Source organism: Trachurus trachurus (genome assembly GCF_905171665.1).
Source record: "Trachurus trachurus genome assembly, chromosome: 9".
NCBI lineage: Eukaryota > Metazoa > Chordata > Actinopteri > Carangiformes > Carangidae > Trachurus > Trachurus trachurus.
This window is the reverse complement of record NC_139895.1, coordinates 24,451,782-24,511,465: the sequence shown is the minus strand read 5'-3', so window position 1 is coordinate 24,511,465 and position 59,684 is coordinate 24,451,782. Positions and strand designations below refer to the sequence as shown.

Genomic DNA, 59,684 nt, shown 5'->3' with positions numbered 1-59,684 from the left:
CACACACATGCACAGCCACACACACACATAGTCAAACTCACATCCTGTGGGAGAGTATTTTTAACCCCAACTGCCTCTGCATTTGCTGAGGGGTTAAAGGGTGGAACAGTGAATCAAGTAAATAATTCACAATAGCTGAAACTCTTTCGATGTAACCTCGGAATGAATGGGGGAGGGAGACCAAAGAGACTTAGTTATGTAGTGGCACACTACAGTCCTGTCTAATCGTACTTACTGTTTTCTTTAACTGTACAAAGCACCATAAAACAAGTGGGTCAAACCGCAGAAACTGATAGGGCAGATATGACTCACATCCTCTAATAAAGTCTGATTTCATGCAGTGTCTCTATATAGATGTTTATCCATTGTGGACATATACGCATCTATCTACAACACTAAACATCATGCCTATACTGTGTTTTCAGGTTGGATGGAGACCTCATAGATTGTGACCCAGAAACAAACGGCATAATGACTGGAGTCTCCAGGCCAAAGATGTCAAGGATATTCAGCTGATCTCAGAGGTGACTACGCTCTCTCCTTTCAAGCATTACTGTTACCCTGCCCTCTTGTTATATGGGCTATATTTCACCATTTCCTTGCCATGGATCAGCAGTCTCTGCATTCGTCTTCTCAGAGAATTCTGTATGAAAGTGTCTGTAAGACATTTTGAGTGACATTGCTTCTGTCAAACGGCTGATTGAAGAAGACACGTAGAGAAATGCTGTGCTAATGAAATCATCTGACCCACATCCTTTAGTGCTATCCATTTCTCCAAAGACACAGAAAGGGCATTTATACAGGTAAACCATGACTGGTCCCTGAAGTGAAAAGGGGCTTTTTTCAGAAGGAAGGGGAACATCCATTATTTACTATACTGGGGTTGCTAGACACTTAGGAGATAATGCAGTGCTTCAAGCATACAAAACATAGAGCCTCCTCGGTGCTAGGGCGGCCATTGTTGTGTGTTTTGAACATGTCTGTTTCCATCCATACTGACAGATGAAAAAGAATATGTCTCCCCAAGGTTCAGAAGCATGGACAGAGATAGATAGAGAAAGAAGGAGAAGGGGAGAATCGGATGGCAGAGGCATGTGTTTGTGTGTGTGTCAGTCATATCTTTGTGCATGTCTGTGGAATTGTGCATGTGTGTCTATTTTTTGCCCCCGGTCTGTTTTTTTTGTTTTTGTTTTTTTGGGGGGGCGGGGGTCTGTATGTACAGTGGTTTGTGTCCAAACCTATCCAGCCCAAGATTATACAATGTAAATGAAGCAGTGCCGGCGTGTGTTTGAACCTGTACATGTGCATGCATGTGTATGCATCATGTTTCTCTGGCACAGTCTGTATAAATAGTCTCTTCCAGGCCTGAAAGGCTGAAAGGCATCAGTCAGGTCCTATTCTCTGCAGATCAGCAGCAGCAGCAGCAGCATCGGTTGCCTCCTCATTGAGAGTGGAGGCATCAGACTGTAGTCTACTGGGAGTAGTTAGCAGAAGGAGAGCAAGGTATACAACTCCTCCACCCTGTTATCAGACTTGGGGCAACACCAGGCACTACTTTGTGCCTTGTCAATTTCCCAAAGGACACCCTGACATGAAATCCTCTTTTGTGGATGACGGGAGACCCCTCCCAAAAATTCCTATATTTTTCCACATAAATGCACACTGAGGTGGAGAGCAAGACAACAATCCATGTTTGTAGATCTGCTCTGGAAGAATCTGGGTCAAAAATCTACTGGCAAATTACACTGAAGAAGGAGGATGTTTCCCATTTGGACTACACTGTGGGTCAAAACTATAAAATGTATGCCCTGGTTTGTAAAAAATCAAGGCCACACCAACGTTGCTCAGACATTGCTCATGTAAGCCATCTTACTAACAACACTTCAAAACACCTAGGACTGTTAATGCTCAATGCTACTGCATGTTTAAACCCTTAACACCGGACTTTTCCCGACAACGCAGTGTGCGTAATCAGCATGTGTCCTCTGCAGAATAAAAAGGCGACTTTCAACTTTAATATAAACACAGCAGGACAGCTGTCCACGACACTTTTCTCTCTCTCTCTCTCTCTCTCTCTCTCTCTCTCACACACACACACTCACACACACACACACACACACACACACACACTGCAGACACACCTGTCACCTGTCCAACAAGGTGCTGTTCAACCACAAACACCGCAGCTGCACTGCACATCGGTCGAAACTACAATGACTCCCTGCGCACACAACAATAACTAATTAAAGATAACCAAACCAATTTAGCTGCGCCATAAACCAACAAAACCAGCGAATGTGTAAGAAGTTCTACCTTTGAAGCGTGCATACGTCCGATGTTTTTTTCTTCATCAATTGATTATAATCCTTTTGTCCGTAAATATCCACAGAGTGAAGTGCGGCTCACGACTGTCAAACATCAAACAATCCTTCAAATCCCGCCAACTTTCAAACATTTTCCCTCTTTCGGGCTTCTTTTCTTACTCTGTGGTGTTTAGTTGACTGGCATCCAAAATGTTGTATTACTGCCACCTACAGTTTACTCTTAGTATCCATTCATCTTCATATACAACATTCCTTTTGTTGCTCTCCAAATTATTAGAAGCTTTATTTCAAACAGGTCCATATCACACATCATTCAGTATAAATAGTAAAAAAAGAAAGGACAATTCTATAACAACCTTCTTCTTTTTTTTTATCATTACCTGCTTTATTTTACGTAATTGTGTCATGAACTTTTCTCTTTCCTGTACAACCTTCATCCTCATGGCAGTGATCACAGTGACCCATTGAATTTTTTCCTAGGATCTGATGTGCACCATTAGGTTGTTGCATCCAATTCTCAGTCTGTTGTGCCAAAATACCAAAACCAAAACCAATTTGAGGCTGGCCCCCAAAACAAGGGTTAGGGTCTCCATAGACTAGAATTTTATCAACCCTTAAAATTCTGCTTAATTGAGGGCATGCTGCTCTGAGTGACAGGCGGGTTAGTGCATGCTTTGCACAAGCTGGTATTCACCAAAGTCTCAGCTCTACACATGCCCCTTATCTCTCCTCCCATTTTTGTACTGTAGCCTATTTACTGGGTGGAGTCTGGCAGAATAGCCCACTCTGAGCTTCAGAACCTCTCTTCAGAAAACTATGGATGACGTAACAGAGGCTATGTCCATCTTTAATCAGTCCTGCCTCCCACTGTCTTCTAGTTGCTTCTCTTCTTTTGTTTGTTGTTGGCAAGTTTGTGGTTTTGTTTTTGTTTTGTTTTTTTCAAAGTGGAGGTCTCCCCGAAGAAATTCAGCCAGATTTAAAAAAAATATCCATTGCTTCCATAAGAGGCCTTTCACATAGTTGTCTCTAAGTAGATGTACAGTAGAAGGCATGTGATGATTTCCATAGTTTTTATATAACGGTCTAAATAAGCAGAAACTAGAGAATTTTACAGATTTCAGATAATATCATACATGGATTCTGGTCTAACCTTTTGTTATAAGATATATTATTTGAATATGCAAATTGCATTGACAAAATTGTGGCTCTTGAGAGGTAAAATATAGTTTGTTATTTCCCTGTCTAGCCATGGCAAAACATCTGCTTTGACATGACTGACTAATGCAAGGCCAAAAATCCTGAAAATGACCAAACTCCAAAGAGCAATTGTTGGAGCTCTTTCATTTTACCTGATAAACTGGAACCTATAATCAGTCTGTCCAGATGGTGACTGTCAAATTATATTTGTCTGAAGTAAAATATCAGAGATACTGAGGAATATCAGTAAGGCCCTGGACCTGCATGTGCTTGTACAAACACACACACACACACACACACACACACACACACACACACACACACACACTGCGGACATCATATAGGCATTAAACTGCAGTGTCAGCAGAGAGGATGAGGAGGATGCACAGAGAGGCATATGTAGCTTTAACTAAGATCAGCTGCCACAGATAGACAGGCAGGCCAGGCAGACAGTGTGTGCCCTTGAGGTGCTCTGAGCAGGCAGGGTGGTGTGCTTGAGTTGTCTGAATCCACCTCCCTTCATCTTTTGGAGTTGGGCTGAGTTTGGCTCTTGATGGCCCAGGGACCCCCTGCCAACCCTGAACTGTTCTGTGCTGTCAGCCAAACATCAGAGAAATTTGTTGTAGAAGAAAGCCTGGCCAAAACAGTACTTCTGTACATTGTGAAAAAAAAAACTTAAGGGAGTTGCTGACTTATAGCAACTTGCAAGGGACGCATCTTCTTATAAGACATTTAAGTGTCAGACAAGATTTATCAGCAAAACACATTAAAACCTTTAGAAAACACCTTGGTTGAAGTCATGGGATCCCAAAATGACGTACCGCTGTGTCTTTGTTGTCTGATGCAGACAATGACACCATACACTGAAGATATAACTGAGTTAGTCAGGCATCCTTACTTTCTCAAATGACCCCAGCTGTTCTGTACAGCCTATACCTTCACCTTGGGCCTCAGAATACCTCCCATGCTTGTCAACGAGCTCTATAGTTTTGTGGTAATGTAATACCATAATGTCTGTCTGGAGGAAGGGAGTGTCAGGTATGGCGGGAGTAATGGAGGAAGGGCTGGAGGTGCAAGTAACCCAGGTTAGGTTGGGTGTAAAGGGGATCCGATAAGGCGTTCCCTGGACCCTACAGTCTCCCAGTCTCTTCTATGAGAGAATAATAAGCAGCTGTAACCCTGAGACACTCCCAGGCCTGTGTCCTCAGCTACAAAAACCTTCACCGGGCGTCTTATCAGGTTCTAAGGATATCATGTAAGACAATACATGTGAGAAGTGCAGGGGGAACAATGGGAGGAAAGTTCAGTGTGATATGAGGGGGACTAATGTCAGCAGCTATTGTTAAGGCCATTGTTGCCTTCAAGTACACTGGGAACTCACAACTTACTGAAGTCCTTTCATTCAAGGATCTTGCTTTGGGATGTGATGAAACTCCACAAGTGCAATCCCTCATGCTTCAGCATTGACAAACTGTGCACACAGAGGTTATGTGTTTGTTGTGAATGAAGTGTAACTAACAGCTCCCTGAAGGATATCAGTTTGCCCCGCTTAGTGGGGAATATGAAATTAAACTGTTATGTTGATTGTGTTGCTAATTAATAACAAACAAATAAGATCTGTGGAATGTCTGAATTGTTTTTAAAATGTTCATACTTTTTCATTTTTAGGTAAATGATCATCGTCCTGATCAACCAGAGGGGAGCTTCAAGAGGTCTGCACATCAATCTGGGAACTTCATATACAACACTTGGACTTGCACTGTTCTGTTTGTTGTTGTTGTTGTTTATTTCTCTCAATTGGTTAAAGAAGATTGTTGACCAAACTGTTTTACTGCTGCACAGTGACCTAAAATAGTAATCCCAACACCTCCTGCGACCTTAGGAATCTGTGTATATATATTCTAAATACAAAAATGAAAATATTCTGCACATTGAAACTTGTGTTTATTTCATGTAATTGATTGAGCCTAACAAGTATATCTTTTGACAGCTAAATAAAAGCATTTTCTTTTCCTTTAAGTGATGTTTTTAAGTGTGAGTTATTTCCTCCTTTCTGTGCAGTGCTTTGGCACCCCAGGTAAAGAACAATGTGCTTGACATAATTGGGTCCCATTTAGTTGTGAAAAGAGCGTGCATGCTGATAAAAGCTGGCAGCGTGATCAAAGCACCACACGTTCTGATCAAAATCGTACACCTGACACAGTTGTAGTTTATTCAGACAGACTTATGAAATGTGGAGGAAACAGCTTTCGAAGCCTCCCTGTTTAAAATCAGTTCCATTCCACTGTGTGCACTGCTCGGTGTGCTGCTGTGTATCTTTCAGATCCAGTGTATCTCTATGTGCAAAATATGAAACAACAATTAATATCTAGAATCTAGAGTGTTTTTCTGCACTTACACAATAACTTGAGGCTGCCTGTCAGGTTTGTGTTTTTGATAGACAAAGAGTACAATTTGACTTTTGTTTCCTACTCTCAAAGTTCCCTTATAATTCTGTTCACATTACAACAAGAAGGATCAAAAGTAGGAAGTAGTAACTTCTGACAAATTGTTTCATATGGGAAAGGATGCTCATTTTTCTCCCTTATATCCTTCATCACCCTCCATTCATCTATGTGCCTCTCCATTTTCCCATCTCCTTCCTAATCATATTAATTTTCTCTGTCTATCCCTACTTAACATTCATTTTCACTATTTTTCTCACGCTTAGCCCATCTTCATTTCCTTTACGGGCATCACTCTTCCCTTCTTTCCTACAAACCGTCTTTCAGTCCTGTCTGCCCCTCCCACCCCTACCTACTCCTCCCCCACTTTTACCCATTCTTTTGCCACCTTTCTCTCTCTTACGCTCCCTCTCTCTCCCTTGTCTTTCTCTCCCTCTCAGATGTCAGATCACAGTCTAGTCTTCCGCTTGCCCTGTCATCACATTTTTCACACAACCCCATCCCTTAATTGGGCCTGTATCATCATATCATATCATGTAGAATACCTGATCACAGCAAGAGATGAAAGATAGCCTCCACCTATCCCCTCACAGACAGACAGCCACTCACATACACTGTAGTTTCGTACAAACACACACACACACACACACACACACACACACACACACACACACACACACACACACACACACACACACACACACACACACACACACTCACACACACATCAGTGGTCGTATGGGACAGGAATCCAAGCTGATGGCTGTGTCTGTGTACATTTTTACACCTCATGTTTGCACCAAGTTGTCGATGTGATTGTTACAGTGTGACAGGTGAGATGGTGTGTATTCCAAGAGTGTCCAATGATGTTTGTATCAACTGCTGTTGGCTTTTGTGATGAGACAAAGGATGCCCTGGAGCCAGCAGTGTCACATCTACAGGTAACTAGCAAAATAAAGGAAACATCAACAAAAAAAAAAGTGTCTCAGGAGAACTAAAATAGCTCCAACTTGTCTTGGCATCAACTTGATGGATGAAACATGAAATCTGGCAATGCAATGCATCCAGTCATTCCTGCTGCTAGTGGGAATGTTCCACTTGAAAAATGTACAGTAACAATTATCTATTAAATTGCTGTGTGATATTGGTTTAAATTGTGCTCCTTACCTTCAAAGGCCACTTCCACCCAGATAAAATAAGTTACAACAGATAAGGTCAAAATGCTCCTACAGTATAAGCCAGAACCTCTGCTGACTAGAATATGGCGAGAGTATTTGCTTACAGGTCTTTCATGACGCAGCTGTACAATCTCAATTTCTTTTTTCCTAAGGTCTCAGATTCCCAGCAAATCAAATTTTGGGCTAATAAATTATATTAGCATTTTTTCATTTCCATCTCATTAAAACTTAATGATCGTGTCCTTTTGGACAATGTCTATGAAAGGGCAAATGTTTGCGCTACATACTTAAATACTGAAAGAATTATCATTGCACATACATAATCTTAATATACATTAAAATGCTTCGAAGTTTGTTGATTCATTATAAGATGAAGCTCAACATGCCTTTTTTATGTGTATTGCAATGTAGCAAAACAGTGTTTTCTTTTTACCTGTTCCATTTTACAAGTGAAAGTTGAATTCTGTACATTATCAACAAAACAACTTAATTACTACTGTATACGGCACATATACTGTGTCACACTGTGGTTCTGAGGTCACTGAGAAGGTCAAACTTGCACTGCACACAAATGCAGTTTGTTAAAGAGGGATTTTATGTTACTCTTTGAAGCAGAATGCAGTGTTCTTATTTTTTTTCTGTCTCCATCATAACAAAGCTGCTGGAGCCTTATTTTGAATAAACCATTTCTTTCATAAGTGCTGAAATGCTTCTCTTACTGTATATCCACAGGAGCAGTGGCCTCGATTTCTTTCCATGGAAGCACATCACACCATTACAAAGCCACTGTTTTCATGTTCACACAAGGACTTAGTTCTGAATCAGGACACAATATATAGATCACATGCCAGTTTTCTTTGAACTTTGTCAGTTTAAACAAACAGGCAACAAACTTACACACAGTAAAGACAGAGAAGTTTGTATAAATTAGGTCAAGCTTACATTGTTTTTTATTATGATTATTGATCAAAATGATCAATAATGGATTCTAGGCAGCTAGAAAATGTTAAGATCATGGTTTTGTTAAATTCTTAGTCATAGCCCAAAATAAGTTATAATCCTGTTTCTGTTTTCTCCTGACATGATAAGAATACTAATATGTTGTAATGAGCCTGCGTTCAAATATATGGCTGAATTCTCATGCAGATGCTGGGCTGAAATGGTTACACTGTACAGACACAGAAATACTTTATCAATTATAAGGAGAACGTTAACAGATGTAATTGTATTAAACTAGCTTGTGGAAGACTGTGTGGTGAAATCCAATAGAGACAGTCTCAAACATGTGAAGACATAGATCACAGTTTGAATAGCTCTTCCTGATATAATAACGCAGCTGTCTACATCTTTCAGAACAACTGAATTGAGCCAAGAGCATTTGGAAACCACAAAGATCTCAGGTGACTTTACGTGGCACTTACTGAGGATTGATCTCCTGAAGGCAGTAAAAAAATAAATGTAAGAATTCTACTATTGACGCGCAGCTTTGAAAATCTCTTTTCTACATCAAGGTGTTTTTTGGCCCATGAACATGACCTTGGTAGCTGCTGGCGAGGAAAAGTAAAGAATAAAACTTCTTAAACTCCATTATGTGATAGAACATTCTGGCTCCTTCTTTTGTCTCCCTCTCCGTTTTTTCCACTAGACAGCACAGTATTTTACTTTTATCTACAGATAGTAGGACTTTGTGTTATCTTATTTTGTTTGGGAGAAGATTCACAAGTACTATCCGCCCCATGATCCCAACAGGCGACAAGATACAGAACTCCAAGTCTGGAAACTTCACAGTGAGAAAAATGAGGTCTTACTGGAACTTCATTTGGTGTGTGTTAAACTCTCCGGTTATTCCCTCAGAAGATCTGGGAACCATAGTGGCTGCTGACTGCTGCTGTGCGGTGCAGTGCTGGAGGACTGTAAAATACAATACATGGATACACAGTTGGTGGAAGTGAAAGGGACTTTGCTGAGGAAGCAAAAGTTTCTGAATGAAATTTTCTTCACAAATAAACTGTTCTTTCTTTTTCATTATTTGCCTTTCAATCTGTATCTGATGTATTTGTCAAAAATCTGTGTGGATAACCGTGTGTGGTTCACAAGCTTTTATTTACCTAGCACTCTGTAGCCTATGCAGAAGGAAAAGATGACCATATGAAGTCATGTATGTATTGGTTAAAAATGAGGTAAAGATATCAACATGTAACCAATGGTGAGGATAGGAAAGATAGTCATATGTGATTTACAATTGTAACTAATGGTAAGGTTAGGGTGAGAAAGTCTCATGTGATTTTTGCTATTTTGAGATTTGTGTTGCTTTGATGAAATTAGCAATATGTGATTTGTTTTGCTATGTTGAGATTTGTGTTGAAACCTGTGAACTGATGAAATGATGGCTGCAAACCAGAGGGGGTAATAGGAGTTGTAGGGCAGCGGTTAGGGCGTGTTATGAAATTGAGACCTGGCTTGCGGACAGGTTGAGGCAGGCTGAGGAGAGGAGACCGTAAGGACAGTCATGATGGCAGTAGAGGAATGGGGAAGATTGACCAAATAAAGCAAGTGTCAGTGCAGTTGGATAAAAAGCAATCCAGCCGGAAGTAAGGCAGTGTGTGTTCGGAACCGGATGCAAGGATGACGATGGACAGACCCATCGCAAGAAGAAGGGGCCAATTGAAAAGAGACTTGTGCCCAGTGATTCGGTCCTGGGTGATCTCCACACTCTGTGCCATCAGGGTTGGCTGAGGCTGGTGGAGATCTCCTTCTGAGCTTGGTGTTGAATCTACCCCTTTGAGGTTCCCTTGGCCTGGTAAGAATCTAGCAGCCAAGTGCAGAGCACGCTCATTCCCCACAGAGGAAGCCTTAGCCTGGGGAACAGAGCCCTCTGAGCCCAGAACAGTGATCACCCACCTGCATCCACCTGGTGACGAACGAGCTGCTGAAGCCAGAGCCATTGTTCCTCTTTGGGTATTTTCAGCCCAGGTGAGGATTGATTTTCCTCAGCCAAAAGGCATCAAGCCCTCAGCCAGAAACCATCACCCCCTGGCCAGCCGGAGCCTGTATCTTACCCACGGACGTAATTTTAGGGGGGGACGCAGGGGACATGTCCCCCCCACTTTTTCAAAACGCCGTTTTTGTCCCCCGCTGTTTTTACCGTCCACAAACAATGTTACACTGTATTAACACTAGCACCGCCATTGCACACTATATACCTATAACCGCCATGAGTCGTTCATTGGACGAACTGTAATAAAGCGTTAATTAGTGCTGTATAGGTGTTACATTTGTCGTAGTCTTTTAACAGCTACTCTGGGCCATGAAGTAGGCTGCACCCCGCAGCCTCCGCGAGGCAGGGGGGGCGGGGGGGGGCATACCGTAGGAACCCCGCCCCCGCCTGTAAAGCCAGGTTTCCACCGTATAAACGACCTTTTTTTTCTCTCTCTCTCTTTTACGGCAACATCCATAGTCCTTAGTGATCTTTGTTTGATATGTCAGGTGGAGCTGCCTATCATACCGACGCAGGATTGCCCCCCCCCCCCCCCCCGCGTGCGCTCACGTCGGCGCTTTACATGAAGAGCACAGCGACTCTGTTTTTACACTAGTTTGCTCCTAAATACTGGCTTTATAAAACGAATTTCGTTTTCTTTTGATATCATATTGATATTTCCCCCCTGAATGTAGGCTACACCTCTTCTACAACCAGTCTGTCCAGTCTGGAAAATAATTTCTGCACCGTGCGTGTGTGAAGTGTGGACGTGAGTGTGCATCTGCGCAGCCTGCGCACGTGTACACACAGAGATACACATTAACACGCACGCACGCACGCACACACACACACAATCACACACACACACAGAGAGAGAGAGAGAGAGGGGGAGAGAGAGCGCATAAGCCCAATAATGCCGGCGCAAATCGGTGAATTCTCTGGTCGTCCAATGAACGAACGTGGCGGTTATAGGTAAAAATGAGAAAACATGATCGATATTTTTTTGTGTGAGTAATATTGATTGTATTTAACAAAACGGGGTGCTGCCCAACATCATTTTAGGAAAAGTCACAGACTGGTGGACTTCAATGTATTTTTTAAATAAAGTTATGCACAAATGAAAATCAAAGTCGTCCAATGAACGGCAGTTGGCGGTTCTAGTGTTCATAGTCACAGCCATAGTCATTGTTCAGTCATTGTTTTATGGTATCTGTGCATCCCTAGTAGAAAACTAAAAGAACTGCTAGAAAACTGTAAGAAACTGAAAGAGTTTGGGTTTTATTAAAAAATATGTCCCCCCCACTTCTAAAATCAAAATTTCGTCCATGATCTTACCCACTCTTACTCTGTTCCTGGGTGGGTTGGCTGCTCTATACTACCAGGGTTAGTGGCTTGAGGAAGTGGGATAGACGTCTGGATGTAGGCAATTTTCCTTGTCACCAGCTTAAACATTAGAATTAGAATGTTAGAACTTGAGAACAGACCCTTTAAATGGAGAGCTGGCCCAGTAGGAAGCCTGGTAAGGGGCTAAATACCAGGGATCTAACAATAACTTTGTCACCATTTACCCTAAATACTTTAGTTAAAGCAGAAGTAAGTGATATATTTGTGTTAATATAAGTCTTAAATAGTTATATCTTCCGACAGCAATCACTTACCTAGAGTGTTTGGTCTGAAACACGGGTCTCTCAGTCCCTCTGCTCTGCTCTGAGCCGAAGAGAAAACATTTATCGTATCCTACAGTTTTTATCCAATGAGGAGAGAGAACGGCATGCAGGGCTGTGTGTGCAGCCAAGGGACGCCGTGAATGTGGTGACGTAGCGACGAGGACTGTTATGGTGCGTTCAAGGAAACTCGTATTTTTCCGACCGTGAAGTGGTACCAGTTCGATCTGGTACGAGTTCACGGGTCAGAAGTTACGAGTGGCCGTTATAGTGACTTTCACCGGTAAACAGGTCGGAAAAACACGAGTGGGTTGCCTGGAACGCTACAAAGTCGTAAGTTGTGACTTGAAGCTGTAATTTACGATTTCAAAATCCTGCCTGGAACGCAGCATTAGCCAAAACCACCGGACCACTCACTTCTGCTTTAACTATCCATTAGTCAAGTTATTTACAAACATACCTTTTTTGTAGGTTATGTGTGTGTGTGTGTGTGTGTGTGTGTGTGTGTGTGTGTACCATCCATATATGCTATATGTCTTTTTTTCAAGTGGCTTTAGTGAGTCTTCTCATATGCCCCCTGGCAACTGCAGAAACACCCCCTGGTGTACATGTGTCCTTGGTTAGGATCACAGAGAGGCTCTCTGCATCTCATTGGCTCACGGAACAGGTAATATAGCCCAATAGTATCTCAGTGTGTCCTCTTAAGTTTGGGGAATGTTGGTGATCTGACGTCCTCTCCCTTTCCTCTATAATCATCACATCACATCACAACGGTCTGCAATCACACACTGCCGTGACATGCTGAGGTTGCCTTGTTGAAGCAAGGACAGAAGACATTGCCTGTGAGATGTTGTGTGAATGTGCGCTTGGTTGCGTGAGTGAGCGTGCATGTGTGTATGTCTTTGTCTTTGTGCCCAGTCGAGAGTGATTGATTTTGAAGTGTGGGATCTTGACAGAGTATTCGGCTATCCCAGGAGGCACGAGACCACAGGGCCGAAACAGAAGAGCAGCCTTCACTTTCTTCTAGCTCTCTCTTTCTCTCTCTCTCTCCCTCCCTCTCTTTCTGTCCATTCTCCCACCTCTGCCCTCTCCCATTCCCCACGGCCATCCCCCTTTCAATCTAACCCCTTTTCCTCCCTGCTATTTCAGATCCACCTCTCTGATGGGTTTATTGATATGTAACATGATATTTATTGCTGGCTAAAATGAGCCTCCGTCTTGCAGGTGGTGGGTGGGAATTCCTTATGTGGGTCAATAAGAGAAAGACATGCCTGGTGATTTGCTTTGAGGGAATTCACTGCTGCTGTAGCTTATACCTCTGAGATATGGTGTCAAACTACCATCCATAGGAAGAAATAAACAACAGATGTGTAAAATGGAAAGGTCTCAGAGAACATCACAGATTTTCAATATTGCTTAAATAGAATAGGCTATTTGCACTCTCTGCAATTTGTGCTCTTACCTACCCACTTACTGGTCAGGGCTATGTGTATTTACAATGTATAGGTTCTGTACAAGGACGGAAGTGAGGAAATAAAGAGGTCATGTTATGTAGCAAATGAACCCATATGTGCTACTTCTGCTCTTGTACCATATATTTGTGACAGCTTGAAAAATATCAGCGGTGAAAATATAGTGTTCAATTTACACCAACACATATGAGACTATCATGGCAACGGAAATACAAGTTAATCACATTTCATATTGATGCTTAAATTGCAGACATGTTCAGAAATATACTGTTTTCTATAATAAAAAGAAAATAACTCTGACACTTGTACCCAGGAGAGACCTGTTAGATCCTGGTGAACCAACTCAGTTCAGCTGTTCAAACTTCAGATTTAAATTCTTGAATTGTAGAACTGTGTAGTATCTTTAACCTGCTGGTTGTCACAAGGACTAAGGGTAACAAAACAGAGGCAGTGTTCTTCTCTGCTCCGCCATTAGTGATGTCGTGTCACCCACTCCTGGGGCTCCGGCTTTGTTTTCCCATCATGCCCTCACTGCCTGCTGGTTGGTTTAAACAAGCAGTATTCTTCTACAGCCTTTCAATTATTCCATGCCCCGCAGCAGCACCCTGCACCCTCCACATACACTGAGACGGCAGCTAAGAGAGTAGGAGGGATTGATTTGAATTTGGCATTTAATGGGTGTTTTGGTGTCCCTGCTTATTGGAACTGTCATTGGTTGGTTTTCAAACTCCTTTTGAATAGATCCTTTCTGCATTAGGAACAGTTCAGAGTAATGCACCCACGCAGAAGGTAAGGAGGAAGGTAAGCCTTGAAGGAAGACCTGAAGTCAACCAGGTTCTTTTTGTGACGTACCCCATGCTGTGAAAAAAACTTTACAATTAAAACAATCGGAGGATTAGAATAATCACAAATTAGCTACTGTAAAAATAAAAAAATGCAATCTCAAAATCCCCTATTATTTGTTTTTATTACCCTAATAGATTCTATAATTGTCAATTTCTCCACAAAGAAGTCACTACTTCCGTTGCTGTCTCGTTAGTCCATCTCTCCATGTGTCCCTCCTTGTCTCTGAATCCCATGGCAGCCAGACACGAGTCAAGTTCTCCTTTTGAAAGAGAGAGATAGAGGCTGAAACCCTGCAACCACAAAAGCAGGCCGTCTAGACAAGGCCCCACAGTCCTGACCCCAGTTAGACCCCTGTCCCCCCAGGGGCATATAATACCTTTGTTTCCATGTTGATAAATTCTACTTCCTGTCACACTAGCAGCACAACAAACACCGTGACATCGAAACTTTGAAACTTGGGACCACAGGCATGTACGTAGCAGTGAGTGATTCTGTGACTTTCAGAGAAGAAAATACAAATTAAGGCTATTCTTTACAAATAATGATGTGAAATTTTGAGAATTTTCTTTGTCATTAAAATAAATTAATCAACATACTGAACCACAAAGTAGCCTATAGGCCTACTGTTTTTATATTATATTGTATTTAGTTTTCCAAATGTTCTGGACAACTTTGCTGTAAGATTTGTTCATGTTGAAGAGTAAAGCAATCTTTGGATAAACGAGACTGAGTAGGTTTGTCTTGGTGTGGGTGACGTGAATATGCCTGGTGTTCTGTTGACTAAGGATCTTTGGTTCCCATAGACGCCTGTCTGGATTTTGCTTTGGGGGGTGCAGTCTGGTGATTTAGGCATAAATTATCATCCAGTCACAGGGCGTAAAAATTTACATACAGCCTTATACAAAGTACACAAGAGCAGGACACTTTTATTCAATGGCCCACAGGGGAACACGGTCTGCTGGCCTGAGACTCATCATCATCGTGTCTGTTTTAGCACATGGCCTGCGAATGGCTAGGTGTTATGCTAATTAGCTAGTATCTGCACATACTGTGCACTCTGCAGCCAGGAAAAGTGAAGTTTTGAAAGACAGGTTTGCAAACAATTTACGAATCACTAACACTAAAGGTGAGAATGTTTTTTTTTTTTAAAGAGTGGAGATATTTAGTAAATAAATCATCCACAACATGCCATCTTTAAAAATTTGTTCAAGTACTATTGTATCATCTACTATATCATATATATTGTTTATCAGCATCCTTTCCATGTGCTCTCACACTTTGGAAGCAAGGTATAGTATAGATGTATTAATTAAAAAAAAAAAAAAGTCCAATACATATACTGACACAGATGATGAGCCAAGAGAAGTTTATAATTACAAAGCCGTAGAGATCAAATGTATCAAATGCAACATATTTTTCAGATGTTTGTGTGTTTCTCTTATATTTTTCATGCTTGGTTTCAGTAATCTGCAATAATCTTAATCAATCAATAATCTCATAATAACAGACTGCCATGTTGCATTCTTAGCAGTGAGTGTCCTTTATTTCAAAACATTGTCTAGGAAACCCCCATACCATGTTCTCTGTCCTCCATTTTCTGCCATCAGTGCCCACCCTTGGCTTGGGTCTTAAATGTACACACTAAACACAGGGTCTTACTAGCTTTCTTCCAGTGTTCCTACAGGCTCCTTGTCCTCCCCTCTCCATCTTCTGCCTCCCCACAGAGAGTCATGAAGGGTCTGAGTCATCCTCAATTACAGTATGTATTTATAGACAGTAGAGTCAGGACCCAGGCCTTGTGTGTGTGCATGTGTGTGAGTGTTTGCATTTGGGTGGATGGGTGTTTCCAACTCACACTACCTAGAACTAAGACCTAGAGTCTGATGAGTCACCTCACTTGCTGCCACCAGGAGACCTGACGTCACCTGTCCTAAGAATGAGTTACTGCTGTGTGAGTGACCTCATTCTGATCCAGGTTTGAGAGTAAAAATGCCAGATATTGTCTATCATGTCGGGGCTTGAAGACACTGCCTCATTTTCTCGTTTTCTGAGTGCAGGTCAAGGAAAATATGTGACATTGCACTTTGTGACAACTTACATAGCAGTTGTTTCAGGAGCCGGGGACTGTGCACTAAAATTTTGCATTACAGATGTAAACTTGTTTTGTCTCTCATCTACATACATATACATACAATAGAAAAAGACGGCCACCGCACACTGATAAGACTCTGCTGATATACTTTATTAATGAACAACGCGTTTCGCTTTCAGCGTCGTCAGGTTCCATACATGTACATATATACATACATACACATAACCCCTTCATCCACTATCTGCAGTGGCTCATACAAGTGCACATGCACACACGCAAACACATATGCAACACACGCACACAGAGCTGAGGCCTTCATGTTGTCGATGTTCGAACATTTCAATTCAGAAGCCTATGAGACCTGCAGCTGCCTGTCTGGCCTGTTTGAATAGAGGGGGCCTTTTTTTTGGGTGGGAAGGTGCTGAATGCTTTCCCGATGAGAGATGAGGCATATTGAAAACTATATTAAATTACCCTGATTAACAATTTAGCCACGATCAGGATAGCCATGGGGGTGCTCTATGGGGAGGCCCAGAGACTATTCATCCCTAGAGCGCCAGGGTCGAAAGGTGCCCCAAGTTCACAGGCTCAGGCCCTTTGTTATGCTAACACCCTATCCCAAATCAGCTGCCTGCTCCATGGGCAGACACAAGCACTTCCCTGAGAGCTTTCAGGGAGTTGTCATTCCACTGTTCATCTTAAACCCCCACCCCTCCACCCCAACACACACGTAGACAATCCCTCTTTCCCAATTCTATGCACAATTCAACATTTTTTGGAAGTGGACAGGGGGTGGGAGAGTCGGGTCTGTGAGTCCTCGAGATGGACATTAAAAGTCAGCTTTTCATCTACACTGTTTGTCTTGGTGGGTAAAAAATATTAAATGCACAAAAATTATATGAAGATTTTTTTTTTTAATTGTAAAGAAATTGGGAGTAATTTTGTTTTTGTATCTTTGCAGGTGCTGCAGCAACAGTGATGAAAAAATAAACTCTAACTCAAATTATGAAATATCTCATAATGATACATCAACCTTTCAGTCTCAAGGGAGGGATGATCGATACACATTAACAAGTGAGTTGATAAGACATGTATTAGAGGTCAAGAGTCAAATGCTGGTCAAGCACCCTTGACTTAAGGTCAAAGTCTTTAGCGCAAACGTGCCATTGGTGCACAGACACATATGGGTCAAATCATGACTCAATAATGACAATGAATTCATTTGAATAAAATTTTTCACAACAATATGTAAAGTGAGACTTTTATTGTATTTTTTATACATTGTAAAACCAATCTTTTTTTTCTTCTTTTTTTTTTAGAATTTCTTATAATATAAATACATTTTAATTACAAGAAATAATACGTTATCTTAATGTGTTTAAGACATTTTAATTTATGATGTACTAAAAATGCATAACAGTTTTAGGAATAAAGCTTAAATGATGCACATACACACACTCATACTCTTTGTCACTGACATTAGGTGCAACATCAACAACAGCAGCAATGCACATACAGTACTGTACCACAGGAAACTGAATAAAATGTCTAAAAAAAAAAAAAACATGCAATATAATTATATACCACTGTTTGAAAGACATTGATTTTGTACAGCCATGGTCCTGAGTTGTAGGCGTGTATAACTGCCCTCGTCTCTCACTCACTACCGCTGAGCCAAAACCTCAACCAGGAGGGGAAGAAAAAAAATCCTCATCAATGCAAATTAGAGCCCACAACCTGGGGAGCCTTGCTTGACTCACCGGTTCTCCAAAAAGCCGAAATCACAGGCTTTCACTTCCAAATCTTGTTGTCATACACGACTACAGATGCTCCATATTAACACAGGATAGTCAGTCATATCCATGGATTAGTCTGCAGTCACTTAAAAAGCCGTCTCCACACTCAGGCTGCCACAAGAGAAAATAAGGACGCTTCTAATTCTGCCAGCATAATTGCCTGATTATAATGAGCCTCTCTCTCTCTCGCTCTCCCTCTAGCTCTGCCCTCATTTCTCAGTGTGTCTGTTGCTGTATGCACACACACACACACACATACACACACACACACACACACAGACTAATGTCTAATTCTGATATAAATCAGTCTTCAATTGAATAGGGAAAAACAATCTGCATTAATATCTTCTGCTGCTGCAATGGTGCTGTGCGGCGTTTGGTGAATCCTGGCATTTTCCCGTGACTTCACCACGCAGAGCAACAACAGAGCTCTTGAGCAAGAAATTCAACGCAGAATAAATAATAATATACAGTATAATGAGCTGAGCCAACATTCAACACAATAATTTACGTTGCAGACTTCAGACAACTCAACTCAAACGTAAGTCTACAGTCACATCCGTTTTTCATAAATTCTGAATGGCCCTCTCATACATCGTGATCACAAGAGTGCCAATGTTACAATGTCCTACATGGCACAAGTGAAAGGTGAAAACACACCCTTCAGCCACATTAACACTATTAACACTGGTAATGGGATTGCTGTATATACTTTGTGTATATCCAGTATATAAGGCCTGGTGTCTTTGGTTAGTTGAGTATTCTATATCCTTGAGGAATATTCTAACTATATTCAGGTTTTTCATCTAACAGATTTCATCTGATGGTTTAACAGTGAAAACACTGCAGCTTGATTATAATTTAATATTGAAAATTTCTTACTGAGTCAGCATCACCTACACAGCATCAAATTAATTACATTTCCATAACTCTTTTATATTCAAATGAGCATAGGATGGTATCATATGTATTGTGGCATATAATTTTCACTCCCCTCTTTTTTTTTTTAGATTTTGTGTTTTAATCACAACCTTAAATGTTATTGGTTTTTTAAAATCATTTTTATTATTGACTCTTAACCTGATCCCAAACCTACAGCTTCATGTGTCGAAGTACCCTGCACCATTTAACCCCAGTAATCACAATCATGACAGCTTTTAGGCATGTACACATTTAAAAAGGGATTTGAGACACAAAAGAAAAGGATGCAATATTGACATAATAAAATGTAAAAATACTAGAAATAAGTGGATAGCTCAGTTTTTAGTATAGAAATACTGACACATAATCTTACATTTCTGCAGCTGCCAAAAAAGAAACATTGTAAGCATATTACAGTATCTTTGCAAAATAAAACATCAGCAGCAGTTTATGTTGCAGACTGCAAAATATAAAAGACAAAAAACAAAACACGCACACTAACTTTTGGAGTAGTTGTTATTCTGTCTGCAATGTTTTCACTTTGGCTATAGCATACATTGCCTTGTTCCACCAGGATTTGTTCTTCCATCCCTCTAAAGCTGTCTAAGCCCAGACGCAGGTTAAATGAGCATGCCCACTCATGAATGCTGTTGCTTAATTACAATCCCTGATGGAAAAACCGCTGAAGGAGAAGCCTGAACATGGCCACGTGTTCAGATAGAAACAGATGCCTGTTTCTATTAAAAAAAGACAAAATGTATGTGTTCAAGTGTATATGAATGTCATTAATTGTAATGGATGTAATTTTTCCCAGCCTCTACACAAAAGACAAAGGCATTCTGCTTGTGCTTCAATTTAATTTACAGAAATTAGATTGAAATATTGAACTTGTTGAACTTGAAAGGCCTTGTTACTGTGTTGGATGCAAAAGCACTGCAGTATCTGAGAATGGGATCTAATGTCAACAGTGGTTTGGATTGACATTTACATACAGTATGTAGGAGGTATTTAAATATCAGCTGCAGTGAATATGGGAATAAATGAATGTTGAAAAAAATAATAATTCAGCCACTGTTCGCTCTAAGTGACAGAAACTAAAGTCTGTAAAAAGCATTTCGCTATCAGGTCAGTGAGTGAATAACAAATTAACACAAATCAACAATAATGGATGTAACGTAAAATTTGGCTTTTAACCACTAAGAGAGATGCATACTGTATGTTTGGACTTTGACTTTGTCCAGCTTTCATGAATACACAGAACTGTATCTGAGATTATCTAATTCAGAAATAGAGGCTCTGTATCTTGGATGTTTTTTTTTTTAAATCTGATTCCTATAAAACCTTCACTAAATTGTTGAACTGAATTTTACACCTTGAATTCTCATGGTGTATTTCTGCGGTTAACCAAATGTGTGCTCCGAATGCCACATTACTCTATTTAAGCGAAAAGCTCCTGGTTTCTGTAAAGGAACTCTATGCAACACATAAATTATTCAGTAGTATTTGCATTTGCATTGTAATTTGCATTCTTGTAGATTACAGAGAATGAAGAAGGAGGCGCTGCACCAGAGAATTACATTCTGAACCATTTTCAGTCTTACTGGTAAGGAGTTGACATGGATTTTTGTTCTATTTTCCTCCTCTGCTTCGAGGTATACTGCTGAGATCAGTGACACACATTTCAAACTGTTGTTTGATTAATAAAAGAAGGAAACGATGTATAATGCTCACCAACACTCACGCACAAAAAGCCCTGCCATTAAAAATGAATTGTGACATTCAACAATGAGTCTTTTTGATTGACTAGGCTGAGATTTCTTACTGTAATATTCTCATCATCTTTATTTATATTGTAAGGCTTGTGAGTTGAAACTCAAAAGAACCAGTAGGCACGGAGGAGATGTCATATGGATTAAACACTAGGAAGGGGTGTGAAACTCTCACAGTACACTGAAGATCCTGCCTATTATGTTTCATCTAAAAATATCAAGCTTGACTAAAAAGAACAGACAACACTGAATAAGAAAAGAATGAAAAAAACACAAGCTCCAAAGAGAATAGAGTTCAAACAGCAGCAGTGATAGTGCTGAGTGTGATATGGAATACAACGAGGAGAATGTACAGTATGAGACTCCCTTCAATTATAAATGAAAAGGAAATCAGTGTGAAATGTATGGAATAACCCAAATACAGAAATAATACATTGTCTCTCCAGAGCCACTTTTGTGAAATGATATTCTGAATTAAAATTTGAAAAGATTTTATGTGTCTCGATGAAATTATTTTCCTCATGTGAATTCCTCAATTTAGCTTAATTGCATTCATTGCTGACATCATCATTAGTAAACAGCAATCTTCATTGAGATACTCTCCCAGGCCTTGAAGGCAGAATGGTAATTTTTTTTAACAGGGGAAATGTGCAGGAGAGTAGATTGAGACAGCGTGGAAGCACACTCCTGCAGTGTGTGCGAGTGTCTATGTGCCATGTAGGGCTGGTACGATGCATCAAGGGGGTGGGGTAGGTATTCCTGCAAAAAGAGAGGAGGGCTTAGTCAACGTAAGCGCATGTGCAAATACAGCCTAGCCCTTACATACCCACATGTTGATGTACATGCCACTCTGTGTACACAGGTACAAACAAACAAAATGCACAGATCAATGTGTGTTTAAATGTTCAGTGGTTGCTCTTGTCCTGAGCCAAGCTGTAATCAGAATCTACACTCAGCCATTATGTTATAATTGTTATTTATTTTAATTTGTGTGATTGGATGACTGATGGTGTGACTAACTGTCACCTAAATAAAATGTGTCAAGAACAAAAACTCTGAAATAATGCTGAGAGCAAAACTTCTTTCACTGAATGAACCAAGAGAGTTATTCCACATCATGCCACTTAAGTCATTTAAATGAATTTTGTAAATTATTCCTCAGGATTGATTCCACCTTAGAGCACTATGAAAGAGATCAAGTCTCATTTAAAGTTATGGAGAGAAAAAAAAATCCAAGTTCTGCATTAAAAAATATTCAAGTAAACACATACAATTTAGCAATATACCAATAGCACACAGTAAAATTAAGTATTGAAAGTATTATTTTATCTAATGCTTAAAAAAAACATACAATGACACATCAAGTGTTAACATGATCAATGCATACAGCACTATGCCTAACTGTGCTTAAAACTCCAGCAGTTTAATTTGCATCTCATTCCCACTTTCAAGAAAAAGGGGAGAAGGAGGGATAAAAACGAAATACAAAACATTTCTGTTTGTCTGGGTGTACTTTGGTAAAGTGCCCCTTTATCAGTTTGCATGAGAATTCCCTGATGATCAAAGCACTGTAACAATGTATCTGTTGGAGCAACCCTCAGCCACTGAAATGCATGGTAACTACCATGCAGTCAGCCACTGAAACATGCAGTCTGTGATCATGCATATGATTCCTAAGTTTTCTGTGAGCATAGATTTATAATGATTTACTGTATATGCTGACTTTGGCCTCTATTAAGGAACAGTTACAGCCTTTTTACTGCCATGTCTTACAGTAGCTTAAATCAATATCATATAATCACTCAACAGCTACTTTAATTAACACTCAGTAGTGTTTAATCTGTTTACACGCCCACAGAGCCACAAACCACAATGCATGCTGCCAAAAGTCACTCCCCTGGCCGCTGTGAGACATCTGATGTAGCTACTGATCTGTCCTGCGTGGTTGTGACTCTCATGGATCTGGCTCTCATAGATCTATGCCATAGATCCATGATCTATGCAGGCTCCTCGCTCTCTTCCGGTTGCGGGGGTCCTGATGCATACCTATAGAGGTCTTGTCTATTCCTGTACAAAATTATACATGTTTATATATTCTATAAATACAATATAGGATTACTGGGCATTAGAGTATGTTTACAATTATTTTACAAGTGCATATTTATTCAGCGGTGCGACAATGGTGCTGATTAAACTCGCCAGTTTTCTCTCTGCGTACAGGCAGATCTGTAGTCACCTTCTTACCCAGAGTTTTAGCGTGACCTCTATTGCAGTTGAAAATACTTGGTAGCGGAGGTTGAGTCCATTGATTTTTTGACGATGTAACCCCATCTCTGTGAGGATACGGTGACAATTTGAATGAGAAACCCCTTCATTTTGTGCATAAACATCGCAAGAAGGGCTTATGTGCTCCTCGCCGCTTGATTTCCGACTTGGGGTGCTCAGTGTTGCCGGGGTAGAGTCCGTTCCACTGCATCAACATGGTGAGTGTGACAGTGAGCACCTGAAGGCAGCGTTTTCACTCATTTGTTGTACTTCATTGATACAGCAGATACAGTTTTTATGAGGATATCCTCTACGATGTTGCCGACAAGTTCACGTTTTCGGTTTTAATTTGGTACCCGCAGTACAGTGTGTAACGTTAGCTTAGCTTGCTAGCCAGAGCAGGTGCTTCTAGCCGGCTAGCCGGCGAAGCTATCTAGCTGGGGTTAGCTGCACACAGACTGCGGTCTAGTGATGTTAATAAGATGATAGCGTTGTTGTGTGAAGATGTGTACACGCATGCATTGTGGAGTGGTTCTGTAGTTTACCAAGTTAGAGGAGGCTGAGGAAAAAGCCACAGACTAGTGTGGACCATAGCAATTCGTTTAGCTGTTAGCATGTCATTCACCTGGCAACAGGGCACCTTTGGGAGAAGACAAGGTGTGTTCACGTGCCTTCCAGCTCAGTATGACCCCAGGATGCCCTCAGATGAGTTGTGAAGCCTAATTAGTGTAACGGGCAGTATATTCGTCATTTTGCAAGCATTTGTTTAGTACTTTGGTCATTAAATCAAAATTCGGGTCAGTGTGTTTTAAAATATATCACTAATGTTTGCATCATAACTTGTTAAGGTAAAGTGATTGTGGTGGTGGTTTTCACTGTTGTTAGTCATTTCATACATACACATTTAGCCTACTAGTCAAGCAGTGGCATGTTCTTTTTGCACCTATGTTGATATTGTGGCATTATTGCTCACATTTTCCTTCAAAATTACAGCTGATGTCCTGAATTTCAAGTGTTAGGCTACAAGATGTGACAATATCAAAAGTAACATCTGTTTTATGTTGTAGTTTGTTGGAGCAGATACTGGAGGACAGGGCAGACGTGAGAAGATCTCAAAAATCTGGACATGATTGACATGCATTTTTTTCTCTAATGAAAGTTAAATATTCAGATAAGGCGTGGATATTGACAGTTCATAGTAGTACCCACCAGTGTTTTACTTCATCTAGTCCTTACTACAGTAATATTATCAGGCTCACACTGATATAAAGTCAGGCCTATCTGGGGCCACAGCTGAAATATTTCTGAGTGTGGGATGTCCAATGCACAATAGTTGATCAGTGTACAGGTTGAGAAGGATTAAACACATCCATGAGTACTCAAGATGAATGAAGCTGTGGAAGTGTCAGTCAATAAGGGGTTTCACTGCTTCAGAGTGTTCATAGCAAAATACTTGTGAGGTTTTTGAGCTTTTATTGATAGTGGTTATCACTGCAGCTCCCACTTCCCACCCCCTACAGATTTCATTTGGTTGTTGTGTGGAGGGGGTGAGGCGGAATGGGTGAGATAAGAAAGCACATGCTGCCTCAATTTCCCCCAGGCCTGAGATCCCTGCAGCTCCCCCACAGAGAATGGTCACCAGCCACCAAACTAAGGCTGTGTGCTTTTGACCTATATAGCATGACCATTACTCACATGAAGAAATGTCTTGAGTCAGAGGGTGTGTTTGGTCACGGGTCACATCTTAGTGAGTATAGCTTCCAAATTAATGGCAGCCACTTTCCACCCTCTGTGACTCCAGAAGAGGTATTGACTTTAGCTTTCGGAGCTTACCTCATGCTGGGTGACACTGGGGATCCCCATGACCAATTCAAAATCTAGGTCTGGAGTACAAGACTGGCCTCATCACTTCTCTTATGTATTTGTCATTCACTTCCTTCCTTTACACCAAGTACAACCAAGCAGTATATTGTGCAGTATTGTTTTTTGTAGTAGTATTATTTGTGTAATGTCCATTGTCCAATGTTGGAAAGAAGATATGCTTGAGTTTAACTAGCATGTTTTGCTAGTCTCTCTGTGGCCAAAAAAAAAACAAATTTCTTGTAAAATATTCAGCAAAGAAGTGTTATTGATTGAGCTGAAAGCTTAGATAAAGATGCTCAAGGCTGCACTAACAAAATGGGAGACTTTGTAAAAACTAATTTAAGCATTAGACTTGGCAAAAGTGGAGAATGGTGAGCTGGGGCACAATTTTAATCAGTGTAAGGGCATAGGGTATAGTTCATGATAGCCTGAATAGGCCAAGTACCCGCTTGATGATAGACCACCCCAGATGACACATTTTCAGAATCTGCATGTCAGCAGAGATGGTATTTTACTGTTTAAAACGATTTAATACTGTAGTAATTTTGCATTCTATGCAAAGCTTATTTCTTAATGGGCCAATGATTCTCACAATTGCCGCCCAGACGCACATCAGATGAAGAAGAAATTACCTTTATTGAGTATAGTTGAGTTTGGGCAGGGAGTTTTGTTTAGCCCAATATTATCGATGTCAAAACATATGTTGAGAAGAAAACAAAGATGGCTGCAAGATTTACATTGAGGTGATAAGTTTGCAAGTGTAGACTCATTGGGACGCCTCCAGGTGATAGCCCAGACATTAGACTGTTGTTGGAAAAGGGGGGTGGGGGGAGTATTTTATTGAGGATTAGTTCACTAATTGGTTCTTTTTGCTCAGCTCAAGTGTGTGGAGACACAGATATCAGAGATTTCTACTGATTGCCAAAGAGACAGGCCAAGCCTTAGCCTACAGTGAGTGGATGAAAACGCAGCATGAAGGGAATGATTCTGGCTTCTTAAGCCTAAGTGAATATTGATCTAAGTGTGCTGGGTTGATATTGAGCTCCTTTTGTTGTTAAGTCGTCAGGCACCTACCACAGGAGTGCTTGTTGCTCATTCTCCTGGGCACACAGTGGCTCAAACTGTGACAGTGTAATACTAATTTAGTGAATATTGTTTACATCACAGAGTTTACTACAATTGATGAGTAGTTAATAATTAAATACATTATAAAAGCTGGTTTGTCTTAGTTGCATTGCTGATACTCAAAATCAAATTCAAGTTGTATCCTATGATTGACATTGACTAAGTTTACATGCAGTCAATATTCAGGTTAAGGTCAATATTCCGGTTTCTGAAACATTCGGAATAACCCGTTTACATACGTGAGCAAACAGGGTATTATTTCTTATATGGTGTTAATTGTAATCAGTTGTGATACACAGTGACACACGGACAACGTCTCCACACACGGAGAACGCCATGACGCAATGCGTGTCATTTCTTCTTGTATCCAAAAACAACAACAACAGCAGCAGCAGCAGCAGCACGGCGATCTCGCTATCCCGGTACTTTCTATCGTCTACAAAAGACATGATGTTCATGTCTTTCACCGGAATCACCACACTTACGAAGTGGTTTGTTTCTTCCTCGCTCCAAAGTGTGGTGTTATCTTGCATTTCGCCATGTTTACAAGTAGTTCCTGTACTCAAAAGACCAAGATTCCTTGCGAATAGAACATGCGCAGAACACAAATTCATGTTCAATTTCGTGTACATGACCAAATATTCGGGTGAGAAAAGGAGTAACCCAGGGGTCACTTTTGGGTTTTTAAAAACCGGAATATGAGCATATTCCAGTTTTTCAAAAGGGTTATTGGTGTTTACATGGCCATGTGCAACCGGGTTATTGCTAATATTCCTTTTATGAAACGGTAATGCATGTAAACGTAGTCACTGTGTATGTTTTGGTAAAGAAATTGTGAAACCGTACATATGAAAAGGCAAAGGTGAATTCCATTTTGTAACTGACCCAGTGGATTAAATAAATACCTGACAAAATATTATATCCAAGGCAATACTGTCATAAAACTTACTCAATGATTTGGAACATCTTGTGATAGTCTATTATAAACAGTGACATTGAAAGGACCACTGCTTTGGGAAATTGTTGAAAATCTCCTGTGATTACCGAAGCCCAGTCGTGAGGTCTCCCCTCAGCCGAAACTGTACGCTTAAAGTTTCAACGGTCGTGCAAGAGGCGTCTTAACCTCTGCCGAGCAGGCTTCATAAGAGTTGTTGGTGACAGTGGGTAATCTGATTGACAGTCATCATATCTACACAAAAATGAATCTACATTAGATTTTATGAGCCTTTGATTACTTTGACAACTGTCAAATAACACACATAGTGGCTTTAGTTAAAGCAGAAGTAAGCGATCCGGTCATTTTGGCTAACTTCTTGTCAGCCGATGGAGTTAGCAGTCCCCGCCCTCGTCCCTACGTCACCACATTCACGCGCATCCCTTGGCTGCACACACAGAGAGGACCGCCCCTTTATGCCGTTCTCTCTCCTCATTGGATAAAGGTTGTAGGATACAAGGAAAGTTTTCTCCTCGGCTTACGCCAGAGCAGAGTGACTGACAGACCCGTGTTTCAGACCAAACACTCTATGTAAGTGATTGCTGTCGGAAGATAACTATTTAAGAACTTATATTAACACAAACATTCCGCTTACTTCTGCTTTAAACAGGGAAATTACTTTGAGGAGTGAAACATGGCCTGAGATCTGTTTTTTGGGTTTGACTGACAAACACTGTTTTCTTAAGAGTGCACTCCCCTGTACTGTTCATAGAGAAGTGAAGGTCATTCTGTGTTTGAGCGCTTGGTCTTGATAAAGTTTCTTGAGCCTCTCTCAACAACTTCTACAGTATTATTTATGAAGAAATTCAGCTTTCCTGTGGTGTTGTATGGAACTATCAGTGCTTCTGCTGAGGGGTGTGGGCATCTGTGCGTTATGCATGCTTTGCAGAGACAATATCACTGGGTTAAAAAAAAAAAAAATCTGACTTCACGTTAATTAAATCTTCCTTTCTCTCTCTGTCTCTGCTTTTTGTCCCCCCTTCCTTCCTCATATTTTCCTTCTCACTCTGGCTGGGTGTTCACCAGATGTCTCCACCTCTTGCATCTGTCGTTTTTAAAGATACACCCTTTGCAGAGTTGTGAAATTGCAACTTCATGACACTGCAGCAGTGGCAAAAATATAAATAGCAAAGACACTGAAAACTATCTAGTCTAGCTTTGTCTGGTTTTGTTCTTGCTTATTAAAAACCTGACCTTATAGGAATGGCCATGCTGCCTCCTCTCAAATCAGAAGAGTTCATCTTGACCTTGAACACGCTTAATAAATTTCATCGCTGTCTGCATCTAGATATAGTTCACTGCTCGAATCTTTGGCTGGAAGATGGAGCATCTGGGGACCATGAATATTAATGCCAGATTTTGTAGGAAAACTTTGGACAGACATCATCTTGGCTCCACTGTTGGCAAGTCAGGGTAGCATGATGGTAGCCAAGTGTATTACCTCACCTTTCATTGTCCTGCCAAGGAACATTATAACACAATGTTGTATGTTCATTGAAAGCATTGTCTGATTAACTGTCTAGGAAGTTAAACAAAGTTTCTCTCAGAACAAGGAATCACTAATCTATCTTCATTGCAGTCTTGTTTGTTGGTATCAAGTGTCTCTATTGGAGGTGGGGGAGGATATGATCTGTATCAGCAAGTTTGTCCGTTAGTCTGGCGAGGGCAAAAATCCAATCCAAGAGGCTTTTCAGTTAAGGTGTAGTGCTGAGGCTTTTGGTAGATAATAGAGTTTTGGACTTCAGATTGCATTCACAACTCTTTTTTATCTTGGATGTGCTTGACTGTACACGAGTCTATTCGAACCTATACTTCATATGTGTAACTGCTTTATGGGATGTATAATTATTATTTAAATATGATTTAAACTCCCATCCTATTTCCACAGGGTGTGATCGGTGTGCAGCTGGTGGTTACCATGGTAATGGCCAGTGTAATTCAAAAAATCATACCTCATTATTCCTTCGCAAGATGGCTTCTCTGCAGTGGCAGGTAAAGTAGTACATGCACATGTGTTTCACATTGGTTCTCTTTGTACTTTGGTTTAATTTTGCCAGTTACCTCGCTTTATACGAGAAGTTTATTTCAAAAGAAGTACAGAACAATGGGGATCAAAATGTTTACTCGGACAGAAGAGTGTTCCTCAGGGTTTGGATAGAAGAAGAAAAAGAATCATTAAATCACATTGCAAAGTCCAAAGGGCACTGAAATATTGGGATGACCCGAGAGGACGGTACATAAAAATAAAGTGCCTGCCTCATTTCCTCTAATTAGTGTCACATATGTTTTGCAGTAAACAGCTTTTTGGAACACATTTAATAATTAATACATTCTTTCCAGGGCACTGCTGAAACACTTTTCGAAAACTTTTGCCATAAGCAGGAGGCCCGTAGTTTCCCTCCAGTGTATTTTATAATTAATTGTCTATAATAAATAAATATACAGGGGAGGGGAAACAAGCTGTGCGCTTTCTCTCCTCCTCTACCACACAGAGCGCTTCTCAAGATGCTCTGACGAGAGCGTTTTCTAAACAAAGTTGAGGAGGTTTGTCTTCAAAAGAATGCTCTTCAGTTACTTGTTATTTCACGCTCAGTCCTTAAGCAATAAGCACAGATAACCTTGCTGTTGTAAAGCCTCTCACAAGCGCTTTAAGCTTTGTGTTAGAGTTTCTTTCTGTTATGTCTGGATGTATTTAGGAGTTGATCACAAAGCACAGGGCTGTTACTAGTTGAAGCTTTGAATTATGTTTGTAGGATCGAGACATAGTGTCAACGCTTTCAAGAGCGTTTTCCACTTAGATTTGTGATATTATTGCTTCAAGGTGAACTGAAAAGGCAGTTTAAGATTTAAACAGCAAGTGAAATCCCCTTATTCATACAATGGATATGAACAGTAATTATGCAGTATGTCTCATTATTACATATACAGTATGTTTATGTCCACATACTACTCTTTCCATAAGAATCAACATTATCTATTCTTATTCTGTATGTCTTAATTAGGGCTGCAACTAACGATTATTTTAATAATCGATTAATCATTATAGTAGTATAGTATAATTCATTAATCAATGAATCATATTTAAAAAAAACATTTTTAATTTCCGTCTCTTTATTCAAAAACAGAAGATTATTTCAAATTGACGGTGCAGACTAGTGCACAAATGACAGGTTGCTGCTGTTAACATGATTTGTTTCAACATTAAATGTTCATGGATCTGTATGGGCCCTACATTTGACGGGCCGGGACTGTGTATCAGGCCGCCGGCCGTCCTGGACTACCAGCCAGTATGTAGAGTGAATGCTCCCACACTGCAAAATTTAAGTCAAAACATTTTCTCCGCCTCGGTCAGTGTTTTAAATTACCGGCGGCTCTCCATTCTTCTTCTGTGGTGTTTTACGGCAGTTTGCATCCGTCAAGTTGCATTACTGCCTCACGCTGCTACTACTCGTCCCTACACTCGTAACGCTCTGCTCAACGTGAAGTAAACAGCTCTGCCACATAGTGAGTGACATATCAATCGCGCGACACAACAAATTGATAATGAAATCGTTGCCAACGCTTTTAATAATTTATTTTATCGATTCGTTCCTAGTCTTAATTATTATATAGTAGGACAACAAATCTGTCATTGTTGTTGTTTTTTATTTTTGCCCCCTGCATCCTTCAATAAGTATTTTTTTTAAATATGTTTCTTTCTCACTGTTTCCCTCTCTGCCCAAGACTCAACCTGATTCCACATCTCTTTCCATGTCTTTGTTCACAGTCTGCGGTGGTATCAGCACCCTACGGAAGATGAGTTGAGGAGCTTAGCTGGGAAACAAAAAGGACAGAAGAGGAAAGACAGGTAGGTTGGGAGGTGGGGTGTGTGTGTAAGGGGGGGGGGGTTCAGAAATGAAGAGGGGCTATTGTTTGGGGGTTGGGGTAATGCAGTGGCACAGAGCAGGTACGAAAGAGGCACCCCTTTCATCAGAGAGGAAAGAAAAGATGAGACACAGACGTTTGAGATGGTTGGAGACCACAGGCATGTCAGCAAAGAGATGACGCTGATGTGTTTATGTGGCTCATTTAAGGCCTGTTTGAAGTAAGGAGACAGAAGTCTGTTTTTGTTGTTTTGTTCCTTTATGGCTCTTCATCTGAGCTCGGAGCAACTTGGCTTAGAAGTGGCCCCGTCTAGTGGATGTGAGGAAAGTTGGTGCTGTTTCTCGGAGCCAATTCCATTTCGGCTATTTTAAGGGATGTCAGTTTAAAAGGATTGCATTCACCGCAAAAATCAAAGATTCCCCAAACAGCATTATATCCTCAAAGTGGTCAGATGTCAAGCTTTGATTCTGAAATATGATTTTCCTTCCACACCACTTTGCAATTCAAAAATAAAAAATACAAATCTGCTTTTCAATCTTGAAGGCTGCAGGTGGAAATCGAACCATATGTTGAACACGTGAATTTTCTGCTGTTTCCTTTGTGCTCTCCCTCTAAATGTGAATTCAAATTGAAGTCACAACTGAGAGCTAATCCTTACTGTTCCACATTGTGTCCAGCCTCCTAACTTAAGGCGGTTCTGTAGCACAGTCCTTTCTTTGACCCTGTATGAGGCAGGTCAAAGCTCTCTAGCGCCACATGTTCAGTAATCCTTTGAAGAAAAAGATGGACCACTGTCCTTTTGCCAGCTCGTGCCATGCCGCTCCGTTCCCTTTGTCACCCGTCTAACTCCCTCAGTGAGGGGTGAAGCTGAGCCCCTTTTTCTCCTTTCAGGTGCCTCAGAGATGAAATCTGTCCAGGGCATGTTTGGCCCTAAAGTCTTTCAGTGGTATTGTCCTGTGAATCCAGCGCACACACTAGGCTGAACAAACAAAGCCCAGAACTGAGGAGGCCCACCAGACTGTTCTTCAAACCCAAAGAACAGCTCTCCATTCACCTGCTGTTAGCGATTTAGCACTGCCTACACTCTTGGTCATGGAAGTCCAGTAGCATTAGTAGTAAAAAAAAAAAAAAAAAAATAGACCTACTGAGTGTAGAAGATGTGTGCTCACAACTTCAGCCATGGAATAACTAAAACTTGACTGTCAACATAGGCAATATAAGATTAACTTTTATCAGTGATGGATTAACTATCTCAGTGACAACGACAGGAAATCAGCTGTACAAAATCATATGGTATGCTGTAGTAAACTGTCAGTTATGCAAAGCACATCACTGAGAGTTTCAGGTCTCAAAGAAATGCATTCAAGTGACATGTTCTTTTCAGCTGCATAAGATGACTTTGAAAGCCCTAAAAAATATATATATTTTCACCCCCATGCTGTTTTTCTACACAGGTTAGAAAATCTTGATGGTGTAATATTTCATTGTGTTGCTTTCTTTGTTTTCCTGAACCTAGTGGTTGTCTTAACCGCTCTGTCCTTTTCGCCCTAGGAAGTACAACGGTCACATAGAAAATAAGCCGCTAACGGTTCCCAAGGACATAGACTTACAGCTGGAGACAAAATGCATCACAGAAGTCGACACTTTAGGTATAAATCGAAGAGGACAAAATGTCACATCATAACATTTCTCAATCGCACACTTAATGTTTGTAAATGCTGCATTTGTTTTTATAACATTTTCTCTGTACCCCCAGCATTGCACTACTTCCCAGAGTTCCAGTGGCTGGTGGATTTCACAGTAGCGGCAACTGTGGTCTATCTGATAACAGAACTCTACTACAGCGTGGCTCAGCCCTCAGGAGAGATGAACATCAGTGTGGTCTGGTGCCTGCTAGTACTCGCCTTTGTCATGTATCCTTACATCAGTCACTCTTTACATCTTGTTTTTTTTTTTTTTAATCTTATCACACTGTCACATCTCATCAACATTGTGGTATAAGCAGGTAAAGTAGTAACATATATATATATATATATATATATATATATATATATGCTATATTTCCTGTCTGTGGGTGTGTTGGTTTCAGATGAACAAACCTGTTTTCCTTGGGCTCAGCTCCACGCTAAAAAATTCCAGTCATTTTCACTTCACACGTCCTTCACCCCTCTCCTTGTATGTCAGGTTAACATCTTTTTGTTTATAAGAGAAACCAAATCTTTCCAGCTTGATTGTGCGCATGCGGCACGAGCTGGTGAGAGGCTACGAAATGACAGCTACTGTATAGCTCCATCTGGCCTGACTGCCAGCACGTTTATGCTCCACAGCTACCTGCCATTTTGCCATGCTGAATGATGGTTAAATAATATGCATTATCCTTGCCACCAACCACAGGGATCAATCTTTCCAGTGCTCCTGGTTGGGCCCTGCTTACCACGGTCAGATGGTGTGTCATTTCCTGCCTACGTCTGAGATTGGAGGCCCAATTTTCACAGCCCAACAGACTGATATGCTTGGGGAGAAGGACAGACTTGGGGAACAGATGAAATTGGACTATGAAGATGAAGATGAGGGAATATGTTGGCTCAATATATGTGTTAATGGGACACTTGATTTCAGTTTTCCTATTTCAGCTCTGATAACATGTTTAAGACTCTTGCCCTGGAGAGCAGCTTCTCTGCTCTGTTAACCGGTTCACTGATAACACCACAGCAACATGCTCTTCAAGCATTTGCGTCTAATGATACCTCACTTTTTTTCCCTTGGTTTAGGGAAATTTATAAAGAAGACTACTTATCCTTACCTTTGGCAAATGTTTACTGGCTAGCTTGACTGTATATTAATTGTAAGCGGCTACGTGATAGCTCAGACATGGCTGTATTTCTCTTTTCAGCCTCATGCTGGCTCGAACTTGTCCGGCGAGTGTTTATACAGCTGTCTTCACAGCACTGAATAAGGGTTAGAGGAAGAAAGAAGACTCTATTGGATTGAATACCATTCTTGAAGTGCACTGAAAAGGAGTGAAAAATTGGCATGCTGTCACCTGACATGTTGCAGGAACTGAATGTTTCATCTCCGTGGTGACCAGGGTTCGCTTTAGAAACATGCTCGGTCCTTAGCCTTGTGATCAGTGCTGACGGGGGCTGGAATAAAATACTATTACGACCTCGATGGCACACACCGGTGCCAAAGATCTGCACGGTCTGTACTCGCACAAGCCGGGTAGTAGGGTTTGTGTGGCATTAAAGGGTAAGGGTTCACGTAGAGCCTGTCTTTATGCACAACCTTGTGAAAGGAGGAAAACATTTTACACCGTGAATAGCTGTATGTTACTATGGTCCAATTTATTTTTTATTTTTTTGTTTATTGCAAAGACTCATTTCCTTTTATTTTGAACCTGAAAAAAGCATTGAAATGTATCTGCAAAGATATACATTATATGTTATATATGTCCGTATGTTCTGGAGGTGTCTTTCCTTGACTCTGTTCCCACAGTAAGACCCTTTTCTCTCTAACGGCCCACTATTTCAAGCTCGAGGAAGGAGGCGAGCGCTCACTCTGCATTACTTTCGCTTTTTTCTTTTTTGTCAAAGCCATGGCCATTCTCATTGTCACCGAAAACTACCTGGAGTTTGGTCTTGAGACCGGTGAGTGCTCCGCCATGCTTTTCTTACTAAAGACCCCGTCAGTAACAAATAAAAATTGTAACCCCCACCCCTGTTGAGTGAGTTATTGTTGAATATTTCCTCATTTCTAGGTTTTGCAAACTTCTCTGACAGTGCTCTGCAGTTTCTGGAGCACCAGGGCTTAGAATCCCAGTAAGTAAATTTTCAGTACTCTCACAGTGTTATTATTTTTTTTCTCTGCCTTCATGACTTCTTTGACTCATGAAATACAGAAGTATGACACTGTGTGTTTTCTCTTTCAGGGGTCCCATATCTAAACTAACCTTCAAGCTGATGCTGGCCCTGCTCTGCTCCCTGATTGGAGCATTTCTAACTTTCCCTGGTCTACGATTGGCCCAGATGCACCTAGATGCTCTCAATCTGACCACAGCCAAATTTACACAGTGAGTCACAACAGTAATTGTCTTCACCTTTATGTTCACTCATGTTTTTGTCAAATAACTCATTAGACTCCCCTAGCGTTTAGTAAAAGGATGAAAAGCTGATAAGTCACAACCACCCAACTTTTATATATGAATAGAAATGGGCGTATTAAAGCTCTGAGTGGGCCGTTCCACCGTCGCTTTGTTGCTAGTAGCCAAGCCTGCCAAACTCCCAGCTAAACCAGCTACTCACTTTTTGAGCCATTTGGAAAAGAGTTGTTTTTGGTATCTCTGGGTTGGCTTCATTTTTCAGCCTTGCAGGTTGCCCCTTGGTTTAATTTCCCTCAGTTTGTTGACAGCAGAGTCTGAAGTGAAGCCATATAACTTTGAAAACGCAAATAAATTGTTCACTCTTGTTTTCCGCTGGCATTGGAAACATTAGCACTACAGTGATCTCTGGGGTTCTAGGCTTATTTGATACATGATGGGCTCAAATTGGTCACAAAGACAGTGCTCAAATATCAATCTGTCCTATTTTAGAGTACCATGAATCTAAGTATAGAGCCGCTGTACTTGTCTCCTACTATTCAGAGTGTGTCAGATACAAGAGAGCACCCTGTGAGTCAGATGAAGACTTCCTCAGTTGGGGCAGATTTCTGTTTCAGAACTCACTGGGTGGCATGTCTCCAACCATGATAGGGGGTGCAGAGCAGGGAGCACATTGCATCCAGATAATCCACTTTGGCATAGCAGACTCTCCAAAATGGCCTCCTCTTCCATTCCCCCTCTTAGCTGTCATGAGCTTACATCCTCAGACCCTGTCACTAGCAGGGATTATCTCCAAGCCCTACAAAATCTGTGCCTTGGTTATCTCCTCACCCCCTCTCAGGGAAAGTTGCATTGATAATGCAGACCATATTTCTCACTATGTAAACTTCAAATTGAGATTAAAAAGTCAAGATATCAGAAGGGTGAAACATTTTCTCTGATGTACTGATTCCTCAGTGATTGTGAGAAAAACACGTGTAAACATGAGTAAAATTGTCATTTTTCTACTTCCTATAACTAGATGCCCTCTCTCTTTTTTCTGCTTTAGGACTCTGCTTTATATCAACTTCCTGTCCCCTCTTATTATGGTCCTGCTGTGGGTGAAACCCATTACCAAGGACTACATATTGAACCCCACTCTGGGAAAGGAGAGTGTGCCTTTGTAAGTAATTATCTGGTTCACATCAATGCTTTAAATGGTTGATCCTGATGCTCAAACCCCTGCGAGTTCAAATATGCGCCTACATTGTATTTTATTTCCTTAATGATATTTCTCTGACTCGACATGTCCTGCATTCGGTTGCTAAACAAATTACGGATGAAACATCTTTTGATGCTGCATTGTGGAATGTAAACAGCGCAACAGCAGTTATGAAAAGGGGACTTGCCACAGTTCAATAAGGCAGGGAATGTATTCAGTTCACTGATGAAATAGTACAAACAGTAAATCTGTTCTCTATGTTTTGTGCTAAAATTAGACTGCACACATATTTAGTCGTACCTGAGGGACAGCTCTTTATTCTCTCTCTAACTGCTAGCGTTTGTCAACTGCTTATTCATTCTTAGATAGCATCTTTCATTTGTTGCATAAGAATACATTTGTTTGTATTCTGTCACGTGTCAAACTTTCCCCCGCTGCTGACAGTGACTGTGATAGCATCAAGGTCAAACTTGACTGAGTCTGATTTCATGTTACAGTACCCCCCTTTTCACCTTTTTATCTCTCAATTTCACCCTCTCTTACTTTTTTATTTTGGGTTGTTTATGACTTTTTTGCTCTTCCTATCTCTCCTTTCTGTCTCATTGTCTCTGCCTACCATCCAAGCGATGGAGCAGATACGCAATGTGTTGAGTTAGCGGGCCAGCTGTGCCGTCATCCCTTTATCACCTCTCTCATGCTCTTCTCTTGTCTTTCTATTAATATCAGGATGACTGAGCAGACGTATGATACGTTGCGGTTATGGGCCATCATACTGATGTGTATGCTCCGGCTCGCTATGATGAGACATCATTTGCAGGCCTACCTCAACCTGGCCCAGAAGGGTGTTGACCAGATGAAGAAGGAGGCAGGCCGGATTAGCACCGTTGACCTGCAGAAGATGGTGCGTAAAATAATTATTTTCGTTATCAATACTGATTGTGATGATACCCCGCTGTAATTCTTTATGAATATAAAACATCCATGTATAACTTAATCCCCTTCAACACATATCATACTGACTGATAATCAGAGAGGTGTTAACATCTGTAATATAAGCACTTACCTAGAGCCACATAGAAATGTAGGACTAAACCCATTTCCCTTTAATAAAGTCAAATATAGACAGTTAGGGCCCTGTCTTTGTGAATTAAGGACTGGAGCACAAAGCTTAATCCTCAGTGCACTGTGGTGAACTTGGAAATTGCAATCACATTACCAGTGATAGTACTTTAGACCGGCATCAGTTGTGGTCAGTCAGATCAGCTCTTATCATTCCCTTTTGAGAGTGCTGACAGTTTGGTGTAGCGCAGCCTCTCCAATGTTACTAGTCATATTTTCGTTCAGGATGTGCACAGTGGCAAGCACCAGTGCACATCAGCTCAAACTAGAATATATGACACTGCAAATACAGAGATGCTTTCAAGGGCAGAGAGTGTCATTTCTAGACTCACTGAAAGTGCAGGGACAAAGTACATCAGACTGATTTTGAAAGGTCAGAAGGTTTTGAATGTCAGCCATTAATCTGTCATCGACCACAACCCCATAACTTGTAACTAATTCTGCTCACAATGTGAAATTTATTTTATCGCTGATGTGATGGTTGTATAAACAGCCTCATTCTTTCAGAGAAACAAAACCCATTGAGTGTTTTGTGTAAAACCTCGAAATCAGGATTGTTTTTGTAACAGTTTGTGTAGAAGCCGTTTTAATGGTATTTTTCATCATTTCACCCAGGTTGCTCGTGTTTTTTACTACTTGTGTGTGATCGCACTACAGTATGTGGCACCACTGGTGATGTTGCTGCATACAACTTTGCTGCTAAAAACCTTAGGTGAGTCCTGCAGTGCACAATGATTTTGCAGTTTTGAGTATTTTTTTTTTTTTGCCCTTCAAACTGTAAGATGTTCTGTTGCCTTGCGCTCTCCAGGTGGACACTCCTGGTGGGTCTATTCTGAAGAAGACCTGCCTTGCACCTACGAAATGAACTCTGACTCTGTGATGGCGGCGGCACCAGTAGCGGCCCCAACACCAGCTTCAGTGGTAGAAACAGGCGCCCGGGCATCAGTAGTCCAGCTGTCAATGGCCCTGGGGGGCCTGCGGACTGTCTTCAGCCCCATGCTTTTCCGGGGCCTCTTCTCCTTCTTTACTTGGTGGATTGCTGCCTGTCTCTTCTCCACCTCCCTCTTTGGCCTCTTCTACCATCAGTATCTAATGGCGGCATAGCATCAGCAACCCAGTAGTGGCAGCCAGACCTCCACAGGGCTTCTGTACATTCAGCCTAATCAAAAAGGACTGATTGGGTACAACAGAGGCCTATTGATGACTCTGCTCCACAACTCCTCCTTCCCCTCCTCCCTCCCTCCCCCTTTGACCACCTCTCAGCGACTGACCATATCATCAGAGCTCCTGGTTCAACTTCCAGTGCTTCCTTCAAAGATGACTCTGTGAACTCATCATTGTTTGTTTTTAATACTACGGCTACTTCATTTCATTTGGAGAGTGAGATCTATAAACCTTAACAACAAACAGATGAAAGTATGAGAAGAATATTTATCGGTGTCTGTGGTGTGTTGGTGTAGTAACGAGAAACAGTTTGATGTGTGAGAATCGAATGGTATGAGGTAAAATACTGTATCTCTGATGCTGATTACAAGTTAGACATGTTGAAATGTGGTGTGGCAGTTCTGCTCAGTTCCAAGGGAGCCAGTGGGGAGATAATGTTAATAGTTGTTCACGACTGATCACATGTAATGAAGTCAGTCCATCAACATCTTTAGATGCAATTTTACTCTGGAAAAAACCTCCATGCAATCTCTTACAGATACATACTTGTCAATGGGAGATTTAGACTGTTGTCCCCTGTAATATAATATCTGGCAATCAGTTATATCAAAGACTTACCCAGCAAAAAGCTGGAGTTGGTCGCCGTGTGTGGGTATGTCATGTAAGGGTTAGGTTTTATTGGTTGACATTTATGTGCACCACCTTGAAGTCCGTATCACAGTCCATGAAAGTTTTGAAAAATTTTTGAGACACTTAGCAAAGAAGCTACATTTATTTCTTAGAGTGTCATTGAATCTGGAGATGTCCATGGGGGCTAGCATGTGGCTTCATTTTATCCCAAAATCACATGAGCTTCTTTCTCTTTCCACATGGTTCCTTTTGTTTTGGGGGAAAACTGCCATTATTTTCTTTTTGTATTTATTTTGATCAAAACTTTAAAATATGCTTGTTATGAGAAAATAGCCTGTTTTTTTCTCAGATGCCTGAATTCCATTGCCACGGACCACAAATGAGTCTGAGTCTTAAAAATTTTGCCAGTGCACTTCTTTTGTGGAGGAGGAGAGGGAGGAGAAGAAGGAGGAAGGGAAAGCCTGCGGACCCCCCACCCCCCAAAAAAAAGAAAAGAAAAAAAAAAGAGATGAGATGGGATGGGATGAGCTATCAAAGGTTTGACAGGGGAGGACTGAAGAGGAGCAAGAGGAGATGTTAAACTCATGGGCAGAAATCTCACTGACTTGAAGCTGATGTATTTAAATGTGTCTAATTGAAGTTGCCATCAAGGACAAACTTTTTAAAAATGAAAGTCGTTCCAATAGATTTGTGATGTTTCAATTTGCATTGTAACCTCCCTGGTAACTGAGCCATAAGCTATGAAAGAAATCTGAAGCTTTTTTTTGAGCAGCAGCAATGATTCAAAGGGAGGACAACACGTAGGGCTCAGTCAAGGTATGTGCTTGTGTACGTGTGTCTGTCTGCATGTATAGGATCTCTGCTGTAGGTCAGCTGTAATCTGAAAGGGCATTGCGATCAAGGAGAGATGATGTCAGCTACTGTTGATAAGCTATCGCCTTCTGCTTTCTTTTTTCAACTTAACCCAACCATTGCTTTTAAACTCATTTGAGAACAAGCGTTTTTCTTCTTTTTTTATTCAGTTTCTAACGGATCAAATAGTGGATTTGTAAAAGTTTTTGTTTTATTTTTTATATGGTGCCAATTAAGTCAGTTCCCCTTGTCCCGATGGCTGTAGATCCGGTGTCTGCTAGTGTTTGAAATTACAGCGGAGCTACAACTCTGCTGACATCCGTTTTCTGTAGATCAACCTTGATGAAGAGGGGCTCACTAGTTCTGATTAACAACAGGAAGTAACTGTGTTGACGGTGTGTTTGCATACTACAGTTGTTTGGTGGGTAAATGTACGCACAAGCAGTCACTGTGCTGATGACACACTGGGCCAACGTGGTTGTCCAGTCTAATCAGGAATGTAGGGTACGTGCTGCCAGATTAATTACATTTGTGTGGTTCTCTGGCATTTCATGTCATTTCATCGTTACATTCATTATATCACAGAGCTGTAGTTGATTAATTCCAGCTCTGTGAGTTTTGTACAGAACACATTTTACAGAGTCAAGCAGCACCATATCACTTTTTTTAAGGTCCTGGTGTCGAAAGTCTTAGCTTCAGTTTGTGTCTGGTTTTTAAATGTTAGGGAATATGCACATAATGAATGTATCAATCCTGCCTAATTTCTAGATTGTTTTCATGAAAATGATTTGTATGGTGAGTTGATTTAACACCCCACCCCTCCCTCCCCTGCACCTCCTGAAGTCCTTACTTCTCTACTACCATTTGTTAACAAAAGCTAATTTGTCCTAATGACTATTTTATTGACTGATTATCTTTGATTTTTTGTATTTATTACACATATTGAGGCCTGTAAACATTTCTAATTTTAACAGTATACACTTTATTTTGTTATAGGGGTGCATGACGGTTTAAATCAGTTTTGAAAATGTGTTTGACAAATCAGTTACAGATTAACCTTTTTTTTCCATTCAGGTAAGAAGTAGCAGGGATACTTTCAGAATCCATTGGCCTGATGAGGCGTTTCTGTTTGTTACCACTGAAAGTGTTTATTATTCATTGTTGGGTTCACAAAGTAAATTACAGAGTGTTGTTCTTTCATGTATTTATTTCTGCTTTAGATTTTGTCTTAAATAAATTATGTTCTTTACTATGTCCTTTTTATTTTATCCCTCTGCTCTGTTGGCTTCATATGTGGTCACAACAGGGAGACGGTTCATATGAGGCTTGGGAAGCAGTTGGCACTTTAGGTATGAATTGTGAAATGCTCAAAAGCTGTATAAGCTTTTGTTTTTAGTGATAAAGAGAAGACGGCAAAAATATCACAGAAGCATTTGTTGGCCACAGTCGTTTAATGCTGGTAATTGTTCCTATATGACCAAAGAGAAGACGGTGTGTGAATATTTAATGCATCCATATTTATGTTCATGAAATTTGTAAGTCAATAAATCAACAGAATGACAGCGAGTCAGTATTCCTAATGAGTTTTAATGATATCATGGTCCATGTAAGAGAATGACAACAACTTCAGAAATGATGCCTCACCAAATTAAAAGCACCAAAGATTTGTTTGTAAAATAGTTAATTAGCTCAGTCTGTCTCTCCCTGTCGAACCTCCTTGTTGCCCTCTCTTCAAGTCAAATAATGTGCAGTGCAAAGTTGTTTCATTTGTTTTAGCTAGTTGTGTGCTTTAAAATAAAGAAGAAGAATATACCAAGTAAATGACAACATTTTTACAGAGATCAAAGAAATTCGACCGATTTTCTACAGAGTCAGAATGTGGGAAACTGTTAAATAACTTGAATAAAGTGGTGGTGTTCTATATATCTTTTCCGGGTTTTACTGCGGAACTGCTTTTTAATGGTATGGACTTGTCATGGAATTAATGCTTGACACACTCGCTGGATATTTTGGACCATGAGTTCAGAACAGTTCCATGCAGATATTCCTCTTTGAAGCCTCACAGCTTTATTCTGTAGTTTGGAAACTACAAGTACATAAGGTTCTGTTTCTTATAAGCTTTTCTCTTCATTTACAGCAGTTCCTTTCTTCTTTTTCAAGGTCTTTGGCAAGATTTAAAATTGTGTCTATTTTATTGGACTTAATATAGTCTTTGTGTGATGGTGCTCAACAATAATTGTGTTTCAGCATCACTCTACCTATGAAATGTGTCCTCGTCCAAACTGGCATTGATTTAGGCAGTCAATGGCCATCGATTTGCTTTTCTTAGTTTAGCACCTCCATTCTTGTGGGAAAGGTTAGTGGAGTAGATTGAGGGGTGAAATTACAAACACTCCCAAACTCCTCTTAATGCACACCATTCTTTGGGAATAACATCGGGCCAGTTAATGCAGGCCTTGAGTGACATTGTCCCCATGAGCAGCAAAACTGGGCCAATGCATTCATTCATAGATAGACAGATCAATAAGACAGCTTCCAAAACAAACCAGTGGAGAGGTTCCTTTATTCCTCTTGAGTGGCGCCTATTCACCGGCGAAGTCCCTTCTCCAAAGAGTGGCGTGGAGCTCCGCTTCAGGACGGGGAGCACAGACCCCCTCACCCCCACTCCCTGTCCCCAACACAACCAGAAGAACTGAGGAGTTTCTGGAGAGGTGACACTATAATGGTGAGCTTTCTGTCTGGCGCAGAATGATGATCCCACCCTCGTGTCTATTGTGGGAAGCAGCCAACATTACGCCATGATTGACCTGACCTTGTATCATGAAAGACCTTAAAGAGAACACTTTACATTGCTTGAACTCCTCTGACCTCATTTTTACTTTTTCTTTCTTTTCTTTTTTCAACAATGATACATCCAAATTATGACAAAGATAAGAAAAACAGAAAACGGTTCCGTGCTGATTTGAGTGCCTGTTACAGATTGGTTGTCTGAGATCAGCATGTAGCAATCAACCCAAATGTAATCCATGCAATTATCATCTTTTCATAACCATGGCAACCAGTGAAAAGGTAGCACAAAACATTTAAGCATCCTTACATGCTGCAACCAAGCAGGCTTTTGAAAAACTGGAGATATAAGTGATAAATTTAGCTCATAACCAAAACAGCCTCCAACTTCTACAAAGCAGCATTCAAATAAGAATAAGAATAAACGAGACAGATAATGACACAACTGATGACGGAAACAACAATTTTATTGACAATAGAGATAAAAGTGCAGTTTATGACATGTAGTAAATGCAGGGACAATTCACAGTGCACACAAGCTGTTAACATAGAAATCAGGACACCATAAAATGTATTGAGAAACAAGGAAGTTATATTTGATAATGTACAATAAAGATTTGGGGGAAATTAATAGTTTGGGGGATATATCATTATTTATTTGAATCACATTCAGCATCAGTGTGTCATTGATCATCTGTTTCTTTATATCAACGATATTATGTTTCTGGTTATTACAGTAAGATGATTTTGTAGTAAAAAGCTTTGTGGGTTTCCAGATGTATTTTTACATGTGTACATGTTTCATACCATTTACACCTCTTCATATGTCCACATATCGTTCACTGATGAAGCGCTCTGTGTGTTATCGTGTAACAGAGTGAAAGCTGCACCAGTTACCAGGGCAAAACGCAGGGTAACATGTTGAGGAGGAAAAAAAGGAAAAAGGAGGAGAGATTAGCCTCTCACCAAGCAAAGTAAATTTAAATCTCGTCATGGTTAAAATTTGAGGTCCACTGCCTCGTGCTAGAAATATGAAATGGCTGACTGCCCTCATGGTAATCACTACTGCTCTTACATTAATTCATCTCCAGATGAACATTGTTCCACTGGGGTTTCCATGCTTCAGTGTTGTAGGCCTTTAATTAGCAGCCTCCTGATAGACACTATACCACAGACACAGTGCTAGAACTCCTCCAAGTGTGCGTGTGTGTATTTAGTGGTGAAATGAATATGCTCCCCTAAAAGCGTAATGTAAAGACACACACACACACACACACTGTAATTGTTATATTTAGTTCTATTATTTCTAATAAGCCTTTTTTGATTATCTTGAGAATTAAACTGATGTTGTGAAACTGCACATTATCATTCTTCCAAACACAGTGACAAAAGCTGCATTCAGAAGCACTTGCCTGCTCATTACTGTTTTAGTTAGGCCTTTTCTTTCTGTCTGTCTTTTTTAACATTTTAGTAGGCCTATCAATTATCTAATTCTGATGCATTTCACCTCGAGCTTCATGTTCTTCTATAGAGAAATACTTAGCCACTAAGACAAGTGAATTTTATACTCTGTGTCTTGTTTATGTAATCCATGATTTACCAGGGAAAAAAACTGTGCTCAGCTGTTCAGCAGATTAATGTTACATTTAAAATTAATTAGCAAAAGCGGGACAACTGTGCAAAGCTTAATGTCTTCCTCAGACTTTGATGGTGAAAAGGCAGAATATTAAGCTCACAGAAACCTACTGTAATAGATTTTTCCCCCCCCAAGTAATCCATGTGAATGAATAAATGAATTATATATGTTATAAACTCTCGCTGTGTCCCATTTCTGTTGATGAAAATCCTACTGTAGGTGTCTTCTTAACAATAACAACCAACAGAGTGGACTGCCCCCTAGTGCCACCAACCGAGTGTGACAGTGTCTGGAGGGGGAGGGGGAGAGCCTGCTTGCCTTGAGCATTAGCAGAATGCCAGCCTTTCAGTGCCATCCAATCAGGAAGCACCGTGGTAACGCGTTCGTACATCCGAGTGGAACTAGGTGGCGAATGCAAATGCTCCGAGATCAAGGTTTCTCCTTGGCAATGGTGCAGCACTTGTTTCTCTCCTTTCATGTCCGAATGATGATGGTGATAATAAGAGGGGAGGACAGGCCTCAGATTGAGCCAAAGGGGGAACGAGAATCGATGAGATCTTTGATATGGAATGCTGCATCATATAATATTAGTGTCATTCATGCAGCTGTTTGATTGACAGTTTATTAGAAAAATTGTGAGAAATGCACCATTGTCTTCATCCATTTTTCATGTTTGAATTGCTGCCACTTTGATGCACTTTGGCGAATGTGGTGCTCAAACTAGGACAAAGGAGCTGCAGCTCAAATCACGTTTTCTTCTCTGGGGTTTTTCTCCTCTCTGCTCCAAAGAAAGAATTAATACAATAACAAACATATTTCTATAATTGCTTCCTTTGTGGTTCTGCGCTCTAGCAAATGCACTTATATAAACACGCATATCCCCACACACAAACGCATGCACACACAGGGAACTGCAACCTGCATCATTTTTGCTTCAGGGATCCTGTTGTGCTGCGTGCCTCAGGTCCAGCAGACTTAATTTTCAGTCTTATATTTTATTAGGCTGATGATGCACATTGTATTCACCGAGAACTTCAACCTCCAGGTCCTCCCACACATTGCTGTAGATAAAGCCACCCTATATCCCTAATTAAGACAATGAAACTCTGCGCTGTTTTCAGGAAATAGAAAAGTGGTTGGAATGAAGGTGGAAAGATTCTGGGCATTACTCTGGAAAAAGGAAGATATTTATATTAAGTCTGTCAATTTGCTTGTACCTGAAGTATTCATGATCGCTGCATGATTGTATCTTTTTCTTGCAAAACAATACTGGGAGAGAGAGAGAATACTGATTATATTCACATACATGCAGTGTATATGTAGCAGCGTTTCTTTTGGGAGATATAACAGATAAAGATATATAAAATAATGTGTAATAACAGAGCATTGTCTTTGTCTCTGATTGGCACTTGATGAGAATATAGTGTAATATTAAACTGACATTTCAACAGCATCTTATCTGAACATATCTGATGTATGTTCACTTAAGTTATTTTTGCCGTAAACCCTGGTCCGTCTAGTAAAGAGAAAAGGAAAAAAATGAATTATAAATAGACTAAATTGGAAAAATGTATTTACTTGTCCTTTGTGTATTTTCTTGGATGGATGCAAGATGAGAAACAAAAATAACTGATATATTTTTTTCAGCAAATTCCCAAACTAAATAACTCTGAATAAGGTTGTTCCCATTAAATTAGTCATCTTTTCAGTCCTTCAACCAACATTCAAAACACGACCGTGTTCGGGGAGTTAATTTTCCGTTTGATCCTGTTTGTCTGTGAGAAGGTCACATATTGACACCCTGTTGCTTCAAACAACCTCTGACCTCTTGCTGTGACCTGCTGCAGCTCACACCGACTAGCAAAGATGCCGTAAGGTCAGCGGAGTCATTTAGAGTGGTCCCAAGGGAAACTGGCCTCTGGACACTTGGCCTCTGGCCTCTCCCAATGCAGAAACACACACACATACACACAAAACATAGTCCCAGTTTCTTCTATTACTCTGTCTGCTAGACAGACATGGGATGGGAGTGTGAACCTAAGAGAAATAGCTGTTTGTGACTGAGACATGGAATACATATTTATGCTGTATATGCATCAAGAGTGGATGTTTTTGCAAAAAGACATTTGCAAAATTATTTGCGTGTATGTGTGTGAGTGTGTGAGAGAGAGAGAGAGAGAGAGAGAGAGAGAGAGAGAGAGAGAGAGAGAGAGAGAGAGAGAGAGAGAGAGAGAGAGATGTTCCTTTTTTTTAAAGCCAGCTCAGGAGACATACCTATGTGGAAAAAAAAACTTTTCTCACCCTGCAATATTTCACTCTAGAATATGAAAAAGGAACCGCTATAGAAAACCCAGAACACTTTCATCATTATCAATTTTGTTTCTAATGAAAGACTGAGAATTATATATCACTTTTAGCACATTAGGGAGAGAATATAACATAAAAGTGCTCAATTCCTTTTGAAGGTATTTCTTTTATTCTTCCTACAAAAAAGACTATTATCTGGTAGGGTGTATGCATATTAAGCAAGAAAAGCAACTATCATTCATCTTCTACAATGCATAGCTGTAAATTATGGCATTATCTCTGCTGGCACAGAGGATAGGAGTGGAACGGGGAAGAAGGACCAAGGTAGGGATGAGGGAGGGTTGTTGAAAATAGAAAAAAAAAAAGTGTGCGCAAAAAAAAAAGGACAAATCCATACACACACCCTTCAGCCTGAAGTCAATGAGAAAGATTATGCTTGGCCTTATCCAGTAGGGCCTGTCAGATTTATTTCCAACATCAAGGGGCTCTCTGCTGTCTCCAGCCCCATCCATCAGTGCCCTGTTGGGGTTTCTGTGTGGTCAGAGTTCTGGTCCGAGGCTGGGAGTGGAGAGCTGAAGGAGTTTGGAGGAGGTGTGTCTCTGTGTGTGTGTGTGTGTGTGTGTGTGTGTGTGTGTGTGTGTGTGTGTGTGTGTGTGTGTGTGTGTGTGTGTGTGTGTGTGTGTGTGTGTGTGTGTGTGTGTGTGTGTGTGTGTGTGTGTGTGTGTGTGTGTGTTGGGGAAGGGTGTGTGTGTAACTGCAACAGGAATGGTTGCCAGGGCACGCGGGCCCATGGCATTCTCCACCGTCTGGCATCCCAGGGTGCAATGGGAGCACTAGTCCTCAGTAAGTCACCATTGGAGGTGAAAGGCACTGTCACAGAGATGAAAGGGGGCTTCCCCCCGTCCTCTGATCTGTGAGAGAAAAATGAAAAAGACAGACGAATATGGGGAGAGAGAGCGAGGGAGAGGGAGAGAGCTAGAGAGAGTTTTAGCGAGCGTAAAATCGCTCTCACTGTATTTCATGTCAATATGTCTCACATTTGAAATCCTTATTATAGATTGGGTGTGGAAAAAGGGATGTGCTTTCATTGTTCAGGGACATGTCCCCTCACACACACCAACACACACACACACACACACACACACACACACACACACACACACACACACACACACACACACACCATCCCCTTCGCCAGGGCGCCTGTGCCACACCACCCACCCCTGTCGTTCTGCACGATGTAACCTAGCAACTATTTAATTAAAATAGCATCAGCAAGGATAGAGGCTTTTTTCCCCTCCCTTGCAAGGATTTCCTCCAATCTCAGTGCTTTTCAGAACACCATGAATCAAAACTGACGCCATGTCTGCCACTGTATTGTACTCCTCACATCCTCTCCTTTGTTTCTACGTTTGATTAGTTCCACAAAATCTACTTGCACCATGGACGCCTGATTGGTAGGAAGCATGTGATGTCCTATATCAAGTGTGCTGGCACTATATCGATGCTTTAACTGGCCAGAGATTTAAGGCAGGACATTATTATGCCACAGAGTTGTACAAACAAGGCCATCACCTCTCTGTCCTTCAGACTAGTCTATCAGGAATAATAGAACGTCTCCACTTCAAGCCCTTCTCCTCCTCCTGCTCCGCTTGCCCCCCTCGTGCCTCCTTTTCTCTTTGTATGCCAAATCACAGCACCCCCTGTTTCGACCTAAAAACAGGCGCCTCTTACCATGCTCTACATGTGTGCCAATCTCGGGCAATACGGAGCAATTAGAGGAAATGTGAAGCAGCTCCGCATGTCAGCGTACATCGGACTCACTGTCACTCAAACCACATCCATGACTTCTCTGCTCTGAGAAACAAACAATGCAGCAGCACTCCGGTTCAGGGCTGTCAAAACACAAGGCCCAACCTGGAGCTCGTCCTCTCTCCCTCTCTCTGTGTTTTTCTCTCTCGTGCTCTTTCTGTAGCTAATGGATACTCTGATGTGTCACAGAGCAGTGGAGTTATCAGCCCTTTCTTGATTTTCTGTAATGTAACGTTCTGTATAGCACAGGTGCAGCTGAGGGACACATGGAGCCCTTTTCAGATGCTCTCGATAGGAGGACCTCTATCATTACTTAAGAAGCAGTGTAGTTAAAGTCATGGTAAATGGCTTTAATGATGCTCCCTCCAAATGGGCACATTATAGGGTTGACCTCTGCTCCAGGTACTCACATGCTTTCCACCTAAAATGACATATTTCACCTTCTTATATCCCCCTTTCTTTTCTTTTCTGCACTATTTCCATTTCTGCAGAACTGCAAAACCACTCTAGACATTGCAATTCAAACACAGATATTTGAGACCAGTGAAAGTGTTAAGAAATGTAAAAGAATAAAATCACATATGCACTTCTATCTAACAGTTACTGAGAAAATCACTTTAAACCCAATTTAAGGGGGTGCTGGCACTGGACCATTAAGTATCATCTTTTCAATAAAAAAGTATCAATGGCGGAAAATCCTCTTAAGTTGAGGAACATATTCAAAATTCAAGCATGTGTCTGACTGCTTGAATAGGACTGGAGGCCAAAACGATTTGGATTTGGTGGTATATATATATTTACTTCAAATTCAGATTAATAAAAGTCAATGATGTGGATATTATATATATCTTTTTTATTCATATTTTTGGTTTGAAACCTCCTTGTTGAATTTAACAATGAAGACTAATATAAGCAATCACCTGTTTTGGGGCTTAATGCAGAATACTGTATTATTAACACTAATCTTGAATTGGAATTAATCTGCTTCTGTACAACGATAGAAAAAAACTAAATTTTGTCAGTTAAAACGATTCATGTTAATGCAGCAATAATGTTTTAACCTGCAAGGGCAGATGTAAAATATTGCCTCATTTCCATAAATGTACATACGCATTATGTACCTCTAAGATTAATTCTGTAATCATCTGAATTCAGTATTGCTTATAGCCCATATAGCCTATGTAAATCTTTGAAAGTGTGTGTTCACACAGTGATTTGCATAATGGCACATGATTTTGACAGGCACGACAAGAGAGGGACCCCTTGACATTTTTATAATGGCACTTTACAGGATGGACAAGGGTGGGGGTAGGGTGGCATATAGGAGGCAATGCTGGTGGAACAAAATATAGGAACCTGCAGTGTATCGTACTCATGAAGCGAGACAGTGACCTACAGTATGTTCTGTTATTCAGCACACCGTGTTTCACAGAGAGGCGGCTGCCTAGGGATGGGCAGAACACAGCCGCATGCAGGACATTGCCACCACTTAATTTATCTGTATCTATTGTTTATAGGACGTCCATTAGTCTGTCAAAAATAATTTTTTACTTTGTTGTTGTTTAGTGCAAAGATGATCATGAGACCTTAAGATGTGGTGATGATCTAAGGGACTTTTAAAACTGCATATGATATAATTGATGGGAAAATGTGGAGCATATTTCATTAGCGTATCACATCTGTAATGGGTCACATCCACTGAGATATTCATATTGATGCTCTAGAAAACTATTTTAATTCTCCAAAGATGACAATTTCTCATTTCAAGCGTTGAAGTTACTCTCTCACAAGCCGTAACCTCAGAGCATTTAACCTTATCTATCTTCGATCTCTTGTCCGAGTGACACGTGCAACAATGCTGTTTTTTCATCCTACCCAAACACCTCAGACAATGCTGCGGACAAGGGCCATATGCTGCCATCCACAAGTCCCCCCGTCTATTCATCCGTGGGAACGTGGGCTAGACAGAGAGGGCTGTCTGGGGTGAGGATAATTTTTTGTCATATAGTCTGGGACATGACAAGACATGAGCACTGATAAACAGCAGTCACTGGGATGTGGCCAGTCATGAGAAAGTAGATCGGACAAGATTGTTAGCACCACATAATGTTTGAGGCAGTGCAGTTTGCAGCTGAAAAAAAATCTATTTGATTTTATCTTTGATAATAACAATGGAGATTAATTACAGATTTAATCAGAATTTAATTCATATAAAAATATACAGAATCTGCACCCTGTTTTTTTTTCATTAGACTTATAGCCAATGTAGAGTCTATAGTTGCACTGTACCGTACTTTGAAGCCGAATAACATTTTATCATTGAGATAGAGTTGCGACGTTGGGTAATTCCCAGCAATAATTTCCACACCATATCCAGGATGCATCTGCTGTGTTCTGCACTCTTGAGCCCCTATTTTAAAAACCTGGTCGCACATCCGTCTCACTCCATGCTTCAAATCCCTGTCATCCTGACATGCATACACACTCTCACACGTACACAGATATCTCATTAAAATGCATAAAAAACCTCACTCACACACACAGACACACACCCCTGCCGCATGCATTAATTAGCACGCTGGTAACAAGCTAGCCTCTCCATTCACACCCTGAGCCTCTTTCATTAGCATGACAGTGGCTAGCAGCGGCCAGGGGCCCATAGGCTGCAAGGTTCGCTCCTCGGGGCCTCTGATTAATGGGAGAACCCCTAGGACGCAAAGCTCTCGATTCCTTTCATCATTGCACCCATGCAGCGTCTCTCAGATGATCCCCGGACCGCAAACTGTCAAGTATACCTGTTTCTATGGGCCCGACCCCCTTTCCATCTCTTTGACTCTCCTCTCCATCTCACCACACTCCATCCTTCCTCAACTCACTCTGACCTACTCCAGTGTACTTTCTTCCACCTCAATCTAATTGTCACCTCCTATCTTTCCCCAGACTCTAATGGGCTACTTTTTTTTTTTCAAAATCGCTCCTTAAACATGTATGCTAAAGAGGGAGGCCTGACTGGTGTCGGTCTTCTTTCTGCACATAGATGCAGATCACACAGGCGTGCTATTTCAGGTCAACTCTTGGATTCACAATGCCAGCCCCAGGTGACCCAGTGAAGGGTTCTCTTCTTAAGGCTTATTCTTATTTCTCACTCCTATAGAAACCACCTTTCCCCTTCTCAGCAGTTAGAGATCCGGACAGCCTTACACCTGACGTACAGGGTGGCTATCATCTCCAGGCCTCGCCCACTAGGGTCTCCTGCCATCCAGCCTGGATTTCAAGGCAAAACGTCTCATTAGCTGTGGTCCTTGAAAGAAGGGCACTCAATTTCAAATTCAGTAACACATTCCCTTTGAATGGAACTAGAAGGCAAAGGAGAAGAGAGAGGGAGAGGATGGAGAGAAAGAAGACATGGGAGACGATCTCAGTCGAAGGCTGAGGCCTTGGACCCAGAGGGAGGGAGAGAAGAGAGGGGAATAAGGTCTGCTGAGGCAGCCATAATTTCACGCCATCATTACCTCTATGGGCTGGAGATTTATGCTAATGCCATTTCAGGAGAGAAGTGCTGGACAAAATAGGGTAAGAGGGTAAAAAAGAACCTGTGTAGTTGCTTGGCCACAGCACAGGCTTGAATTTTTCAGTATTGAACTTGAATGTCAGCATCTGGTTTTCAATTTGTTCAATTTGTAGGTTGTTGATTGTTTTAATTCTGTCTACAGTAATTCATTGGTGATCAAGGATGTTCATGTATTAGTAGCCTACATGTTAGGAAAAAGTGCACCGGTCAATGACATTTAGACGAACAAGACAAAAAGTGCTTGATTAGTTAAACCTAAAAAACATTTGGCTAACAACAATTAGCATTATCCTGAAGTATGACGTTTTTCAATACATCTCAGATTATGTCCAATTAATGAGCTAATGTTGCCTGTTAGGCTAGTCTTATCATTACAACGCTCTACAGTAGCCTATAGGCCTACAGATCTGTGAAATCTAACTTTTTTTTCTTTTTTTTCTGTCATAGGGATGGGCATTGACAAAGGCTTGGAGAACGCAGCATCTTTTGGATGTTGGCACATGTGCATTATGACCTTTGATGGAGTAGCTATAGCTAGTTGCACAAAGCTAGCTATGGGCAGTTTAGAAAGTCAATGTCATTTGAAGAGCATAGCTTATGAAATTTTGAATATTTTCATTGTTTATACTGTACTTGTCTGTATCTACTTATTTACTTTTTTCTGTCTTTTACTTTTGAACTGATCTGTGGTCTTATACAGTAATATAACCACGTCATTGATGGGCCTTTTTTTAAAGGCACTAAGACACATTTTTGTGACAGGCCACATTCACAGCAGGAGTCTATACATCACTCAGCTTCTGTGTCTGTATCTTAAAACTGAGACAGGTCTTCTGCAGGTCATGCACTGAGGTTAGTTTTTTCAACCCTCTGATTGGACCCATAAGAGTGTCTCCGGAAATAGTACATCCACAGTGGGATGCATACTTGACCTCCGTTGTCATGGCTACCATAATAAACACAGCTCTGTACCAAGACCATTGCCATGATTTGTACAATGACAGTCATGGCTTGATTAGGTTTATGTAGTCAAGCTATTTGGTTTGGTTTTACAAGAAGATAATGGTCTCGGTTAAAATAAGCAGGTCCTCCAAATTTAATAATCTTTGTTGTCATGGTTACTATAATGACATCCCTTGTTTTGGTGAAGGCTTAACTTCCAGGTTCATATGGAAATCAGATCCCACCATACCTGATGCATAAATGACTGATGAGCTTTTTTTTTTTTTTTTTTTTTTTTCTATTTAACAGTAGGACAGTCTCATGTCACACAACCTTACATCACCTAACCCGAACCATCAATGTAAGAGGAAGCAGTAACAAGTAAATGAGTAAATTACCCTGTGATTTATCATCTGAATAAGTCATGTTATTACTTTTTAGTTATCATATTAATATTGTTTCCTTTCCCTCCTCCTTAATATCTTTTCCTTTCAGTTAATCAAGGTGTAGCATTCTCAAGGTGCAAGATCTGAAGTAAGTCTGAGATGTTGGAGACATCTTATTGCAGCAAGAAAATACAGCACGCTGCACTGTCACTGGTCTGTCATCGTCAGTTAATAGTAAGTATTTTGAAGATTACCATGGAAGTGATTTCACAGATATTTTTCCTAGAGACTGCACTTTTTTATATGTTTATGCTGTCAGTTGAGAAGAATAAGCCTGATACCTGTTAGATAAGGAATGCCGAAAGCTGAAGATGACCAGACACAGACCTGCAAGATTCAGGAGGGAGACTTTAGGAAAGACAGACAGCACAAAATAGTGAAGGGGAATTTCATTTCATTATTTTTGTTATCATATAGCCTATTTTATGTCACACACTGGCATAATTCCATGAGATACAGTGCTTTACTTAAGCTGACTCCTGACATTCATTTTGTCACCCGCCACAACACTGTCTTCCTCAAGCCAGTCAAAACTCCATCATTGCTTCACACCAGTCAAGACAAAGGTGAAAATCAGATTTGGCTCAACCGGGTGCTCCCGCCTCTTTCCCGGCAGCCCTTAGGTTGATGTCTTAGTAAGCTCTTTGGTTGACCAGGATTGCTCTTAGCCGAGTGGTGTAGGATTTGTGATTTGGACCCCATGTGGCTCCAGGATAACCTCCTGGACCTCAAGAATGCTGTTCTAAGAACCTTGTGGTGTGGCAGCTGCATACAGCACTGTCCCACTTTAATGATGGTTGTATGGCAGAAGCTATATGCAGCAGGGGGCGAGCTGACTTTCTCCTAACGAGGAACTGTCTCACGGAGAGACAGGTCAGGGGTGTGAGGGCCAGGCAGATATTGTAACATAACACATCACACAAAGATGAAGAAAATGTCATCGTCTGCCCCTCCAGCCAGAGCAGAGCTAATAATTAGGATTAGTTGATATTACTAAAAGCCGGCAGGGGTCCCAGCATCCTGCAGGGTTTAATACTTAATGACCAACGTGCAACAGCTGAGAGGTTGCAGTGCAATAATGTGGGAATCGATCTGCACCGACCTTTCAGTGATTCCTCATTCTGACCTATCGATCATGACACCTATTGATCTACCTTTCTGCTGTGTTCTGCTGCAACCGTAGACATCAGAGATGAGATCAGTGGTTGAGACTTGCACCATGGTGAGATGGAAGGGGGTGGATGGATAGTTATCATCAAGCCCACCTGTCACTCCTCCAGCCTTCCTCGACAACCTGATCAGAACCCTCGATAAACACCACAGGAGGTTATGCTGTGGTAATAATAATAAAGTTGAAAGGATAAGGACACAGACAGAAAGGAAATAGACTATAACAGCTTCCACCGCAAATGGTGGAAGCACCTACAGATTCAATATCAAGTGAAAGCAATTCTCCCCTCTTTATTAATTTAGAGAATCATATAGCTTGACAGTACTGGATGATTACATGATATTGACTATGTCATGTTGTTGTCATTGACATGTTTCTGGATATTGACCACAAACACGCCACTGGTGTGTAGCAGCCCACATATATAATTCTTTTTTTTTATTCCACATCATTCAGAAATGATAACAGGTGCAGAGTTTTGTTGAATAATATGATTGGATACTAATATCTACAGTAAGTGGGATTGAGGCCACAACAGAACATTGTTAGAGCGACCCATCAGGCTGTCAGTGAGGGAGGATGGGATGATTTTAGCTAAAATAATGGTCATATTAAATGTGTGAAATAAGATTTTACTAGAAATTGTGCTTCAACTATTTTAAGAACACAAAACAAAGTGTGGATAATTTCCCTTGATGTTTATTTTAAGTGGTATTATTCCTATGCACCTACTGAATAAAGCTATGTCTGTGACAGTTTCCTTGAATTCATTTGTCAAATGAAATTTGATTGCCTGTCATGTAGCCAGAATTGAGCACTAAGGATGTCTGCAGTCGGTTTTCTATCAATGTATGACATTTGGCTTCTCCATAAGCATGTTTTACTTGCTATATTTCTTAGCTTTTGCACAACCAAGTGCCAATCAAGATGAGGCTATACATTAAGTAGATGATGTGATTTCCAGGCAAGGAAGTGCTCTTCACCTGCAGAAACTGATACAAATTTGTGAAAGTGAGCATACTTTAATATAATGGCTGTCAAAAGTCAATTTCCCCCTCCTTAAGCCACCTCTCACTGCTGCAAATTGAACTGTGCCACACATATACAGAGTGTAGAAGGAGTCACACACAAATGGTAAGAGCTAAGAGAGACTGTTGCGCCAGGCAGCTGCTGTCTGTTAGCAGTAGAGGAGGGTGAGCACTCGTGCCCTACGGCACACTGCAGGGGCTAAAACGTTCCTCCACATCTACGCAGGCAGTTAAGAGACTGGAGGCATACATGGGATTACATCCTGTGCTATTGCCCTAGGCAGTCACCAGGAGAGGCCCTCACACATACGGTAACACATACACAAACACATGCAACACACTCGCAGTGAGGTGCAATCACACACATGCTCTCAAATCCATGCAAAATGTAAAACGGTGTGTTTAAAATATATGCCATTTCTCTAAAATACAAAGGAAATCCACATTCTGCTTTCTTTTGGCCATTAATGAAAAACTTAATCACTTAGTTTCCCTGTGGCAATCAGCTGGGTACTAACTTAAAGAAATTCTCAGAGGCAGCAACAAATCTGAGAGTTTTGAAACGTGGTTGTACTTATCTGAGGAACATTTAATGCCAAGTGCAAACAGTAATTTAAATATTGTGAAATCTAAATAATCAGGGGTCAAATTAGGAACTGTTAGTGTATCTGCTGTTCCTTTCTCTGTGCCTAAGGTGACATATTTCCCATCTCTACCACTCACGTATGACCTCACACACACACGCACACGCACGCACACACACACGCACGCACAGCAGGATCTCTTTGGTGAGCAGATGAAAGTATCTTGCCTACACTCTTCGTGGCATTGTGCAGTAGGGCCCAAGGGGTGTTCTCGACAGTCTGGTACACATGCAACACTCAAAAGACTAACACATACACTCACTTATACACACACAGTAATGTGTGTTGCATATTCAAGTAGAGAAAAACTCACTCAGTTAGTACTGAAAGGTCACACAAGGGCAAGAATATGCTCCAGTAACTGTAGAGAAAATTCAATTCTACATTTCAAACATATAATCATTATGTAAGTAGCTGTACCCAGAAGAACATAAGATTCAAATCTAGCGTAAAGTTTGAATTTCCTTGGCTGTGATTTCAGGTACAGTTCAATATTACACATCTTTGAAATCAATCCCCATTCAGGTTTAGGTTAGTTTATGCTTCACCTTACACCTTTTGATGTGTTCTCATCCCGGCTCAAAGGGATATAAAAAGAAATGTCAGAAACATTTCTCTTACTCTTTCAACCCTTGTGCCCATTAACAGTTAGTGCTTGGAGTAATTGTGATTTGAATGTAACCCCAAATCTGTTTAATGAGAGCAATGATCCATAGAGGGAGCACAGGTAAAGTGCTTTTAACGAGAGGGCCCTTATTTTACCAGCCGTAGAGGAGCAGAGAGGAGCGGAGCTGCTATTTCACATTCAGCTTCAAAGCAGCGCTTCAAATTGTGCCGACGAGACTTCATTTCCTCTTATCTGCCAGTGTATAGGTCCTCCAGAGTGAGAGTGCATGGAGTGAAAATATGAGGGAATGGTGGGTGAAGATGTATAGAGCACACAGCACCACAGAGAGACAGGAAGACTCAAATTAGCTGAATATGAGAAGGAAAAATGGAGGAAGTTGTTAGACATTACAGCTGCGCGCTCGGGAGTGTGGGCTCTATAGTTACGTCCTCCTCCAGACAGACCTTGAAAGATACTTTATAGTGAGGGAAAGTCCACGTTATTCATTTCACAGGGACACTGCTTGCACTCGAATTATATAGGCTCTATATTACAACTGCCTGTGCTCAGGTTTCTGCTTTGGCTTCTTTAGACTTCTTGGCATCCAAATAAATATGTTTTGTATATGACAGAGGGGGGATTGGTGGGGCAGGGGGTGTCATCTAAGTAAATAATGCTGTATGACCTTTTCCCCAACCTGACACCCATAGACATAATTTTTCTCTCAGATACAACCCTTAGGAACATCTTTTGAAATAGTGCCTCTATGATGGCAGCTGCACCGGATCATCATAGTTACAATAATAAACAGGAGATTAACACTCACTGTTTGGTTAGGTCAAGCAATAAAAACTTAAAAAGCTCATGATCTGGGTTAAAATAAGCACATCTTCCACATTAGATAACCTCCATTATGATCATTAAAATTTAGAAACACGCAGTTATGAGTCATCTCCCATGTCATGTGTTTTGTCTGCCATGTGGACCTAAACTAGAAATGGTGTGGGAAAGTTTAACTGAGCACACACATTCTGTGTGTTCTTTATTTCTTTTCTTTTTTTTAAACTCAAAAATACTCCCTAATTCACCTAATTCTATAGTTTGCTTACATCTATCAAATCTGTCTGATTTAGTGTGGCATTTTATTCAGTGCCTGCAATAAATGGTTCAAATAAAGTATACAAGATGATATAGTAGCACAATGGGAGAGTAGTTTGAATTGCTTCAGCTTTGTGGTCACTTTACCAGGTGAACTCAGTGATTTCCCAAACTGAAAAAGCTAGTTAGCCACCAGACCTGACAAACTTTTCAATTACACTGCTTCTTCACTTCTGTTGAGCTTTTATGCAATGTGATGTTTAATTTGTGATTGTTTAAATCAGCTGCAGTTGTTGCAACTTAAGCCTCATCTTAAGGTGTCATTCTCAAATAAATTTAGAGTACAATGGCTGTGAATGAAATGACAGCATGGCATATATTTTCTTCAATGTTGTACTCAGTGTTTATTGTATCCATTGCACGAGTGACTTCATGATACACAAAGTAATTTACAGGTTCAGCCTTTCTGTCAAATGTACCATAAATATAACCTGCATTCGAAACTGCTTTGAAATTGTGAATTCTGTGTCCTCTCTGCAGTAGCAACAACAAGCGTCTGTTATGGAAAACTAAAAAAACTGAAATTAATATGTTTATTGCAGATTCATGAAGCAAAATCCAGCCTTTTGATAACGTTCCTGTAGCTGCACCAACAGAACAGAAAAACACCACAACATGCAGGGGCAAAAAAAAAGCTTTTAAAGGAATAAAAAACAAAGGCAGAGTGACACAACCTGGACAAAACCTGCCGGAGTCAGCCTTGACCAACATTATAAGACTCTGACTGGTTTTTCCATCTTTCCGCTGCTGGTGTTAAGTGATACAATGACAAAATTTGTAAGAAAAGCATTTCAATCAACTGTTTTTGAAATTCCCTGACAGGCCTGTGGATTTCTAATCAGTGCACAATGGCACAGTTTATTAACTTTGTCAAGTCCTGATGACCCTACACAGTCTTAAGCACATACATTAATTTACTTCATAATGTAGCACATCAAGGACAATCGTCTTCTTAGTTTCTTCTCCTTTTTGAGGCAAACAAAAAGAGGCAAACTAAGATATGTTATCTTAGATGTATGACTTGTCAAAGTTAGTGTTAGTGAAGATCTTGTAAAGGACGTGGAAACATTGAGTTGCTGTGTTATTGTGATGGCTAGCAGCATGCCACAATTCAGTTAAGGTGAGCATACAAATCAGATACCAATATCTAAGCCTTGTATTTGTGTTTGCAGAGCCAGCACGTTCATATACATGTTTGCCTGTGTGCTTCAATGCATCTTTGTGTTTCTGACTTTGGAAAAAGGGTCTAAATTGGAGCAATCTAGACACCGAGGTCTATGCTTTAGTAGGCAAGGCACACATAAAAATATATATTTTGTCAGTAACATCCTTGCCTAAATCTCCTGGTGTTCCATTACCCAGTGATAGAAATCCTAGTGGGGAACTACAGCCAAGTTGAATGCCCCCCTCCCCACTCCCATCCTTCCATACAACAAAGCATCTTGGGCTTGAGAAATACTGCTCCAAACCTTTGAGGTTGGATTGAATGAATGAAAAAAAGAGAAAATGTCATCTTCGAAGATTTCAGATAGAGAGTCTGACAATGAAAGTACATCAAAGGGAAATGCAGACCCCACAGTCTTCAAAAGGCACTGTGAGCAGCACATTCAGGGTTATTAAATAGATGAATATTGACAGGGTTTTTCCTATTTGAGGTGAACGGCACCTCAGCTATCGCCACGGATCCAACAGGACCAGAGAGATGGCAAGCAACCGGGCACT

The 59,684-nt window shown here is 40.8% G+C and overlaps 1 protein-coding gene across 1 annotated transcript; it reads left to right on the top strand.

The window, feature by feature from the left end:
• Positions 1-22,957: 22,957 nt before the first annotated feature.
• tmem161b (transmembrane protein 161B) lies at positions 22,958-41,102 on the top strand. Its single transcript, XM_083980015.1, has 12 exons — positions 22,958-23,163; positions 28,816-28,919; positions 30,694-30,774; positions 32,343-32,440; positions 32,548-32,704; positions 34,287-34,438; positions 34,549-34,609; positions 34,720-34,860; positions 35,936-36,049; positions 36,815-36,989; positions 37,823-37,919; positions 38,016-41,102. The coding sequence occupies exons 1-12, from the start codon at positions 23,161-23,163 to the stop codon at positions 38,309-38,311; spliced, it is 1,479 nt and encodes a 492-aa protein (XP_083836141.1). The 5' UTR covers positions 22,958-23,160; the 3' UTR covers positions 38,312-41,102.
• The last annotated feature ends 18,582 nt before the right edge of the window (positions 41,103-59,684 follow it).

What these genes read in the sequence shown, in the direction of transcription:
- tmem161b (XM_083980015.1), top strand. An exon ending in CACAGAAGTCGACACTTTAG is followed by an intron (nt 32,441 to 32,547) that starts GTATAAATCGAA and finishes CTGTACCCCCAG; the next exon opens with CATTGCACTACTTCCCAGAG. An exon ending in GGAGTTTGGTCTTGAGACCG is followed by an intron (nt 34,439 to 34,548) that starts GTGAGTGCTCCG and finishes CCTCATTTCTAG; the next exon opens with GTTTTGCAAACTTCTCTGAC.